General features: G+C 44.0%; 3 protein-coding genes across 7 annotated transcripts in view; all 3 read right to left on the reverse strand.

The window, feature by feature from the left end:
- Positions 1-6238: 6238 nt before the first annotated feature.
- Positions 6239-10120, reverse strand: CYP26A1 (cytochrome P450 family 26 subfamily A member 1). The gene is made up of 7 exons (XM_074959998.1): positions 9911-10120; positions 9483-9707; positions 8981-9265; positions 8583-8732; positions 7692-7826; positions 7190-7342; positions 6239-6988 (listed from the first exon to the last, which is right to left on the reverse strand). Exons 1-7 carry the CDS (start codon positions 10097-10099, stop codon positions 6647-6649), a joined length of 1479 nt encoding a protein of 492 aa, XP_074816099.1. The 5' UTR covers positions 10100-10120; the 3' UTR covers positions 6239-6646.
- Positions 10121-15734: 5614 nt separating this feature from the next.
- On the reverse strand, positions 15735-30369 carry CYP26C1 (cytochrome P450 family 26 subfamily C member 1). Of its 2 annotated transcripts, XM_074960001.1 has the most exons (7): positions 30166-30369; positions 29459-29683; positions 28764-29039; positions 24584-24739; positions 18816-18957; positions 18316-18455; positions 15735-16928 (listed from the first exon to the last, which is right to left on the reverse strand). In XM_074960001.1, the coding sequence occupies exons 1-7, from the start codon at positions 30367-30369 to the stop codon at positions 16539-16541; spliced, it is 1533 nt and encodes a 510-aa protein (XP_074816102.1). In that variant the 3' UTR covers positions 15735-16538. The 2 variants fall into 2 exon arrangements, with proteins under 2 accessions (XP_074816102.1, XP_074816101.1); XM_074960000.1 differs by having other exon boundaries at positions 18316-18957.
- A 3832-nt stretch (positions 30370-34201) lies between these two features.
- Positions 34202-71378, reverse strand: part of EXOC6 (exocyst complex component 6) — a 175810-nt gene continuing 138633 nt past the window's right edge. For all 4 annotated transcript variants that reach the window (XM_074959080.1, XM_074959079.1, XM_074959082.1 and 1 more), the window contains 3 exons: positions 67332-67405; positions 36738-36850; positions 34202-35578 (listed from right to left, as the gene is read on the reverse strand). In XM_074959080.1, coding sequence (XP_074815181.1) covers positions 35446-35578; positions 36738-36850; positions 67332-67405 — 320 coding nt within the window. In that variant the 3' untranslated portion in view covers positions 34202-35445. The remainder of the gene's footprint in view (positions 35579-36737; positions 36851-67331; positions 67406-71378) is intronic.

Raw genomic sequence — 71378 nt, forward strand, 5'->3', positions numbered from 1 at the left:
TTGGTTATAAATTAACATAAATAAAATCAGATAATCTCTAGGGCCTATAATGTATTAATGACTGCAATGAGTTTGCAAACAAGTATGAATGTACGACAAGTCACCCTTGCTAAAATGATCACCCTAACCTGTTAGTATTGCAGACTTCACAAACTCCTCACATTGGTTTAAGGTACTAAAGTTGCACAAAAAGACACAAGCAGACCAATAGTGCGCATCCTAATAAAAGGAGCTCACAATACCCCTTTATTAGCTGAATATACTTAATGTATTAGCTGCTCATACTGCAATTAAAAGGGCAGTTGTAAAATTCCATTAAAATTGTATTACAGTAAAACCTCAGAGTTACGAACACCTCGGGAATGGAGGTTTTTCGTAACACTGAAATGTTCGTAACTCTGAACAAAACGCTATGTTTGTTCTTTCAAATGTTTACAACTAAACATTGACTTAATACAACTTGGAAACTTTACTATGCAGAAGAAAAATGCTGCATTTAACCACCTTCATTTAAATGAAACATGCACAGAAACAGTTTCCTTACCTTGTCAAATCTTTTTTTTAAACTCCCCCCACCCTTTTTTTCAGTGGTTTACGTTTAACACAGTACTGTATTCGCTTTTGGGGTTTTGTTTTATTTTTCGTCTCTGCTGCTGCCTGATTCTGTACTTCCGGTTCCACATGCAGTGTGTGGTTGACCGGTCAGTTTGTAGCTCTGGTGTTCATAACTCTGAGGTTCTGCTATACTGCGTAGGGCAAGGGTGGCCACCCTGAGCCTGAGAAGGAGCCAGAATTTACCAATGTACATTGCCAAAGAGCCACAGTAATACGTCAGCAGCCCCACATCAGCTCCCCCCCCACACTCCCAGTGCCTACTGCCTACCGGCAGCCCCGCCAATCAGCGCCTCCTGCTCCCTCCCCACACCTCCCCATCAGCTGTTTCATGGTGTGCAGGAGGCTCAGAGGGGGAGGGAGTGGAGCAAGGGCACGGCAGGCTTAGGGGAGGGGGCGGGAAAGGGGGAATGGGGACAGAGCCTGTGGCAGAGCCAGGAGTTGAGCAGTGAGCACCCCCAGCACCTTGGAAAGTTGGCGCCTGTAGCTCCAGCCCCGGAGTCGGCACCTATGCAAAGAGCCTCATATTAACTTCTGAAGAGACGTATGTGGCTCCGGAGCCACAGGTTGGCCACCCATGGGGTAGGGTGACCACACATCCTGTTTTGGCCAGGACACTCCCTTTTTTAAGCCCTGTTCCAGCCGTCCCGACTGTTTTGCCAAAAACAAATGGGACAAATGCCCCACTTTAGTTTAAAAAAAAAAAAAAAAAGTGGGGTGTGGAGGGACATGAGCGGGGAGCAGCGATGCCAGCCCTGTGCAGGGGGAGGCTGGGCTCCAGCGGGGGTCAAGCAGGACTTGGGTGAGCAGCAATGCCAGCTCCAGCCTTTGGGAAATATGGTCACCCTATCTAGTATGTGCACCGCTGCTTGCCTAAGCCATGCCTGTCCCCTGCATGGGGAGGGGGGCTCGGGTCAACGGCTCAGGCCAGCCCTGTGTGGTGTCCCGTTTTCCCTTTGGGAAATGTGGTCACCCTAGTACTGTGTCATCCTACAAAAGCATCTGCCAGCTTTTAAATATTTTATCTGAAACTCATTAAAAACTGTCTATGCTGCTCTTATTCTTTGGTTGGAGACAGATTTGTGAAATATTTTATCTTTAACCCACCCACGAAGTTACATTCATTTACATAGCTTAATGAAGGCTGCATTATTCATCAAACATCTCATATAACATTTTTCATATGACATTATTAAACAAGCTAGGCAAGCCAGTATAGTAATGAACCTTCTCTAAACTTTCTGCCAGTTATGTTCCCTTACTCCTAATCTATCACTCTAATGGTTGCAACTAATAAACTTTAAGAATCTTTGCCACTAATCTGTATATGTTTTGCAGTGCATTCTGGATGTATAGCTTGACATAGAGAATTTACAATAGAGACCACCTGGCAAACAAAACTCTTTATACTAACAAATGCTATCCAAAGCTACCCACCCCCTCTTTATTCGGGGGTAAGGGGAGATAAGGAGAGTCCCTTACAGAGCCTTTTATCCTAAAGTGTTTTGCAGCCAGGGATAACTGTAACCACTTCTGGGGAGGAACACAATCTTTTAAACAGTGCACACCACAATACACCAAAACCAATATTTGTGATCATCTTTTCATATCTGAAACATTGCCAGAATATGCATGGATTAAAGTGGCGTTTGAACCTCTTTGACACTTCATTCTTTTTTGTGCTTTCAAACTTTTTCCCTAACTTGCATTTAGGGGCTGCACACAAGCTAAACATAACACCATATTAGCCTCATCTGACAATGCTAATTAATACCAGGTGTGTATTAAGGCAAAAATTTTCGAATCTGGTTCTCTGCAGTTAGGCTCCTAAAGCCATATTTAGGAAGTAAAAATGGCCTGATTTTACAGAGGTATTGAGCACCGTAGTTCCCACTGAAATCAATAGTAAGTGCAAAGTCTCAGCACTTCTGAAAATTGCATGTTATTTAGAAGCTGACATACAGACTTAGGGAGCTAATTTAGGCATCGAGGTTTGCAAATGTTGGCCTAAATCCACTGTGATGGAATCCTCAAATGATATCTCTCCTGATGAATGTTGCCCATGAGTAAAATATTCAAAAAGTACATAAATCCCATTTTCACAAGTGACTTAGGTACTTGAGTACATTTTTTCTCTAAATTGCTAAGTATTTTTTTCAGTACTTCTCAAAAAACACTCCAAGTCATCAAAGGGAGTAACGGAAGAAAACGTGATGCAAATAGAAACTAACATGCAAAGCAGAACAACCTTCTATCAAAATGTGATCTCTCAAAGGCTAGAAAGAAATTCCTAGAAAAAGTCTAAACAAAGTACAGGATGTTGAATGTAAAAGAACGTTTTAAGTGTTCTGGGCTGTTCAGTTTTTTGTATTTCTTTTAAACAAATTAGCAGGCAAAACTTCTTTCTACTATTCAGCTGATAAAAATATTCTGACCCTTGTATAATTTCACTAAGACACATGGCAATCAATAGGCTGAAATGTTCTTTCAATCAAACAAACAATAATCCTTTTTTCCCCAGTTCAGTTTTCAGAATTCATTACATTAGGTTTGTGCAGTTGTTGCTTATTCACGGAGTCATTACTTTTAAATTCAGCATTATCCATCTATATAAGCAGTGTTGTTGTAGCCGTGTTGGTCCCGCGATATTGGAGAGACAAGCTGGATGAGGTAATACATCTTTTATTGAACCAATTTCTGTTGATATTACCTCACCCACCTTGTCTCTCTCATTACCCATTTATGACCTTAGGTTAAAAAGGGTTCTGCATTTCAATCAGAAATCAGTTCAATATGTTCCTTAATGCCATATTTAATCAGGAATTAACCTTTGTATAACATAACACAGCAAATTTCAAAAATATGATGCATTTGACATGCTGCGAAACTGAGTAAGTTTTATTTCAAATAGGTTAAAGACAGGTGTTCCCAGTAGTCCATGTTACAGCTAGAAAAACAGCATGGGGCCACAAAAAAAGCAAGCACAGCCCTCCATTTAAAGATCAGAGTGCAGCCCATGTTTGATCATCTGCATTTTTAAAAGGTGTCCGCGGGCCAAAATGTTCAAAAATGACAAATGAATGTAGGTGCCTAACTTGAGACGCTTTAAAGGAGTCTGATTTTTATAAAAGGCTGAGCACCTGCTCTCTGAATCAGGTCCCTTAAATGGGTCTCAAATTAGGCATTCAGAAGCACTAACACTTTAGAAAATCTTGGATAAAAATTTCAACAGTATCTTATGGTTTTGAAAATGGGATTTAGAAGGGGGGGGGGGGAATTTACCCTTCGGCCCTACTGTTTAGTCACAATGCTAAAATTGTTGGGAGCAGATCCTCAGCTACTATATATTGTCACGGTTTATCTCAGCTGAGAATCTGCCCCAGGATATCTTGACAGATCCTGACATAGTAAGACAGTGATGGCATTTTATCTCCAAACACAAATTGCTGCAGTATGGCTCAAACCTGGCCAACAGTGAGACAGAAAAAAATGTTACTATGCTGCAAGTACAATCTTAGATTTACAGTAGGATCTAGCCTTTTATTCTCCAAACATAGCAACCATGAGCACTGAAGTTGTTATATATTAGAGCAGTCAGTATGGCTGACACTTTGTTAAAGATAGTGGTAGCAGGTGCACTTATTAAGTCCCATGTAAGAATATGACAACAGTCTAGTTTTAAAAGCCCCCACATTTCCAGAATATTTATTATCTAATATCTTTTTCTATTTGCAGACTATTGTAAAGATTAGCAGGACTCTAATAGTGCTATTTAAAAGTATATGACTAGCCTTTACATTACATAAGGCTGCAGATGATGTGTAAAGTGTTTGCAATCAAAGGGCTGATTCTCTTTCATATTAAGGCCACTTTATACCACTCTGGCAGTGTGAAAGGGCCTAAAGTAAATATAAATTTTCAAGTGGTCTAAATAACAATCAGACCCGGAGAGTTCACATAATAACAGTGATCTTAAAATTGGGCAAACTGCCTCTGAAAAGTCTTGGCAAAGAGTGATTTTTATATAAAGCAGAGCCTTGTAATGAGACAATGTAGGCAATGTTTATATCTAGAACTAAATCACTTTTAATCTTGATCTGGAATAATTCAAAAAGCTATTTATAGCAGATGTTGATTGTGGTTAACATCTTGCCCTAGAAATTAGTATTTTGATTTTTAGCATTAGTAGATGACAAATGCTTTTATGCTGAATAGAAACATTCACAAGACTTTTAGTTGCCATTATTTGGCACGTGGAACATTTACAGGTGTTGGCTATTTAGAATTTTCTCCACAACCCCTGAAATCCTCCTCAAGATCAGGAATAATATCACCTAAGAATTGTTCAGTATAAGGAGTAACCCAAGTGCCAATGAAGTTTGCTTTTTTATGTGTATGGTGCTAGCAGTGTATGTGACACTAGTGTGACAGTTTACCTTATCCAGTATTTGTGCAACCAGCCTCTCCAGCTAAGGGTTTTTTGGTCACATTTCTACCCTGCCTCTATTCTAAACCTTAATTTTTAAATTAGCCATGGTTGAGGGAGAGTCAGACCAAGCACATTGCACCTCTCCAACTCTACTAGTACACTTGGGCCTGAATCACTGCTAACTGCTTTTGTATTTTGCCTTTTATTTTTTGTCCTACAAAATTCCAGAATTGTTAATGGCAAAACCCATCCTTCCTCTAAGGGTACTTCATTACAGCTGTAATCTAAACCATTATACATACATATGGAAAAACAGCTACCAGATAGCTAGCTTCTTTGCAATAACCATTGAGGACAGACAGATTATTGTCTATGACAACGGTCAGGGGGCTGTTGGTGCAGGATAAGAATACCATGCAACCGATGAAGTGAGCTGTAGCTCACAAAAGCTTATGCTCAAATAAATTGGTTAGTCCCTAAGGTGCCACTAGTACTCCTTTTCTTTTTGCGAATACAGACTAACACGGCTGCTACTCTGAAAACATGGGAGAAGAGGAGCTAAAGAGGTTTTATTCTAGACTTTTGTTCTGGTCTCTGCCTACACAGTTAGGAGTTTATTCTAGCAGTCTGAGAGTGGGTGTAGTTTAGGCAAGATGGTTTATTTAGTCTTAGTTTACCATAAATCAAAGTTAGATTTATAGACTACTATACATTGGACATGGTAGGGAAATGGCCTGTGTTATTTCCTCTCAGTCAGCTATATAGAGGGTGGGTTTTCTAAGTGGATGACAGAAGTCTCCAAGAGTTTGAATTTGAGATGTTATAGGATTAGTCAACCTGTTTAGAAGAGTCTTAGTTGCATTTATTAAGTTGGCTTGGTTAAGCCTCAGTATCTTTAACAAGTGATCTGTTGACTCCAGCTCGAATCTTCTCAGGAGTTGTGAGTGCAGAAAGAATGGAGGCTAAAATGCAAGACAACCCCTCCAATTTATAAGGTTAGGAAAAAACAAGAATTTGAATTCTTGGTTTAGGTTTCTTTATGCCACCCCGAGCAGCTAAGTTAGTATATGAAGAAAATAACCAACATGCTAGAGATATTTGGAGCAAAACATCTTCAAAAAAATAAACTTTATTTTAAATCATAATAATCCATAAACTTTGAACACAAAACCTAGTATCTGAAAACATTCTCCTTGCTTAAATATAAGCCACGTGTGTATTTTGGTCACGGATGTGCAGTTAGGTCCCATGGTTTCATATGCTTGTTAAAAGTTGAAGTGTCTCTGAATGCATACACTGTCAAATTCCTTCAAAATGCTAAAAAAATTGACAAGCTTTCAACAAGATTCTTAAATAAGAGGGAAACATTTTGTTTCCATGGAAATAAGTTATTAATTATGGACCACACTGACCCATAATTGTAGTGCTTGAACATATCAATCAAACTTAGAATATTTAGTAGATTTTTAAAATATTTTTTAAAAAAAGACATAAATAACTATTATACATGTACAAGTTAAATATTTAATATTGGGTTTAGGTTTCTATAAAAAGCTATGTGTACTTTAAATGCTATAGAATTTCATCCAGAAGTAACCTTTGACCTCAGATTTGGCCATTGAAACCTATGAATTTGGTAGGCAGGTTGTCCACTGGATAGACTATGGGGCCAGTTTTCATTGTAGGGGGTCCATTTAACAGCTGCCAGTCACAATTCCGAGCCAACTCCACAGTAAATATTTTGAGAAGGATTTTTGCAAACTCTTTGCCCACACAGCTTCTCAAGCCTCCTCCAAAAGGGATGAAACTGAACCTGGAGGAATCTTCTGGAGAGGGAGACATGAAGCGATCAGGGTCAAATTCATCCTTGTTGGTGAAGAGGTCTGCAACATCATGTGTATCACAGATACTGTAGATAATGTTCCAGCCTTTAGGAATCTGGTAACCCTGTTAAAAAAAAAAAAGTAGGAAATTCCAATATGTGAAGACTTCAGCTCAGAGGCAGATGGATGCCAAGATTTTAGAGAGAAATCAAAATCCCTGTATAAATTGTCAGTTTGACTTATTTTCAAATAATTACTAAGGAGAAAAAAATTACAGCCTTCAAAAGGGATTTAATAGAAGCAGAGCCCAAGTAGCCCAGCTTACATTTAACTCAAAAGTCTTGAGTGCAACTCGAAATCCTCCAGGAACTGGTGGACTCAGCCTGAGGGTCTCTTTGATTACACAGCCTGTGTACTTCAGCTGTTCCAAGACTTCTATATCCAGTTGTTTGTCTTGGTTCATGCTGCACAATAAACCCTAAAAAAAGAACATGGTTAACATAAGGCTATGCACATAAGAGCCAGGCTACAGTTTGTGGTAGCTGGACACTGCATTGCCATCACTAATGGGGTACAAATAGTCATCAAGCTCCCAGGTAGTACAAGAGAAAGCTCCCCAAACAAGCTTGAATCATTGCAAATCTCATTTTTTCAAATGGAATATTCAGCTCTTCCTGGTTAAGTTGTTTTAAGGGGGCATTAGCTTTGCTTAATTAAGAGCTTTATTCTACAGTCTGTTAGAGTTCATACACTCCCTTGTCATGAAGGAGGAACAAACAGTGAACTGAATACAGAGGAATTTCAACTTCTACAGAGAAGACACCCACCTTCATTTGTAGCTCCTTTCTCACTTTTTGCAGAACAGCCCGGTGAAGCCCTAAGAAGGTGATTAGAGATGTGGCAGCACTGGCCGTGGTTTCATGCCCTCCAAACAGAAGTTCTGTTGCCGATTCTTTTAGCTCCTGAGACAAAGAGCAGGATGTCTGGGTTATTTTTTAAAGAAAATAATAAAAATCACACACACGCACGCTATTGTTTTAAAGTACTTGAGACCACACTGCAGCGCCAACCTCATCGCCTTCTCCTCCCCTTCACAAATGCCCTTCTAAAACTGCATCTCCAGTAAAGCAGAGGGGAAATTCCGTATTTAAACGCCACCAGGGATTAGCGATATTCCTAGGCTCCACATCGACAGGCTGCGTTTGAATATAAAGCCACAGAAAGACACGGGGAGAGGGGAGAGAAGATGAGCCGATACTCCTTGTCCGGGAGAATGGATGGCTTACGGAAAGGATTGTCCTGGCTTGCCACACGTCGTGTTGGGCCGTTTAAACGGCCCGAGCACAAGAGAGGTTTCGAAAAGCACCAAGGGGGATTTCGATCGCTGTGCGAGTAGGATGTGCCCTGGGAGCCCAGGATCCGAGGCGGTTGGGGACTGGAGCAACTTCCTCAACTCGGGGGGAAAAGAGGGGAGGGGGAAATGGGGACACCACTCATGGGTCGCCATCGTCAGAAATCCTGGCCCTGAAGCGGTTCCCCTGGCTGAGACGAGGACTTGCCACCCTGATCTTCCTTCTCCCGGAGACCGCACTGCGGGGGGGGGGTGTACACTTAGGGCCCGATCCTGCTCCCCTTACATCAACAAGAGCGATGCCAGGGAGTTTAAAGGAAGCCCTTGGCTGGGGCTATGCAGCGGTCCCCGCGGGCGGGCGTCTCACCTGCAGGTTCAGCGGCTCCCCGTTCTCCTGCGTGTGCTCCATCAGCAGCTGCAGCGCGTCCTTACAGCCGCCCGCTGGCTGCTTACGGGCCATCTTCGCCCGGATGTTCTCCTCAATCTTGGCGTGGATGAAGTTCCGCGCCCGCAGGCCCTGGGGGCGGAGAAGGGAGCCGAAGGGCTGCGGGTCATCCCGCTGCCAGGCCGTCCCCACACGCCCCTCACCCACGCAGTGCCAACCCCCTGGGCGCACGCTCCCAACCCTGCCCCAATTCCAGCTGCCATCGCCGGGCACTTAGTGCCAGCGCTTGAGCCAGAGCTGCCCCCCGCGGCATCGCCCCCCGGAGGTGCCTGGGACCCCCCCACCCCAGGGCTAGCCCCGATCGCGGGCAGGAGCTTTACCCGGTAGAGCCCGCTGAAGGGCACATCGATGGGCAGGGAGAAGAGGTTGCGGATCATCTCCTCGAAGGCCTCCACCAGCTGCTGCTCGCTGTCCTGGTCGTGACGCGGCTCGAAGCCCAGCAGGATCCTCATGGCGATGCGGAACATGAGGCGCTTCACTTCGGGGTAAACCAGAAGGCAGGAACCACCGCTGCGCAGCCAGCGCGCCAGGCAGGCGCTCACCTCCTCCTGGATGCCGGGGACGTAGTGCTGCAGGGCCTCCCGGGAGAAAGCCTTCATGATCACCTGGGGGAGAAGGAGAAGGCTCAGGCCACCGCGGCACCGCCCCAGGGGGAGAGCGCGCCGGGGCCGGAGCTCAGCCCGGCTGGCCAGGGGAGCGCACACCCGCCCCAGCCGCACAAAGGAGGGCGCCACTCCCGGAGCTTTGAGAGCGCACAGGAGGCGGCCCCGGCCAGATGCGAGCCGGGGAACTGCCGCCTGGCCCTGGGGTGGCTCGCGGTACCTTTTTGCGGTGCTTGTGCTGCCCGTCGTGCAGGTTGGAGAGGCAGCCCGACCCCAGGATGGTGCGCACCGAGGCCGGCCACTGCACCGACACCAGCCGATGCTCCCCGAGCAGGATGTGCCGCACGTTCTCGGCCCCCATCACCCGCACGGTGGGGCGCCCGAAGAGGTGGGTCTTGTAGATAAATCCGTATTTCCGACGCTTCATCTGGAGAAACTTCCGCCGCTGGAGGGAGAGAAGGGCCGTGATAGCGGGGCTCCCGGCCAGCCGCCCGCCCGCCTCCCTGCTAGCGCTGCCCTGCCCCGCCCCGGCTACCTGGAGCTCAGGGCAGAAGGCGGAGCCGGGTCCCCGAGTCGCCCCTGGCTATCCCCCGAGGGGCTGCCCCTTCCCGAAGCCGGGCGAGGGCAGGGAGAGCTCGTGGGCCTTACCTGCAGCACCAGTTGCAGCGTCTCCCCGAAGAAGGGGAGCCCCATGGTGCCCGGGGGCAGCGGCAGGCTGCAGCCGGACTCCCGGCCGCTCACGCAGTACAGAGCCCACAGCTTCACCGCAGCCAGGAAGAGCAGCAGGGGCAGCAGGAAGGTGCACAGCGTGCTGGCCAGCAAGGTGGAGAAGCCCATGGCTCGCGAGCGGCGCCTGAAGCCCCTACCTGTCTCCGCAGAGCAAAGCTGCGCACAGGCCGAGCCCCGCCGTGGGCCCCTTTTTATAGCCCTCCCCAGGTTGCTGCCCACTCTACCTTGGTCAGATAAATTAGTTCACCCAAAGTTCATCTTTAATTACGGATTGTGGCCTGGCTCCTCCCCCCGAAATCTTTAACTGTTTGTTTTGCGCGGTGGCTTCTCCAGGTCTCCCTCCTCCAGGAGCTACAGACGAGCCACAGAGCTGACTTTGAAAAGGTGCTAATTTCACCCGGACAATAGGGCTCGCGGGAGAGGGGGCCTCGGAGCTCAGCTCCTTGAGGGCGCTGCTCTGTAGCTCATTGAATAATCATTAAAGGATGGAATGGGGGCCGAATTGCAAACAGCTGCCAGTTCGACTCGTCAAGCTCAAGGAAGACCAGCTAATTAACGGCATCCCTTTTACCTTTATTTATCACTGATTAAACGGAGTAAGAATGTATTGACGCAGATTATAGAAATGCCTCACTTACTTTGTCCTTATGTCCAGTTACACGGGAAAGCACATACCGTGTTTATGTTTTGCCTCTGGGCATGGTTTGATAACGACCATACCCACAACCGATCTTATTTTTTAATCTCTCCTACTGCACTTTACAGTTCAGCGGTGGGTTGATTTTTTTTTTTTAAAGACCTGAGCCCCAGCTAAATGCTGAAGAGCCGAGCAGTTGCATACGGTGCGTAGTTCATTGGACTTCGCCTGGTTCCGGGTTCGGGCTCTTGCTCGTTAGCACAGCGGGCTGCAGCCCCGGGAGCAAGTGGCGCAGACCCTGGACAGCACTAGCGGGGCGGGCTGAGCCGGGGGCTGAGCGCTTTGAACATCTCCTCCGGGGTATCCCTGGGTAGGAGTGAGTTCCCAGGACTCCAGCTGCACAGCGCTGAGTCGGTCGGATCCCAGCTTTGGGGTTATGGGATAAAAACATAATTATGTCACTGGATCACGAACAGCCGCCGCTTCCCCTTGTCCTCTCAGATCCGCGCGTGGCCTGCAGTTCACCTCAAAGGCCCCGCTTGTATTTACGGTCAGGGTCCTGAGAGGAATCCGCACCAGGCCGGAGTAAATTCTGAAAACTTATGATGCAGCGCTAATGGCAGGTTCAAACGCAGGTCAGCGAGGGAAGGCAAGGTTATATCCAAAAGTAAACACCCTGCCTATTGCCACCCACAGGCTTTTATAGGCGCTTAAATCATAGATCACAGCACCCGCAGCCCGGCACCTAGGCGTGAGGTTTCCTGGGCTGCTCATCCTGGGCCCTGGGGCAGAGCTGGTCCTTACCGCAATGTGTGGACCTTTTTCAACCTGGGGTGACGGGTTTGCCTGTTTAACAAGCGAAGCAGTAGCCAGCACCTGTCTGAACATAGGTGGGAGGCAGATAACCCGCAGGCCGCCATAGCGTTATGGGGAGAAGGCAGAGGAGTTCGGCACACTTCCCAGCAGCGGTTTAATTTAGAGGGGGGCCAAATCTCCCGGCACAGAGGCTGGGAGATAGCTACGCGTGCCTGGAAAGCAGGACTTCGCCCTGGCTGTGTGCTCCCAAAAACCGTGCAGGGAATTGCCCAGGGTCTGACGTTCACCAATAGAGCATCTAGGAGGCAGGAGTGCTTCACAAATGCTGGGAAATGTTCTGATGCGGAGCCACTTTTTATCACCGCTCTGCAGAGCCGACTGCTTGCTGGGAAAGGAGGTTCACAGGCGGTGGCTGCCACGGACCCTTTGCTCCTCCCACTCACGGCTGTAGATTTATAAGAGGTCGCTGCAAAAGTAAATATGATCAGGGCTGGAGTGACTCTCCAGTTCGTCTGGAGATCCTGGCGTTATACCTTAGCGAAACCTTACAAAAATATTTTGGAGCAAAGCTGAATTTCCCTTCTGTGCAGCCAGAGACGTAGGACGCAGGTACTTTCTGGTTGTTCGCCAAAAGAGCAGCCAGCGCTATAGGTTTCCCAAAACACCCATCGCTCTTCCTGCTCTGTCATGTGCATCATCTCTGAAATGTATGCTTACACCCGTCTGACTGCAATCGGTAGCTTTACAATCAGTAGGTGTTGGTGGTGCTCGGAAACCAGGTAGCGCCGGGGACCCTTTATATAACACCTGTCCAGAAATCACTGACTCGCGGTTACCGTTATAACAATAAATGCCGCAGTAAGTAGTAGAAGTATGACAAGCACTTATCATAAAGTCTTACATTTGTATCTAGCTTAGGCACCGTTTCGTAGAAATACGGCAAATGAATACAAACAAGATCCTCGATAACCTTCAAATTACAGCACTTTTTCTCCCCGTGTTTGTTGCTCACTACTTGGCTGAAATGACCCTCACAATTTCTTTTGTAAATGAGTGACTACGCTGGGAAACGTTTAAAGGGGCACCCCGAGGTTCAAAGTAACATTTGTATCTAGAAAATGTCCTTGCATCTAATATCAATAGCACTGTAGTATATTAAAAGAGAAAGAAGTTTCAGCATCAAAAGAGCCGTCACTGTTGTTTATATATTTATTTACCCTGTTTCACTCAACTTGGACGGTACAAGTAAACGCTTCAGTTTCATTTTTGTCTAGTCAATTTCACTTTCTGATTCCCTGCCCAACCACAAGAAACATTCGAGAGCGATTTTTTTTAACAGAATCTAAATGTTATCCCCTAATGTCTAATGTATCCCCTTTTATGTTTGCTGGAAGGCATGGCTCGGGGGGTATTTCTGCTTCGCATTTAGTAGCCTGGTTGCTTTGACAGTGCCTGGCAATGTAGTTGTTGAACGACAATATTTCTGTGCCGCGTGCACATTCTTTTGACTGGTTTCTAGTTCTGGGACACGACACTTAAATTTGCGTTTTTAAGCATAGGGTATTTCTAAATGGTGCAGCGTCAGCCCGGGAGGGCGAAGGGCTTTTAAAGTTTAGAGTTTAATTGAAACGTAGGTGAAGTCCTAGTTCCTACATAGGTATGCTTAAAAATCATTTATCGGTAAAGGGTTGAAGCATAGGGTGAATATTATACACATGCCTGCATATCATATAAATATGTGTATGCGGGTTGTTTGCTGTGCCCAGATGTGATATATATTTGTACATTATATGATTTCAGCCTAAATTTAATTTCCTTATTTTGTGTTTAAAATGCTCACTTTGTTCCGATTCCCCCCACCCTTCCTCTGACCTATATAAACCAACCAGTGGTTGGTTAAGTTGGCGGCTTCTGAGCCCTCCAAAGCTGGCAGGACAGTTCTCTGCCTAATAGGGATGATCATTTTCTGGTGTCTCCGTATCCTCAGTGAATTGCCCTGGGAGCAGTGACATGACCTCGGGGTTCTTTCCCATTCCCATACTCTGACCTGCTTGTGACCTACAACACGGACCGTGACATCTGAATGAACTCTGCGAGCAACTTCGCCAAGTTCACTGTCCATCAAATAACGAGATACGGTGGCCTGAGCACCGATAATTACCACAGGAAACCTTTATTATCGCCACAGCCATCTATTCTACAGTCGTCAGTCCGAAAGAATCAAATGGTAAAGAGTGAAAGGGATAATTAAAGACATCTTGGAAGGGGGACAAGAAATTAACAGCCTCATAGGAACAAACTTTGATTACAAGTAATAATTGCTACACTTCACTTGCAAATGCTCATGTTTATTTGAAAAATAACGTCAGTTTCAAGTCTTTTTTTACTAGATTCACATTACGTTATTCAACAACGCGGTTACAGTGTGACTGCTCGGGGTAATTATTTAGCGTGGTCCTGAAGCATCGACGATTACTTCTCATCCAAGCTGGAGGAGGAGGCTGCAGAGCTGCATTTGCCAGTCGGCTCCCCAGCCGATTAGTGCCTAGGTGAGCGGCCAGGTCCCCCCCGAAATAAAACGGAACTGGAGGTGGATCCACGGTTCGCCTACTTTTTTTTCGAGGATCACAATAGCGTCAGTAGCGTTTGGATGGATCAGTTCAGTGGTTGTGCTAATTAAAGTTAGTCATTGACACTTGTATCCACCGCCTACTGATTTCCCCTCCGTTCACCACAAAGATTCACCTTAAAGACAAGGTCAGGAGGGCAGAGGCTTCTGGTTCACTAAAGGGTCAACCCGCCAACAGCACTTAACTCCGACTTTCAGTACAACCTTTTCCAGATTTGACCTGTCACATTTGGTAGCCATGTTTCTGCTCTAGGTAGCTGAGATGTTGCATGGAGTGAAATTATGTTACTCGACTTTCTGATGTTTAATTAGAAATACTGATCCAGGTAAATTATCTGGGCGGTGGCTGCTAACGCTCTGGCTTACAGAATAATAAATCATGCCGGTTGCTTTCAGGCAGTGGGTCACCATTTAAAGCAAGGGGGACTCAAATATTTTGACTTTTCTCATTTTGGGAGATTGCGGAAGGACAAGAAAGTTTGTTTAGGGCAGAAGTGTCATTGGAGAAAGTATCCTAGGAACCAGTGTGTCAGCCTTCACAAAGGGCAACTTCATCCTACGGATAACAGGTTTGGGGATGTAGGTGTTCTGTTCGACCTCTCAGATATCGGATACATTTTAATATTACACAAGAGCTTGACCTAGAGAAGGAGTATCCATATTTTCCATTAAAATGTATGAAAATTAATTATCAGATGTTTCCATTTCCTTGCTTCCCCTCACCTTTTAGACAGACAGTATGTACTATGTGCCTGAGTCAAAGCCCAGCAAAGGCTGTCCATTGACAGGGCGCTGCCATCATGCCCTCAGTGAAAATGAAATAATGTATTCACTCATCTATACAAATCATACTTAGTATTATCCTGAACTCTCCTCTCCATGCTCCAATGGAACTGCCATTTCCATTCATGGACATGAAAGGTAGGCATCACATTATAAAACATTTGTGAGAAATTCTTTTACAAGCGGAAAAAGAAAAATCCCGGAATTGAAGAGTAGGAAATGGCAAGGCAGACAGTATTCAGAGACCCTCTAATAGGCCAGTCAGCCCCCAACCTTAACTCCACCTGAATCCATTTTTAAGCCATTGTACACCATATGCTGCATGACAAATGGTCTTGTTGCTTAATGCTGCTCTGATAGTTATTATAATGTGACTCTCACTATAAATATTGAAATCATTATTCTGGAAGAGGTACCAGAGTGTATGCGCAAGAAATGGTTTTTGATCTTTAAAATCAGGAACTTTTCAGTCAGAATCAAACAGTTAAATGTCCCGACTCTTTAAATGTTTATTTTAAAAAGATCACTTCCCTGTTGAAATCTGATTCTCTCATGCAGGTTTCAACCTGCAACTAAACTCTAGTCTAAGGCACATTTACTTTGACCATGGGATTTAATGATGGATCCTTAATAACAGCAGCACAGTCCTTACTATAATACAGTGTTAATGTACAATATTAATATACGGTACCATCTGATGAACCAGAATGCATGTTTATCATATAGACTCTAATGGAAAGTGCAGGAGTGAGATGAAATACAAACTCTTTACATCAATCTATCGGAAGTTAGAGAGTTATCAGAAAGTTACAGATAATTGGGATGTATCTGACAAGTTTGGACCTGTCAGATTGCAGCGACTCCTTAGATTTTTCTCTTTTTAAATATCCATGGAAATTTCTAAAAGGCTATGGCCCAACGTGAAGAACCCCACTCCCCACTTACATGTATCCATGTATCCCATTGGGCATAATTCTTCTGCATGTGGAACAGGAAATTCCAGGCCATCTCTAGCCATGCTCTGTAATGAAAATGTGCTAAAGACAGTTATTTCTCTCTCCCTTCTGCATTTTTCTCTATCCAGTCAGAAGGAAGGGGCCAGGAGGGCTGACCAGGACAACAGCGTGGCTTGGAAGGATGTTCAGTGGATAGGGCGTTCCCCTAAACTTTCAAGAGTCAGGTGAGAGGTAGCAGACAAATCTATGTCCTGGGGGATTCTGTTTTAAAATCTAGAACAGTTGGTTTCTCTCCCCCAGCCAACACCTTTGAAGTTTAAGGAAACTGCATACTTGGATCGTGGACTCTTTCCCTGTGGTTTTGAATCCTCAGTGCAGCTGGGCCCTGATTTTCCCCACCGGGGGGTGCAGTGAGGATGGCACAAACCAAGCCTTTCTAGTGTGACGAAAGGGAGATCTCACCGGAGTTGCTCCTGCATCCGGAGCCCCTCTCCTGTTGCCGTGGTGGGCAGCAGCAGGGCACCGAGAAGGAGGGGATGGGTGGTCTAGGCCCCCTCTCAGCAGCTGGATCCCAGCCCCGCTGCGAAAAGGAAACGGGCCCAGGGGCTCACGTGGCGCTTTCTGTGTCCGGTCGGTACAAATCCTGGTGCTTGTCCCCCTCTGCGGCGGCTTCCCCTCTTCGCCCTGCCCGCAGCCCGCCCCAGCGCCGGAGGCCTGGGCGACGGCTCAAGCTTCCCGGGACCCCTGGCGGCGGGTGCTGGCGCCGCCGGGCTGCAGGGGGTGGAAGAAGAGCTGCAGCCCGTCCACGGGATGCACAATGGGCACAGTCTGCATCTCGGGGAAGCTGGGGGTGGCCAGCTCCCAGCGGGCCGTGCGGACCAGCTCGATGGCCAGCAGCTTGAGGATGGCCTTGGCCAGCTCCTGGCCGATGCAGCTCCTGACCCCACCACCAAAGGGGATGTAATGGAAGCGTCCTGCCCCCTTGTCGTCCTCCTGCCGGGCCGAGCCAAACCGGTCCGGGTCGAAGCTCTCGGGGGGGCTCTGGTACACGGCCGCGGTCTCGTGGGTGTCTCGGATGCTGTACATCACGCTCCAGCCCTTGGGGATCTGGTAGCCCTGCAGGGGAGGCGGGAGAGGACCATCAGCTAAGGGGCAGCTGGCACCGGCGCTGGGGGCCCCTGGCCTTGCTGAGCTGCTCGAGGGAGAATCATAGAATCACAGAATACCAGGGCTGGAAGGGACCTCAGCAGGTCATCTAGTCCAACCCCCTGCTCAGAGCAGGGCCAATCCCCATTTTTTGCCCCAGAGGCTGTGCTGCTGCTGCTAAGGATTGGGGCCCTGGGACCCGTCTCAGAAACGTGCCCGATCTGTGACTCCCCATCACCAGCGATCCGTTCCCTTCGGCCGCCAGAGGGCGACACGCCGCCCTGCCCAGAGCCCCGGACCCAGTTTCCACGGACCTCCGCTAGAAACCAGCTCTGGCTTTCTCCAGGAAGGACGGAGATGCTGGGGTGTTGGGTGGGATGTTTAACTCGATCGGGGCCGGGGTGCCTCCCTCTGGGGGCCCTGGATGCTAAACTAACCACCCTTTCTAATGCGGCAGCTTCGGATAAACGCCCCTGCAGGACACCGGGGTTAATGGAACTAACTTATTGCTCTTCCTCCGTGCAAAACCCTGCTGGAGCGGGAAGGGCACTGGGAGACCAGAATCCTGCTCGCCTCGCTCGGGCCAGTGGTCCAAAGGACACAAACAGGGCTCGTGTGATGACGCCAGCTGGATCCAGGGCCTGTTCCTTCAGCTCTTACTCAGACAAGCAGTCCCACTCCTGTTGTGTTCACTGGGGCTACGGTGCCTGAGCAAGACTTGCTGTCCTATTACTTGTAGAACTGGGCCTGCCGTGCGATTGTGCGGTTCTATACTGCTCTGTTTCCTTGTCATTTCTTGTATTCACGCTGTGATATTGTCACATTTCGGTAGTTGCTGATTTAGTAAACTCAGTATCATTTGATTTTCAGGGAAGCCCAATACATTTTGGGGCCCTATATAAATAAATTACTTTACAAATAAATAACCAAGGATTTGATCTCTAGATGCTTTTATGTTTTCCATTTTCCGTTTTAAGTGGCCAGTTAGCTGTGTGCAACATTCCCCTGTATTCTGTGCTGCTTTCTATAATGTTACAATGCAAAAAACAGATTCGGTGTAAATTTATTTTGCATTCACTCAGGTGTACCTGCAGTTGGCAAAATGTCATATCTTACATCTTAACAAGTGTTTCACACCAAAGATAAACTCGTTCTACAGACAAGTGTTAATAGTCGCACAGCTGCCATTATTAGGAAATCAGCCCTTTGAAATACCCAGAGGTCACTAGAGAGGAAGAAGAAAATGGTGTAAAACTGTCTGATAAGACACGCAGATACACATAATAAATGAACTAAAGCTGCTTGGCTCAAAGCCACACCCTAGTCTTTAAACAATTGCAGAACACAGATAACTTACATCCAGCTCAAAGGTCTGCAGGGCAGTTCTGTAGCCTCCAGAAACGGGCGGCAGCACACGAAGGACCTCCTTAATCACACCGTCCAAGTAGCGCAGACGGCTCAACTTATCCAAGTTCATCTCAGGCTGACAATGACACTCTGCCCCTGGAATCACTGGCCCTGTGGGCACCTCGAACCTGCTGGCCGGCTGGCCGGCTTCTTCTTGCCTGGGGTTTGAATAATGATCTTTTGTATTCAAACTAATTGCTTCTGGTGTCATTCTGGTTAACGTGGGCTCCTTAAGGAGAGGAGGCCGCCGGATAAAACCACCCCCGGCCTCTCCTCCTGCCTTTAGATCAAGTTGCTGACTTTGATTCTTCGGCGTCCCTTCTGGAGTGGAGCGGAGACGCTGCTGAGAGTCACTGTCCTTCCTTTCTTTCTCCAGGACCATCGGTGTACCTTGACAGGATTCAATACATGGGCGGTTCTTTTGGGAGACTGCAGGCGAAAGGCAATGACCCTGCCTATGCAATTCATGGGACACCAGTTCCTGTCTTATTTTTTCTATCGCCGAGGGGTGTTTCAGTAGCAAAAGGATCAGAGACGTGCTGGCACTAGCAGTGGTGAAGAAAGCAGCAAATATCAGCTCAATCGCTGACTCCTGCGAGATAATCAAATGTGACAGTTTTAAATGCATGTGTGTTTTAATCTTCAAATCATACTCCCACCTGTTCCCTATGAGCACAGCTGTCTAGCCCCACGTGGCCTGTCTTCATTTCCATCATTTGAGTGTTTAGAAACTAAAATCTCTTTAACTTTACAGGACTTGCGTTCCTTTGCTAACTGAGCATTATACTGCACGTCTACCACTAATGTAATGGATTGTTTATTCCACTACTCCCTACGAACCTGCAACCATTATCAGTAAAAAGAGAAAGAAGAGGAGTAAGAACCTGGCTGAGAATTTTGTGAGCAAAGGTTATCCTCACACTTAGCCGTAGAGATTTGTCCTCAGATGCACACCGGGGTCTCCGTCTGCCAGACACTACATTTGATATGTACAGATTCTTCCACTTTCTGAGAAAAATAATCTCCCGAATGGCATGTCTTCTACAGTGGTAGTGGTGGATATTGGTCCGGGAGTCCTAGGTTCCGATGCTACCATCTAAAACAGGTAACGTTTGTTCAAATGCCCCCTGAAGTCAATGTGAAGACATCATGTACATGAATAGAACTGGACTCAGGCCAACAGTGAGTAAAAGTAATAAGAAACTTGCTGTGTCATCATAATGTATGTATGTGAACCTCTGCAGATCTGTAGCAAATAGAGAGTTACCTAGACGCAGATGTTTGGCAAATCCCGGATTCTTCGCTTGCCCCAAAGGCAAGGGCATGTCAGAGTCTGTAGATTAACAAACTTTCTTATTGCTCGATGACAATAGTGGAAGATCTAAAATCCTGTCAATGATCTTCGATGGGTTCAAAATCCCCTGAGGCTATCAACCTTTCTCCCATACAGCCACACTGTGCATAGATGTGCCGCCACTTGAACTAAATCGTCTGGGTTGGATTTTGCAAGGTGCTGAGCTAAACATTAAGGGAATTCTCCTACTCGTGTGTGTCAAGTTAAGGGCTTTGCTGGATTGCCTCACCGTGTTCAGCATCTGGCAGAACCAAGCCCTGTATAACAAGTAATGGGACAACCACGGAAGAACTCCAGACACTGTCCCCCGCATGCCTCCTTCTTATGCTATTTAGTGTTGCGTGAAAAACAAGCCAAAGGATCCAATTGCTTCCTAGAAGCAAAAACTGAGGTGTGTTGCAAAGGGAAACAACTGACCCAATTGTCCATACGATGCTTTACAGACAAGTTTGTCACAGTGTGGCTCGGGTAACTCTGCACAAAGCCAAGCCACAGAATGATCCCAGACAATCAAAGCGGAGTATCTGCGCCGACAGTAGGCAAAACATCCATCAGGCATGGATCCTCACAACCGTACAATCAGGGCCTTCTAAGGACCTCCCTTAAAATATTACAGGAAACCAGCCAGGCCCTAGCTAAGTCATGGAAGGTTAAATACTGGAAGTTTCTTAGCTCCCCTTTCTCTTTCCCGCCCATACAGAAATCAAAGGAAAAAGTGCAGGTTTAGGATGTGAACTATGACTATGAAGCCAGCATTCAAAACTATGACCGAAATATTTGACAATAACTATTTTGCCTTTCTGTAACTATGTCTGTCCTAGTTCTGGCTCTCTAATGCACACTCAAGGGACTGCTGTTGCTGTGTATTCACAAGGCTGAGCATCACACCTCCCTGATGTTGTGTAGAATACACACAGTTATGCACAGAATATACACCCAGTTAAGCCTCCCTAATAGCTGCTAAGGTAAAGGGAAAAGAGACGAGTTGGGTGAGGTAATATCTTTTATTGGACCAACTTCTGCCCAGGAGAGAGACAAGCTTTGCAGTTACAACACACCTGCATACCGTGTATCAGGAACTTGGGATTGCCAGAGACTGCCGGTGATGATCTGGAGGCAAAAAGAGGGCAGTAGGTGGTGACCTAAGGGTGGGAATGTCTCCAGGACCAACAGCCCCCTCTCCAGGTGAAAGCCTATAAGAAGGGAAGGGGTGAATCCAAAACACAGCTGTGAAATCCTGGCCCCATTGAAGTCTATCGCAAAACAGGGGGATCTGTCGGTGTGCTGGCTCTCCAGGATGTATAACATGTAACAGAACGGGGGCTGCTTCCCCCCCGCCCTTGTGTGCACATGGCTCCCGTAGACATGAGCAGGAACTGGGCATCCCCGATAACAGAACCTTCGCAGTACTACGGCGTTTGTGCTCGTGACCGCAGTGTCCGGGTTCGCCCACTGCGAAGTTCCACAGGGGAAGCTCCGCGCAGTCACTGCTGCACCGGGGGGATGCTGAGTTCCCCTCTGTGTTAGTCTCTACAATGCTCATATTGAACTGAACATTGTGTCACCGCACAAAGGATGAAAATAAAGCAGTTCGCAGCGAATGAATGCGGCTGGAAAGAACGTCCTGGCGCTAAGATATTTTATTCATCGACAAAGTATTTTATTTATTCTTTTAGAGCCAACCCAATTGGGCGTTTTGTAGACCTCACCTCGCCTCTTATTCAGTCTGGTTCATTATGGAAACAGCCTCAGGAGTATCCTGTTTTCCTTCAAACTTCAGTCTCACCTTTGTTGTGACTTTAACGCAATGGTTTATAGTTTAATCTACTTTAGTGCATTCTCAGAAAGCAAAAGGCCCAATCCCTGCCACCGTGCTATACCCTACGCTGCTATGATAAAGGATGTGCTCTTTCCCCTTTCCGTGGCTTTCGGCTTTTTCTGGTGCTTTCGATAAAACGGTGGGCTTTTTAACCTGGGTTGTTGCAAGTCCTGGTTTTGTAAAGCACATGCTGCATTCATTCCCCGAGTACAATTCCCAGCATCTCGCGGGGGTGGCAAGTGCTCTTTGAAAAGTATTTAAACACAAAGCGAGTCAGGAAATTAGCGTACACTCTCAGAGATGCGTATCCAGTGCTGTAAAGCACCTAAGATTTTTTACCTAGTCAGATCATTCCACTAGATTCATATTCCGCCGTCATTTTATTTTAGTAAAAGGCGCTGCCACATTAGACAGTAACCACAGATTATTTTATAATCCACAGGAAAGTTTCTTTAAATGCATCTGATGTAGGAAGTTTCTAACTGCACCGCCAACAGAAGTGCATATCAATATACTAACCCACGCTGACTCCCTGCCCATCACTGTTATCTAGACTGGGATGAGCTACACCAGCCTCTTAGCTTTGGCTTTATCCGTGGGGGCTCTCCAATTGCTCATATAATTATTTTTTGAATAATATGCATTAGGGATGCCTGGGTATAATCTGGCAAATATTACATTACAGATACCCATGTTTAATTTCACAAATATAGTTATATTCACCTCTTTTGACTAATGTCACATATACCTCTTCTAATCACAGCTAGCTGCTCCTGGAGAATATTGTTGAGCATTATTTACAAATTAGCGCTTTCTTTTTGTCCAATAGTTTAGCTTTTCTTAAACATCGAGATCGAATTTATTTGGTCACTTTAATTAATCTCTAAAATAGATTATTCTCCTAGTAAACTAGTTATACAATGTACAACTGCTGCGCTACACAACCCGTGGCAAACACCCTCTTTTACTCAGGAGAAAAGTAGTTTGTAGTTCCCTGTTTGCAGATTGGATTTCCCTTCATGGAGTTCCACATAGGATAGGCTTTGAACAACAAACAAATAAACCAACCAAACCTCTTCATCAGGAGAGCATTGTCCCATTTTAAATGCCGGGAAAGTGAACCACAGAGAGGTGAATGGGAAGTCACAGAACCCACATCTCCTGGATACCAGTCCAGTGGTTTATCTACTCGGCCACGCTGCCTCCCCACAAAGAATCCTGCCCCCTGGCTCAGAGCCAAACGGTGCTCTTTTTGTGACGCGCTCAAGTGAGAAGATGCCAGGAATGGGGAAGACTGGAGAGGAAAAGACCCCCTAATGGTTCCTTCTCCTGCCGACGCAGGATTGTTGGAATGGGCCTGTGGTGTAAGGTCTCTGGGACTTAATGTGCCATGATGTTGTTGTTTTGTAGCATAAGCTAAACTGATGCAGCGGGGTGTTCTGTCGCTGTCCATTTTGCTGCCTACACTAAACGCCTAAGAATCCCAGGAAATGCATAAGGACTTTTACCGCTATTAGGAGGGATGCCAACAAACAGGGATGAGTTTCCATGTGGAGACAATGCAATTCTGTCCACACAATTCCAGATTTTCAGAAGCAAAGATTCAGAACCTTTAGGAAAACAGGTCACCTGCTCCTAGGAGATAAAGATCTGGGGTGAAATCCTGACCCCGCGGGAGTTCATAGGAGTTTGGAATCAACTGAGCCACGATTTCATCCCGGAGGAAGCTAAGCAGCATAGTTTTTACCATACAAGTTAATAGTATCTTATACCCTGAAACTGGCTTCACATATGCTTGGAAAAGAAGGTGACTTGGAAGGCGGTCAATATTTTGGCAGTTCTGCCAATATGGCAGCCAAACATGCCTGTTTTTTGGAAGCCCAGGGCAATAAGGATAGAAGCTGATTCTCAGCCGGAGAAGAGAAAAATAGGTTTTACAGTAAGTCCTGATTTTGGATTGATATCTCCATATGATATCTTAAAACTCAAAATTATAAATATACTTCAATCAGCTACTGCACACGCTCAAAATTATCCCCGAACTGCATAAACACTAGTTCCGATTTTTATATATGATACCAACAGTCACACCCAGAATAGCCTGGTGGTAGGCACTGACTCAATACTAAAGACAAATACTTTCTCAATTCTTTCTTTCAATTGGGAGCTTTGCCTGAGTAAGAACGATAGGATTTGACTTAAATCATGGTGCTGTCTCATGTTCACTATTCCATAGAGCAGATCCACATTCTGAGTAATATAATTAACCAGCTGGTCCTAGGGAATGACCCAGAGTCCATCATTCCATCTCAGGAGTCATTCTGACATATTGTTTCAAAGATTTCTATGTTTACTGCCCCTGGAACACAGTGGCATGATCCATAGGCCCCGCTGCAATAGGCATGGAAGTCTGTGAGGACTGCACAATCGGGTCTATCATATCAAAGACAATATTTTTAAGTGTATTGAGAATACATGGATACGCAAGGAGCCCCATCGGAGCTGCACAAACCTAGCGGTATTCTAGTAAAACCAGGCAGATGCCTGGAAGAAAAGCCAAGAGGATAAGGTAGGAGGGCAAAAGAGGCATTTATTTACTTTTAAAATATTAACTCAGTTCAAATGCAAAGCAATTTAACCATGAAAAGGATGTCTGTAGGGCTGGCACACTCTTCCTAAGTGTCCGCCTCACCTGCTGTCTGCTGAGGCTTGGGAACTGGTGAGATGCTACAAAGCTCACCTTTCTCTGCTCAACATCTACCTTAAGTGTTGGGTGTCCAATCCCTCTTTCAACATCCTTGCATTTCTATGGGGTTTGGGGTTTTTTTTCCCAGACCCTTATTTCATCGCGGTGGACAAGCGATGTTTAGTGCCCAGGGGCACTTAAGGTGAGGAAGACGGTTAACTACAAGCTTTGTTATTGTTTGTGATGGATTCTCCCAGAGTGGGTAAAACAAAGGCGGAGGCCAGCAGATATCAGGTGCCCCCCAAGCAAACTGCTTTAAAGACAGTTAGAAACAAAACAGCAAAGGAGATTCTCTTTACCTTCAGCTCCTGCATGGTGAATTCTTTGCCATGCTCCTTGGCACTGTTTATTAAGAAATCCAGAGCATCACCATGACCTTCCGAGTTTTTTCTTTGTAGTTTTTCCATTATGGCTTTCTCCATGTACTCATGTAACATATTCCGGGCTTTGATCCCCTGCGAAGAGTCAGACATGGTTGTTCAGAGACTGTCCAACCCAGCCATAGTGAAGCACTGTAAGAAAAAACCCAGAAAAAGACCCTACCCAGGATGAATAGCACTCAAGGACCCCAAGAATCCTATCCCTCTTATTCTAATACCAATAGCTCAAATCCACTCTCCTTTTGTGCTCTGAGTGGTGCTTCAATCTGACACCTCGCAATTAAAAGACTAGGAAGGACAAATTCATTTGTCTATGCTAGAGACACAAAGTGGGTGAGGTAATATCTTTTATTGGACCAATTTTTGTTGGTGAGAGAGTCCAGCTTCAGAGCCACACAGAGCTTTTCTTCAGGTCTGGGTTTGTCTTTATTGGAACTACTTGGTACTGGGCAGATAGACTGTTGGGAATTGGCTAATTTCTCCCTGTGCTGTTCCAACACACCCTGTAAAGGGTAGTACTGCCCAAGGAACACTTTGGGGGCGGGGAAAGGGAAGCAGTGAAGTTAGAGGGCTGATGCCACAGTGACCTCTTGATGACTCCCATGAACAAACTCAGCTTCTGCTATGTCCAAAAGAGGCTCTCTGGTACCTGGATAAGAGAGGATGACTTGACAAGCCTACCCCAGTCTAATGTTGGCCTCCAGAAACTTTCAGGGGCTTTTCAAAGGCAGTGACAAAGGGGTTCGCTATTCCAGATAAGTATACTAGCTAAATATGTGATAATCACACCCAATTGGTTGTGTGTAAATGTATCTGTCAGAAGGCTGCATTTCCATTAAAGTAACCCTCCATGCAACCAAACATCTAATAGGATATGGAAGAGTCAGCTCCGAAGCTGTCACTATATGAAATGGAAGTGCATTTGGAATGCAAGGTGTGTGGTTCTGTAACAAGAAGCCTGTCTCGTGTGGGCCTCATCCTACTAGAGATCACCCTACTGCAGAAGACCAGAGGCAGGATAATCTAACCTGAAAGAAATCCATGCACAGATTTGCTAGGATTATATTATAATAGAGTCATATACAGGAGGTCAGACTAGATGAGCTGGTGGTCCCTTCTGGCATTAAACACTATGACTCCATAATGATATGGTCCCAGGCCACCAACACCACCCAGCACCTGCACAGTAAACAGAACAACCAAAATTAGACCAAAGTATTATAGCCAAGGTTGCTCTACTCTTCCCATTACAAGACCCTGTTTATATGCATATAGCTTTGCCAAACTTAAACTGTTGGGATGAAATTTTTTCCATGTCAGGTGTCTGCATCAGGCTGAAGTATTTTAGCAATTTTTGGCCCAAATGGTTCAGCCTTTTCCATGAATGACACTAGTGAAAAATATGTTGTTTTACCTATGTTAAAAGATTATGGCAATCTTGAAGAGTCTCTAGCTCCCACAGGGATTTGGTGCAGGGATGAGAAATTTGTCAGGGCGTGCCCTTTATGTCAGGAATGAGCCATCCCTGTGAAAATTCACCCACATTTGGACAAGTTATAAGCCTTTGACTCTTGCTAGATCTTGACAGTTAAAAACTCTGGAAATTCCATCTGCTCTGGGCATGCTCCAGCTTGGGGCTGCAGGGAGCTGAGATGACTTCAACTGAAATTGTAACTCTGGGCTGCTGCAGGCCATGCCAGAGTCAGGCACTGGAACTGAAAGCACAAGAACTATCTTTCCTATGCTCTTCATGCCCTGTCCCCCCTGCAGGCATCAAGATAGCATATAAGGGGAAGCAGCCTGATTTGAACGCAGAGGGGACAAAAGCCAGATGGGGAGTAGATTAGAAGGAGGCTTTGAAGAGAAAACACAGGACTGAGACTGAAGGCTGTCCCGAAGGGAAGAGAGGAGAGGATAAACTGGGACTAGGTGTTGAGATGTGGGAGACTGGGACTAATTGGACAAAGAGACTAGGACTCGCAGCTGGGTGGGGTAAGATGGACTGGGAGCTGGATGGGATGCGGGGTGGATGGTTCATAGGTTTTAAGGCCAGAAGGAACCATTAGATCTAATGTGACCTCAGAGGAGACTGTGACTAGCTGGACAAGGAAAATGGGAACCAATGGAATGTGGGGAAGGACATGAGGAAAGGAAAGACAGATCTGAGAAGGAATCAGTGTGCTGGGGGAAAACTGGGATTGGCTGAACAAACAGACTGGGACAAAGAGCCTGGGCAGGGAGAGAAGACTGGACCAGGAGCCAGGGGAATTGGGACTGGCTGGGAGTTGGCCAAGTACACTGGGGATAAGGAGCCACAGGGCCTGGGTGAACTGGGCCTGGCTGGGCAAGGAGGTTGGGAATGGAGGGGATATTGGGAGTAGAAGGGGACAGGGTAGAAAGGATAAAGCTTGTGGGGTGGGGGAGGAGGGAAGAGGCAGAGGAGTCTGTGCCCACTAGACACACTCCCCTCCAGTACCTAAAATTGGAACCCAAGATTCCTGAATCTCACCATTCCTTTGCTGTCAGCAAATATCTCTGAAACCCACTGGCAAAGTGAGTGTCTCCTGCTCCTCTAGTGCTAGTCTACATAGAGAATGATCAGTTATTCTGTTAGCTCATGTGGCAGAGGTCTGTTGGGTAGATCTAAAGGTTCCCACCCTGTTGATGACCCATCTGAATGTCAATATGATGCCACATGACAGAAGTTCTGTTTTTTCCATTTGTTTTCAAACTCCTAGGAAATTACACACAAAAAATTGTGTGTAATGCACACACCCAAGAAATCATCCAATGTAATCAAATCTACAGATGAAGCTCCCTATAGTGATAGGCTCAAGAAACTCTATCTATTTAGCTTAACAAAGAGAAGGTGAAGGGGTGAACTGATTACTGCTTGTAAGCTCCTACATGGGGAACAAATATTTAATAATGGGCTCTTCAGAGAAAGGTATATAACACAATCCAATGGAAGCTGAAGCTAGACACATTCACGAGGGAAATAAGGCCTATATTTTTAATGGTGAGAGTGATTAGCCCTTGAAACAATTTACCAAGGGTTCTGGTGGATTTTCTGTCACTGAACACTTTTAAATCAAGATAGGATGTTTTTCTAAAAGATCTGCTCAGGGTATTATTTGGGGGGAAGTTTTATGTCCTGTGCTATACAAGAGGTCAGAGTAGAAGGTCACAATGGTCCCTTCGGTCCTTTCTAGCCCTCTCCCACCTCATAACCCACAGAACTACAGCACAAACAAGTCAACAGACTATACACTATTCAGGTAATAAATAGATGTTAGCAAGGACTATCTCAGCCAAAGGAAGTGGCATTCTCTGAACCAGCACACAGGTGCGGAGAACTCGTGTGCTCCCGATGTACCATGATAATAGCAAAGCCAATAATTTGTGGAAAGGAATTGGACAGATCACTATCCTGCTGAGAATATTGCATCACAGAACTGAAATTTACTCCAGGGAAAACTCTAGATGTAACATGCTTAGCAATCAAACATTATATAAGAATAAATTGAAGCCAACAACACAGAGAGGTGCTGGAAGTAAATATATAGAAAAACAAACAAACAAAAAGAAATGGCTAGGAGGAGGAGTAATTAGAGAATAGTCTGTAATAAGAGAACAATCCGATACTATAAGAAACCAGTGCAAAAGAAATGGGGCAAAATCTAACTGATCACTGCAACTAATACAGCAATGAAACCTGTTTAAACGTGACTCGTTACCCACTCAGGGACATGTCAGGGGTAAGATATCCAAAGAGGGAATTCCTGAGGGGACGGGAGGACGGGGAGAAGGCGATTCACTGTATTTTAAAATGGCAATAGCGATCCACCTTTCATTACGAAAGCTAGAACACATGCATGGACCCTTATGGGGCAGGGTAAGAATGAGTGGTGGACTTTCATGGCTCTGTTATTTACAGTTCTCTTTAACTTCCTGGAGACCAGCCTTGGCTTTGTTGGCTACTTTGGCGCTGGACTTTTATTTTTTTAAAGCAATGCAGCCTATATTCGGTAGGTTGCAAAAAGACAGAGCAGAGGGAAGCAAAGCGGAGCGAGTCAGGCATGTAACCCGGCAACAGTACCTTGCGCAGCCCACTGAACGGTATGTTCAGGGGCAAGGAGAACAGGTTCTCCACCAGCTGCTCAAAAGTTTTGGCCAGGTCCTTAAACTGCTTTTCTTCCAGGCTGAGGCCCAGCAGAACCCGAGCTGCAACGCGGAAAGTCAAAGTTTTAGCGGAGGAATAAACCGCGATGGAGCCAGGCTCCCTGCACCAGCCCCGCAGCTCCCAGCTCACGACCTTCTGGATCCCAGGGAGGTAGCTCTCCAGGGCAGCGCGGCTGAAGACTCGAGCCAGGATCTAGGGAGAGGGGAGGGAAGAGAGTTAAGGCTGGTGGTGCTGCTGGCACTGTCTCCGACCTGCAGCTGCACAGCCAGGGGAACTGGGGCTACCCACTTGGCAGCCGCCGCCAATTGGCTTCCTGCTGGACCGAGCTGCCGGCTCAGTGACAAGAGCCTGGCCACGAGGCAACGTCGGCTTCGCAGGCTGCAGAGGGGTGAATTACAACCGCCTTCCCTGGACCCTAGGCCTCCGCCCCTCTCACACAGCCCCTCGCTGCCTGCCCCCCACCCCCCGCAACGACAGAGGAGTTTTACACACGGCTCCAAACGCCACCCTCCCAGGTCAAAATCCCCCGGGCACGCGCGTGTCAGCAGCTCTGCGCCGGTCCTTGCCCTGGCCGCCTCCCCACCCGAGCGCAGGGTCGCTGCGGAGCGCACCTTCCTCCTGTGCCGGTGCAGCTCGCCGGTGGAGTTGAGCAGGGTGTTGGAGCCCAGGATGATCTGGGTGCTCTGGGGCCACTGGGTGCTGACCAGGCTGTGCTCCCCCAGCAGGATCTTGCGGACGTTCTCCGCCCCGGTCACTCGGATGACGGGCTTGCCCAGCAGGTGGGTCTTGAACACGTGGCCGTACTTCTCCCGGCGGGAGCTGTGGAAGCTGGAGCCCTGCAATCAGCCGGCAGGTCAAGCGGGGAGCCACCACCGGGGCCGCGCGCTAGCTGGCGCGGGTCCGAGGGGCGCCGGGCAAGGCTCGGATCCCGCCAGCCCGACCCCGGGGACAGACCCGGCCGCGCTCAGCGTTGCTGGCTGCGGAGCCCCCTCGCCCCATACAGGTCCGCGGCTCCTCGGGAGCAGGAGGGGAGCTCGCTGCGCGGAGCCTGGCGACCTCCGCCGCGAAGCCTGCAGGGCGGGGGGAGCCCAGCTCCGGGGCCCACGTGGCTCAGGAATGAAACGCATTTAAATCCCTCCCTCACGTTTTAGTTAGTTCTGGGCGTCCCAGGAGCAGCCTGATCCTAGGGGCTTGGGGTCGGAAGGGAGGGGGTGGTGAGCCACCTCCCGCCCGCTCCCAGCAGTCACCTGGCCTAGCAGCCCGGAGACTGCCCGCAGCCCCCGCCGCAGGGGGACACGTGCTCGCGTCCATATTTTACCTGGACTAGCCAGTGCAGGGTCTCCCCGAAGAATGGCCACCCCATGGAGCCTTTGGGGAGGGGCAGAGCGCTGCCCCGGTCCCTGCTCAGAGTCCACCTGAGAGTCCACAAGTGCCGGGCCACGGTGAGGAGCAGCCCCAGGGCCAGCACGGCGGTGAGCGCAGCTTCGAGCCAGGACAACGCGCTGATCCCCGCCAGCAACATCTTCGGCTCCCGGCCGCGGCTGCCGCAGCCGGATGCCCTGCGTCGCTTGTCCCCCGGCAAAGCACCTCTGCAGCGGGCTGGGAGAGCAGCGGACTAGGCTGTCGGGAGGGAAGGAACAAGACAGGCAAGCCCTCGATTTCACAGTGCCTGGAAAAGCCCCACGACAGCGCGCGTGGCTTGGGAGCCGTTCAGGGTTTGCAGAAAGGTGCCCACGCTCCGTCCCTGCCCCTCTCGGCTGCCGCCTGGGCTACGTGCCCTCGAGCGGGTGAGTGGCCGGTGACACCGGCCTCTTGGCACAGATGAGTGATTCCGAGTTAAAAAAAAGATCAGCCGCCGGGGTGCGATAGATTTGCTGCCCGGCGCTGCCCTCCAAGCGAACCGCACTTCAACGCACGACAGTTGGCGGGCTGACAGTTCCTTTTCTCCGAGCAAAGCCGGATCCGCTACTCCAACAGAGACCCTATATAGCAAGGGAGTCTCCTCTACGCTAACGTGTCCGCCTCACTTCACTCCCCCACGGGTCCCAGGTTTGCTAGAAACCAGAGCTTCGGGATGCTGAGAGCAGCAACCCAGGGCTCCGCTGGAGAAACTTCCCGGCTTAATAGGTGGTTGGTGGCGACTCCCCTAGCGTGGAGCAGCCAGCGTCCGGCTGACTTTCTCCCTTCATCCCCAAAGGGAGAGCTGGGCCTCTGCCAGAGCGGCACCAGCAAAGCGACATCTGCCAAAGCCCCTGCGGGGCGAAAGAGAAAGAGGCTGGGTACTCACGGCTTCCCATAACTTTTGTGGCGATCGCAAAGGCGAACGGTCCGCCGGCAAAGTCTGCAGCCCAGTCCCTCTGCCCCCTTCCTCTCGCCGTCTCTGTCCTTTTTAACTATTCTCGGCCTTTACCAGTTTTATATAGATATTGGGTGCCTACTCTCCGATCCACCTTCAGAGATGACGTCTTTGCTGCGTACTTAAAGAGCGTGACACGGTGCAATGATTGGAGCCCGTGAGAAGTGAGGGTATTGATTGAAAGAGGGTGGGGAGCTGAAGAGGGGAGAGAGCTGCTGTGACAGATCCCTGCAGCTGGAGGGCTGGGACCCAGGTCACCAGTGACCGCCAATGCATAGGGTCACTCACATTCTCATCCTCACCACAGCAAGCCTGCATAGCGCCCCAGCCTGTAAGCCCCTCGCCTTTCCCCCAGGCAGGGCCGGCTCTCGGTTTTTTGCCGCTCCAAGCTCCGAGAGGGCAACTGCCCAAGTAAAAAAAACAAGGGTGGCCGGAATGCCGCCCCTTGAAAAGTGCCGTCCCGTGCTTGGTTTGCGGGGGCCTAGAGCCGGCCCTGGCCCCCAGAGTCTACCACTGACTCCACCGAACCCCCCAGGATCCGTGTCATTCGTTGATGCTGATGCTGCTGGAGACGGGACAAAGGTCTCAGCCCGATCGACGTGAAGTGATCCGTTATTTTAATAGTGTTTCAGAGGGAACGCTGCTCTCCAGCTCTTCTTTCCTCTCTCCAGGGCTCTCCCTGAGCCCCGTCCCCCACACCCGCCCCTTTCTCGTTTGCAGTTCATTCAGGACCCCCGTGTGCAAAGCGGAAGGTGTTTTACTAGAAAGCAGCGCTGGCAAACGGATGTTTTGCGGCTTGCACACTTCGTTTCCCCACCCCAAGGGGCGCCTGACAGCCCCGCTCCCGCTCAGCCCGAGCAGGGCACGAACACGCGGGGAAGAAGCTGCAGACACACGGGGTTCTGCCAATGGATCGCTGAGAGCCGGGTCCCGGTGTATGTTGGCACAGGCCGGGGAAAGGGTTCCCAGTCGACTGCAGGTAGACAGCCGTCTGGGCTCCGGTCTCGCGGCTGACATTACCTGTAGCTTCCTATCTGACTCCCGGCTCAGCAAGTCATTCCAGGGCAGCTACACTGCCATGAAAGGAACACTAAGCTTGTCTAATGCCTTGTGCAGAAAACACCGTGCCGGGTAACTGTCTAAATCCGAACCAACACGTTCCCGCCCTAAAAGCTGCTGCAGGCATTTTAACGTTGGGCCGGGTATTACACACTCTCGTGCCATATTACGTACGTAGGAAGATCTCTCCCTGATGTCACTGAGAGTTTTGCCTGCGTGAGAAGTATGGGATCAGGCTAATCCGAGCCAGTTTCTCCGCTGAGTCCTTCTCAGGAGGGGTATTGCCGCAAAGCAGATCACTGAGCAGCGCGAAAGCTTGGGCTTTCCCGGAACTGTCTCCTCTGGAAAGCCTGGTTGGCTCGATGCGGGGCCGGCTCCTGCTCCCAGCCGAAGTCAACCGGAGTTGTCCTATTGGCGTCAATGGGAGCAAATGTCTCTGGGTTCTAGTTAGTCTTACCCTGCTGGTCCAAGGGAAAACTCTCCCTCCCTTGGTCAGGACAACAGCTTTACACAACCTATGCACAGCACATGGACTTCCCAAGGCACTGGCCTCTGGGAGCTGGATGCAGCCTTTTCTCGCAGTAGTCCTGCGCCCCATCTCCGCTTGCTAACAGAGCTCCAGTTGCATCCTTTGGCGCGGCGGCATACAGGAGACACCTGTTGTTTGTTTAGATGCCAAGGTTCAGTGGCGCTCCCTTCCCTGAAATCTAGAGGCCCCTCTGGAGAATTGTCTCCGCTTTCCTTTGCTCCAGGCCTGATTAATCCTGTTTGCTGGAGGTACAGCTAGCAAGTCCAGCTCACTCCATGTATTGCCCCTGTGACCCAGGAGTAAAGAGGCTATGGGTGGATAGCAGAGCCGTACTATATACGAGAAGAAGTTCTGCGGAAAAATGACGCCGGTCAGTCTAGGTCCGCAACTCCTACAGGGCAGGTTTGCATTTACAAAGGGGCCGAAAGAGCTACGGAAGCTCATGGGCCGGTGTCTAACGCATGCTACAGGAGGGCGCAACACAAACCCGTTCTGGGGGCTGTTTAAAGGGCAGTTCTGGTAGCCGGACATTTCTTAATTCGCACTCACACCCTCTATTTTCAAAGCAGTGCGCATCCCCCAGACAAACACGGCAGAGCCCGAGCTGGGTCAGCAACTCTCCACAGCCTGTTTAACTCTGGTTTCAAACGTCTGTATTCCCCTTTAATGTGAGACATTTGAATGATCCCGAAGGATAAAATCCCCCCGCTCTTCGCACCCCGCCTGCAAGCAAGTCCCCTGAGCCTCTCCCTTTCCTCGCGGGCATTTTCCGGGTGAAATTCCACTCACGCCCTTCACATGGATTTTTATAAGGGCTGAGCAGGTTCCTTCCGAGTTAATCATTTGCGGATCTGCTGGGGAAAGCTGCCCGTCTGTAGAGCCCCTCAGTCCAAGTGGGGAGCGCAGGGAGAGCGAGGGAGTCTCCGACCCGTGCTCGCTTCTCAAGGGGTACCTGGGCTCAAACCCCTTTCATGGCAGCCCCTCGCGCCTGGAGAGGACACAGAAAGGAAGGAAGGAAGACGCTGGAGAGGCTTCACGGCAACGCCGAAGCGACAGCGCACCGTTCCGCTTCCCAAAGCGAATCCCTTCGTGCTGCCCGGTCCTTTGGTCATTACTGCGCCATTCTTCCTTGGAAAACACCTAACAAGGAAGCTTAAGTCTAGTTGTAGGAGGAGAACTGACCCAACAGGACGAGAGCCTCTGGACTTCCCTCACTCTGCTGCTCAGATGGGAGCGAGATCTCTAGGCCATGCTGAGCCCGACTGGGAATTTCAGCTCCAGTTTCACACCAAGTGAAATCCCAAGGTCTAACAGAAATTCTTGCTGCTGCTTTGCTGAAGCTGTCCTGGGGCGGATACTCAGGCACCAAGCTTCCTGGGACACACAAACAAACAAACACGGATCTGGACAACGACACCGTATGGAGAGTTTGCTGAACATGTTTAATATTTCCATCACGGAGGTGAAGGCGGGTACACAGGAACCTTTCCAGTCTTAGCTTACAAAGGAAAAGGAGAGTAAATCATTGAACGATAGAAAACAGGGGAAATGAACTCTGCTGTACAGTCCGACATGAAATTTAAGTCTGAGATGCATTTTAATACATAAAATTCAAAAATAAGGGTAAGATTTATATTACTGTATTTAGACCGTCAATAACTTAAAAATACAGTGAAATGTACATTCTTTTTACATGTTCCATAGATGGTTTGGTTTGTATTTATTATACATTCTCGTTAGGTTTAAAATAGCCAGGATGCTACAGGGCAGAGATATTGGTCGTCGGGGGGAATTCTAATTATGGGCATGGCTCTATTTGTATAAACATACAGATCGACACACAGGGACTTGGCATGAGATCAGATATCGTAAATCTTTGATCCCTTACTTTAATCTGGAGGGGGGAAACAGGGGGCCGGGAATCAGCTACAAAAGTACAGTTATAAAGGTTACCCCTGAGGAACAGAAACCAAAGCACATTGCAGAGAATTCAAATGGTTATTTACATTCATGAACTCAAGATGAAACCACTTCTGAAGAACAAAGCTATACGCCCTAACACTGAATACAGATCAAGTCTGGTTTTCAGGTAGTTTTCAAGTGTACAAAAAAAATCAGAAGATTTTTTTCGTACCTCCAGACTACAAAATTTGGTATAGAAAATTATGTCCCAATCGCTTTTAAGGCTAATATACAATTAATAAAAAGCAACCAACCAGGCAACATCTGAAATGCAAGTATTTCAACGTTTAAAAATATTAAATTAGGATTTATTCGGAAAACGGCAATTAAAGGATTATAGCAAAACATTTCCCCAGTAATTTCTAACTGGAGCCAAAATCTGTATGTAAGGACTACCCACTTCTAAATAATGTATTTACAGTTCAGCTGTTTCATGTACAGTGTGAGTGACCTGCTTTTTATTTTACAGTACCATTTTCCACCATTTGTTTACAATATATAAAATAGTATTCAATTCATTAAAAATACATACAAAGTATTATTTACTGCTGTTTCCGTATATAAGCCACCTTGATCGCATTTTTCTTTTATTCAGCCAAACAAGAGTCCTGGTCACCATCCCTGCCTGCTATGTAGAAATGGTGGCCAAGAAATCGATCTCGGCACGATGGGATACAATCGATCGAACAGGTCTATGTGTGCTGGGACATACCGTTCACTAAACTTCGGAGTTGCTTTACTACGGTCTCTATTAGCTTCTGCTTGTCACGATCATTCTTCCTGAACTGAGCAAAAATATTGTTCTTTTTGCTAGTGTCTTTCATTCTGCAAGAAAAAAAGTAGATGACTTAGGCATGTTAGAAATGTCACTACAATGAGAGACAATCGGACTGGCTAAAACAAATTCAGCGCTACTTTTTCTCTTTTAGATGTGTTCACTTTGTGTTAACAAGAGTTAAAGGTTACAAAAATCGCTTTTGGCGTCTCTCTCACTCGGCTAGCTGTGTTTTTAAATTAAATCCCAGACATACAGACCCAGTCTTAACAAATACTACTTAAAAACGATTTAAAATTATTAAGGGAAACAGTACATAAACAGGAAACATAACACTAAAAATTACATTCGCAAATGAACAGAATTGAAGGCTGTTTAGATCCTTCTCCATCTGGTTCCATTTTTTAGTTAATTCTCAATGAAATGGTGTGAGAATGAACTAAACTACTGAAACTTGAAAATGAAATATAGTTGTGATTTAAAAACGCAATACAGGAAACTATCGTCTAAATAAAAAAACAATGGTATATGTATAACAAGATAGGGAAATACATACCCTCTATGTACTCTGCAAAACATACATTCATTGCGGGAAAAGGAAACAAAATCAGATAAAACATTTAAATCATAATATATTTATGATTCAGTTATACACAGGAGATTGACAAGTTGTTTTTAGCCAAAAGATATATATATGCTCCCCTTTCGGTCTGTTTCTCACATCTAATTAGCTACTGTAGATTTAAATATGAGAACGTGCAGAACACAGATTTAACACCGAGAGTTTTAAATGCTTTATTTTACAAAGTGGCAACTCGGTCAGTCCCATGATGTTACTATACTGAGCTAAAAGCACCGGACAACTTTGAATGAGACTGTGAGCTTTGAACACATTTTGGGACGCAACTATTGTTCAGTGGTGTTTTTGGTTTAATTTCCTAACCGCGATCCCTTACTTTCCCCTGTTCATGTTAACGTGATCAGTAACTTTATGGTACAGACTAATCTTAAAGGAAAGGAGAAAGGGCAGAAGCATTTAAGTTCTACTTGTCTTTAAAACCGAGGTAGCAAGAGCTGTTGGGAGAAGATCAGCAACAGGGACGCCGGCTGCTGGAATCACCCCGCATTCGGCTATTTCTCTTATTCACATTACCAGTAATATTTTCAAGAGAACCCCCCTCCCCCCAAGTGTTTGTGCTACATACTCACTTCTCCAGGAGGGTAAGGGCTGTGCTTGGATTTACTCGTAAGTACTTAGAAGTAGGTTGACCGTAATCAGCTAGGTAGGTTGACCAGTCCCACACCATAAAAAGGTCCAGAAGCTACATGAAGAAGATAAAGACAAGATGTAGATCCGCTGTTAAGATTCAGACCTATGTTTGTCTCTCTTCCCTTGGTGTAGAGGGGAGAATGATACGTTTTAATATCCCCGAAGTACGAGCGATTTCTCAGAAAAGTGGCGTCCTAGAATGGATTTTAAAACAGTCTTACATCCCCACCAGGAAACAATATGATCACTCCAGTGGTGTTTGCAAAGCGGTTCTCACAGCATTGGGACTTTACACGGAATCGTTCTCCACAAGTCACTTAACATTCTTCACCAGAAATAAATACTTAAAAGCGAAGGATTAGGCAGCAAACACCTTAATTGTTTAACCATCTCCCTGCTCTTCCTAACGCATTTTTCATTTCATTCCCGTGCTTGGGTCTACTTTATATTTTGATGGGCTGCTGCATGTAAACCAACCTAGCAGGAGAATGTTAATGTTTTAAGCTTCCCAGTTTGCTAGCCCACCAGAACATTTTACCTTTGAAAGAGAGTTCGCAACTCTACTTTTTTCCACAGTAATTTAAACCAGAGGTTCAGATAATCTTAATTAAGTGCATTAAACAACCCCCGCTGGATTCTCCATGGTGACTGATCCTCCCCGGGATTGGAAAAGGGCGGGTTCACTATTCTGCTTGTTAGCCTTGGGAGCTCTTTTAGTCCAAACAAATATAAAACAAATTGAAAAAAAACAGGCCCTGTGTTTGGTAGCATTTTAAAATCGTATTTGCTTTATAATCTCCCGTCAGAGCTGTTGTCAAATATAAAAGTAATCTTTTAAAAGCTAATGTGATATCTAAACTAAAGCAGCAACCCCTTTATCCAACTTTAAAACCATAATCCCCTCTAAACCAGTTAAAACCTACTTCCTATCCACGTTTTAATTGTTTCAAACAGCTAAATACTTTACTACCTTCAGTTCGGCTTCCTATTTCTGCACCTTGTCGTTTTAATTTACTTTGTAAGCGAGGAGCTGTTGCTGCTTTTTTGTTTTGTTTTGTTTTTGCTTCTTTAAACACCAGAGAGGGCAAAAGAGCATTTCCACTATTTAGCAGTGTGAGTCTCTCTGTGATTGCCTATTTGGCTGTAATGATGGGGAAATGGGAAAATCCTGCAGTAGTGCCCGCTACTCTGCGATGTTAAACGCAAAGTTCCCCTGGACTCCCCCAAAGCAAAGGAGGCACTGCCCCGTTTGGGGCAGTTACTACAAGCATGCCCCTGATTTTGCTAGCAATCACAGTCAATGGTTATTGCCCTGCTTGCGTAAGCTACAAATGGAGCAAACACTAATTTTCGATGCCCGCTAAACTTTTCCCCATCGCTACCTGAAGAGTCCCACTCGGAAACAAAAGAAAAAACCGCCCGGGAGGACGATTTTACAGGCCTCCTTGGCAAACCTCCCATTGACGTCAGTGGGAGTTTTGCCTGAGTAGAGACGCAGGCTCAGGAGCCCGCAAGCTGGCTTACTCAATACACACGAAGTATCTTCGCAAAGGCAGGGCAGGCACCCTATACTCTGCTCCAGAGAAAAAAGCATCTTAACAAACGGAGCGCGGCAAGCAGAGCGAACTGAAAACGCCCACTGAAGTGAAGGGGCCGCTGGACAGTACATAGTTAGATCTGCCCAGTGATGCATTCATCAGTGGGTAGCCATTGAACTTTCTGGTTACCGGGACACACCGATACCCTGCGGAAAGGACCAGCCTGGAGACGTGCGTCTGCTTTCACGTATGGCCCCAATCTTGCACTGCTAGTGTCTCAGTGGGAGCTTTGGGCGCCCCCATAAGACAGGGGCGAGCCCCTGCCATTTGAATTCTGCTGAGCGGTTTGGTCTCTGAAGACCATGGTTTCTCAACGGGCGGGCTGGGTCAGGCTGCCGTCTTTTCTAAGCAATCGTGTCCCCGCCTTTGCGAATGAACACCGACTAAAACCACGCGGAGCGGTTCACGCTTCTCCGGAGGCCAACGAGGCCGCTCAGGAACCAGCAGTTCCTGTTCCTTTGCTGAAGAAAGAGCTGCCGAAATTGCAGCGGCGGCTCTGCACGGCATTCTCTGCGCAGCAGAAAGGCGGTGCCACAGAACTGAGCTGCTCCTGCAAGCACACCCCAGTCCCACGTGAAAGGCCTCAAGGTTTGATTTACTCTATCGACTCTTTTATTCTTTTAAGTGGAACAGTAAAATGCCCCTAAGTCTACAATGCAAAACACAGAGGCTGAAGGAACGGGGCAGCTCCTCTGCCAGTTACTGACACGTGAAAAATCCATTCGTGAGTAGAACGCAATCCTCTCAAATTAAAGTGAAAACCAAGATTCAAACCATATCATGATAAACGTGAGTCCGTGCTTCCCTGACCCCCACACGTAACACACCATTCTTGGCTATTTCCCCCAGTAAAATGTCTCTCAAATGGCACTAGGCTTTGAGACGTCACCCCGCAGCTTCAAGACAAAGTTCATTTGTGGCAACATCCCACATACCTGCGGAACAATTATTAAGTACTGGTCCCAACAATGCCTTGACAAAAGTTCCCTGGCAGCAGGTATGCACAGGAAATTAAACACTTTCGAAAAGTCTCTGAAAAGAGGCTTATCAAGTAGAATCAACCACTGCAGCTTGTGTGCTATTTTAAAATACTGTATTCCCTTTCCCTCCCCCTCCCCCCAATGTTTTCTATTAGCCTAGTCCAGGGCTCACTAGTTCTAGGAAAGGGTCAGCGTATATGAATCCAATTTCCACCTTCCACATCTACAGCATCCACCAGTCCACTTAGGCTGCTTGTTTTAAGTCGTTCTGTTATCCAATCTTTCCTTGAGAATAATTTTGAGAAAAATTCCTGGTTTCAAGCTGGGGTCAGCTACACTGATGCAAAGCCAGGCTCTGCACCAGTTCAGCACACCATGGCTCAAATCCTCACTTAGGCAACGCCTCAAACCAACACCCTGAAAGTAGGTTTGGTTAATAATAAACAAACAATAACAACAAAAAAGTTTAAAATCTTTTCAGGACAACTACTGGGGAACAAACTCCCAATTCTCTTTTCTCATTCCACCCTTCTTTTACGGTCAGCTTTCCATCTATAGCAAAAAAGCACCCAATCACCGGTTTGGGAGTGTTACAGTATTAAAACATATCCCTCAAAAAGAAAAATAATCCACCATAAGCGATTTCTCATGCTATTTCCAGCAAGAAATACCTACCAATCAAAGTCAGATGACTGAAGTAAAGTAATGGGATAATTAAACTCCATCAGACTGTATTTTTGACATGATGTCGAGTTTTGAAAATCAAATAATGAAGGCGCAAGACTGTAGGAGAGGCAAGAAAATGCTGAATAGTACAATCTCTCACTCATTTGCTATACCTTAATTTAGCATACTCCAGACTAAAATTTCCTCTATAACTCTCTAAAAGACACCATCTGGGCTCCAATTCCCTCCAACAAAGGGCTTCCCCATCTATTTTGAGTGTAACATTATCCAAAAAAAGGACTGCTGTGACAATTCTGGCAGCTGTTTACTCAGAAATTCACTCCAGATCATTCAATCATATTTAAATTACCAGGTTTCCTTAAAATAACTAGGCTGGACAAGACAAAATCATGGTTATTTTCAGATTTTTCTAAAAGGTAGGCAGATGGGCTGTGGCCAAGCTGGTTTAAGGAGACTATGAAACTGTGGCAAGCCACTAGCAATATTATTATCTATTTGTATTATAAAAATGCCCAAAGCCCCCAGTCACTATCAGGGATCATTAGAGTGGGTTCTCTGCAAACACAGTAAAAGGCAGGCCCTGACCTGAAGAGTAATATGATACAAATTTAAATTCGGGAACCCAAGTCCTCTTTTAAAGTCTTGATATATTAATGAATTAATAACTAATACATTAATAACCATTATGCATTAAATACAAAAGGTGAACTAATGGCTTTTACATTTTAATTTTTTAAAAACTCTGTTAAATTTTATTATATTATATTCAGTTAAAATAAAAAACACATTACTTAAATTACTAATATCTACTCATTATGCTTGAATTCATATTATAATATTAACATTTGTTACACTTCCCCATAGATAGATGTATAATGGATTTGTGAGATCCACATAGTCAAACAAAATCTAACACTCATGGACATCATTGTGACATGTAATGCTCCCTGGAGAAGTTTGAGACAACGGTAAATATATTGGCTAGTTTAGGTAGCTCCCCACCAAGTGTGCTGACTATCTCATTTACGTGAAAGATGTGTAAAAAATTAAGGATACTATTTCATTTCCTATTGGTTACATATCTGGATATAGCTAAAGAAGGTGTTATTCCTGCTTAGGGTCAAATGACAATTTGAGCAAATACTCACTCAGTTTAGCTCAAAAGCTGATTATTTAAGGTGGCACTGTAACATTATTCTTTAGTCAAACAATGCATTCTTTTGGGGATCCTCCATCATAAACACAGAAGATGCAGGTCTTTTTGAAAGGCAGCGGAATATCTGTGCACATTGAACAACTCAGATTTTTGTGCAATGCATGGGAAGACACAGGTGCCTGTGATCCACATAGTCAGCACACTAGGTGGGGAGCTACCAAAACTAGCCAAAGGATGATGATGCGAAGAGGAGTGTGCGCTAAGCCCCAACCCTCTCATGGAGATACGTGCCTAAGTTCAGGTTGCAGGGAAGTGCCTACTTCTGCTTAGTGATCCATGAACAAGAACCTGCTGCCTGGAGTCAAGTGCTTACGCACCTATAGAGTTTCTTGTGGGACCAAATTAGGCATGTATCAGAGAGGTAGCCGTGTTAGTCTGGATCTGTAAAAGCGGCAAAGAATCCTGTGGCACATTGTAGACTAACAGACCTATTGGAGCAAAAGCTTTCGTGGGTGAATACCCACTTTGTTGGATGCATGTAGTGGAAATTTCCAGAGGCAGGTATAAATATGCAAGCAAGAAGCAGGCTAGGGATAATAAGGTTAGTTCAATCAGGGAGGATGAGGCCCTCTTCTAACAGTTGAGGTGTGAACACCAAGGGAGGAGAAACTGCTTTTGTAGTTGGCTAGCCATTCAGTCTTTGTTTAATCAAATTTGCAAATGAACTGAAGCTCAGCAATTTCTCTTTGAAGTCTGGTGCTAAAGAGTTTTTGCTGCAGGATGGCTTCTTTTAAATCTGCTATTGTGTGTCCAGGGAGGTTGAAGTGTTCTCCTACAGGTTTTTGTATATTGCCATTCCTAATATCTGATTTGTGTCCACTTATCCTTTTACGTAGGGACTTTCCAGTTTGGCCGATGTACATAGCAGAGGGGCATTGTTGGCACACGATGGCGTATATTACATTGGTGGATCTGCAGGTGAATGAACCGGTGATGGTGTGGCTGATCTGGTTAGGTCCTGTGATGGTGTCGCTGGTATAGATATGTGGGCAGAGTTGGCATCGAGGTTTGTTGCATGGATTGGTTCCTCAGTTAGAGTTACTATTGTATGGTGTGTCGTTGCTGGTGAGAATATGCTTCAGGTTGGCGGGCTGTCTGTGGGCGAGGACTGGCCTGCCTCCCAAAGCCTGTGAAAGTGAGGGATCGTTGCCCAGGATGGGTTGTAGATCACTGATGATGCGTTGGAGAGGTTTTACCTGAGGACTGTATGTGATGGCCAGTGGAGTTCTGTTGGTTTCTTTCTTGGGCTTGTCTTGCAGTAGGAGGCTTCTGGGTACATGTCTGGCTCTGTTGATCTGTTTCCTTATTTCCTCATGTGGGTATCATAGTTTTGAGAATGCTTGGTGAAGATCTTGTAGGTATGTCACACAAAACAGTCTCGACGGTGCCACTCCACCCTCCTCCAGTTTTGAATGGGACCTGATTCAGTAGGCATGCTCAGAGGCTGTTTACCAGATTAGGCCCCACACCTGAATTATGTGGCCGAACACCTGTCTTTCCCTGGTTTGTGAATTGCTCTAGGGCTTAGGCAGAAGACTGGTGTCTAGATGCCTAGAGGGGACAGCAATGTACATGCCTAGAGGCAGAAACCTAGGTGGCTAGGGAACCTGTACTCTGAAAACTTAGTGTTGAGTGAGTTTAAGTGCCTACAGTGAGACTTTTGTGGATTGCAGCAGAGCCAAAACTGGGAGTTACACACCTAAACCACATATTAAAGTGCCTAAATCTGGGGTTTAGGTACAGAAGTACCTTTGTGGATCTCACCCTAACTGCTTTGGAAAGTCAGATAGGGTGAGTTTCTGAAGTAGTCACATCCCAGAACCTTATGGGTTTGTTAGATTAGAACTAGGACTTTACCAATCTGCCTCAGAACAGAAGACAATCAGTGGAGTTATGAAGCACAGATTATGTTCAGACCAGCCTTTGATGCATGCTAGGCTTGCTGCTGCATGTTTATTTTTTACTTATTTTTATTGCAGTAGTGCCCAGAGGCCCTAATTTGTATTGGAGACCTACTGTGATGGATGCTGTAAAAGCATACAATAAAAGACAGTGTGTACACCGAAGAGTTTACAGTCCAAAGGGGGACAAGATGTCACAAGTGGATGGAGAACCAAGGAGAGTGGAAGGACAAAGATAATAACAATAGGAACAAATATTAACCAACAGTAGAGTCTGGAGGCTTTGCTTTCTTAATAAAATAAACAAACAAGATATATTAATAAAACACTATCTCACCTGCCTACCTTTATCACTAGGAAGTTTACCATGGGCACCACAGTAGAGGCGGTTCTTAAGAGACCAACTTCAGCCTTCTCTGAGTGGTTCTACTATAATCTAATCTGTGATCTAAAGCCCTTGGCCACTGATGAGGTTAGAGTGTTAAAGTTAAAAGTGTTTCCCCTTTCCTGCTACCATCATCTCAGTCTTTTCTAGACCCAACTTCTCTTGGTCTAGCTGCTGATTGCTTCCAGGCACTCATGTCTTAGTGATAGTGAAGGCCCTGTTGGAAGATTAGGGCCCTGTTAAGCAGGGATACTTGCTCGTATTCCTAAAAACAGGCTGTATACACAATATTTTTCCCACCCAAAGGTCTTACTTTCAATGTGGAGCAATGTACTACCTTCTTCAGTGCCTTAGGCACATCCTGTGCACTCCAAACCTGTTTCAAGGTACAGAGAGGAAACAACTGGGATGGTCCAGTGGTTAGGGTGCAAGTGTAGGATTTGGGAGGCATGGCTTCAAGTCCCTGCTCCAGCACTGACTTCCTCTGTGATCTTGGGCAAGTCACTTAGTCCCTCTTTATGAGGATAAATACATTACAGATTGTGAGGTGCTCAGAGAGCATGGTACTTATATGGGTGCCAGGTAAGTGCCTAAGATAGAAACTGGAGTATCAGCAAAGGGACTGTCAGGTGCTAGTACAGTTCCCCCACAGCCCCAACATGGTCAAATGGCTACACAGCAGCCAGACTCATCCTGCTAAGTTTATTGAGCTAAAGCAGCTGCTGCTACATTGTGGCAGAGAACCGTGAAAGACCTGCAATCAAATGACACATGCCATCCAATCATAACTCCCTCCTGCTTCTGTACACAGGTTCAGGGGCTCCAGTGTGACAATTATGCACTGCTGCTGGAGTAAATGGGACATAATGACAGAGGTTGCTGAAGGCTGGACTGCTGTTGTGTACAATTCTATACTTGTGCATTTTTCCCACTCACAGCTGCATGTATTGCTGTGACATACTGCTATATGTAATGGGCTTTGACAGCATGTACTGTACAGCGTGGGTGGGCAAGAGCTGCCTGGTGCGCTATTCTTTGGATCCATGTCCTGGCCATTCATGTCACCTGCATCTGATTTGGTGCTTGGCAAATGTACTGTCAATGCAGGCAATTTGCTAGGGAGGAGGGCTGGCAAGCAGCCAACACGCTAGCAGGGACAGATAGCTGATTCCAGGAGCATCAGAAGCAAGGGAAGTATCTTCATATCAATTCTTACCCAGCTCTTAAGTCTCCTCCAATCGTATGACGAGGTGTATATGGGGACTCTGCAGAGGTACCAGACATAGATTCTCGTACAACTTTTACTTCCTTGTGCAGGTTTTCCACTGTGCATGACAATCATGAATTCTCTTGCAAAAAAGCAGGGAATTTTTACATGGGAGATGGTCTGGAGCATAATCTATATTCTCATAGATGAAAACAGTAATAGCAATTTTATGAGTATTGCATTCTTCATGGTATTTTAACTCACTCTTTGAAACATGAAGCTGACAGTTATCCACTAGCCTATGCAGTCTTTCACGAAAGAGCATGGGAATTTATGTGATGAATTAACTACAGGAAGGTTCCCCTTTTATTAATAGAGTGGAAACATATTGAGAATCACACCTATACTGTTTTTTAAAAAACAGAAGAACGACAGGGTTAAAAAGATCTTTTGCTCAATTCATAAAAACACCTATATATAGATAAGATGTCATGAAAATCTGACATTTGCTTGCTTCTTCAACAGAAAAGCAAGATGAAAAAAACAAGACTTTTCCTACATTAGCTATTTTTTGTTCACCATAGGACACCTATTAAAATTATCTTTTTGTGTGTCAGAGATTAGGTGCATGCAAAACCACAATAAGAATAAAGATTCAACATGTGGTGAAGTTATGCAATAACCAAGATTCCTCACCAAGGTAGATGTAATGATAATACTCTTTTTGGATTTGGCTTAAGACATTGACATGAGTCATAATACAGCAGATGTAATATGTTAAATATGGTAAATTGCACTGAAATAAAGGAGGCTTGTAATCCTTGGGGATTTAAATCCTGTAATTAATATTAACACGGAACAGGACAAAATATATTGAGGGCAGGTCTAATCACAAAAAAGGCTAATTCTGCCAAAAATGGAAATCAACTAAAAATATAAATTGTTGATTGCCTACAGGTTTACGTGATCCCACCCAGTACTTTCTGAATTATGGGCCACAAGTCTATGGAGAATTTGCTGGTCACTGGTTTTGGCTTTCCTTGCTTCCAGCTGCCACAACACATTTAAGACAACTAAAATTACATTCACTATTTTCCTAATGCTACTTTTTCCACTAAAGTAGCTGCTGTAGTTGCTACAGGAACATTATGTGATTATGACTGGAAGAGCGGTGGTCTATCTAATGGAGAATCGACCACAGTGATAGGCATGGTAATAAGAGAAATAAATGCATGTAATTAGAGATGTCAGTAGGAAATGAAGTGTTATTTTTCCATCTGTTTATGAAGTACTAGCTAAATACAGTTAACAAATACTTAAAAAATATACAGTTCTATAAAGTCAGATTTCTAGTGTTGAACATTGACACACACTGGTTCTTGAGAAGTAACATCTGATTTCCTTTTTAAAGTATAATGGGAAATTTGTTCACATTAGCTGTAAATTTGTCTTCTCAATGATAACATGTATAGCAATCCTTCAAACTGGATGGGTCCTTCCCCTCTCCAGCTTGGAGGCAGTGCAGAGCTGTAACTGGCAGCTCCCCTCCACTCCCCATCACACACACACAAGGATCCACCTGTCTACCTCTTATCAGAACAGATTTAGCACAAGGCTGACAAATACTGTCATATATACAAAGATAACTATACTCATACTGTGACATGAGAAAGATTTTGCTGTAAACACTTATCCCAAGCTTTTCTCCTGTAACCTTGATGGAAAACAAGAGTGGGCCAAGACAGTGAGGCAAGCTACATCTGAGAAGAGAAATTTACAGATAAGCGGAACAAATATCCCTGTTAAGAGAAATATCAAGCTATTATCAAGCTAGAGCATATCTGTCAGCTCCTCACACTGTGACATAGATAACAAGGAATACAGAAAGGGGAGAGCACAGAAACAACTCCACATACAAGTGCGTGAGAAAGGAGGAGGAGCAAGGGGAAAGTTCCATGCACTCTCCAGATAGAGAAGCTAACGAAAAAATATTATAAAATGTCAGTAACGACTTTTGCCACTTCTTGGAGGATCTGCTTATGGAAAAGGTGAGTCTGAGGAGGAGACCTTCTGGGTCTAACTTTTAGTGAACATCAGGACTGATGATTTTCTCTGCTGAGGCATATGCTCTTCCTGCATACAAGGTAACCATTACCTGTGCTATGTTATCCTCTGGGGGTATCACGTTCCCAGGTTTATATACCCCTACTGGCAGTCTTTTGCTACTTTTCTGCCCCTGCATCTTGAATGATACCTATGAAAAGATGCTGTGATTTTCTGAGAGTCTTGGTCCTCTCAATGTATTTTCTAAATGCTCTTCACACCACTAATACATGCCCTACACCTACACTCTTTCAGGTGAGCTGGATTTGGACAACAGGAAAGCTATGCCATCTCTTGCATCACGTGGACTGATACAGCTCCTTTTAACTGAAAGGTTTCTGATATCTTAAGTACCACTTGTAGAAGATACTGAGCTGTTCCTCAATTAAAAGAGCTCCCAACTCAGTCAACTGATGACTATCAAGAATGGTGTTTTGATCAACATGAAATGTTGTAGTAAGACTGATCCCATAGTCAAAAAAAAAGTTCTATAAGGGCTTTAGGGATAAGGTTCAGGCTCCAAGTAAGGTAGCTGTGAATACGTTATGGTTTCAAAGCTCTTGCTGTCTTCCGATAACAGGTGATATATGACTCCCTGGGAATTGATTTATTGTAATCGATGCTCAGTAATGCATTAACTGCTGCTATTCAGAGCCTTAAGCAGCTCAGTCTGAGTCCTTCAGATAGGCCATCTTATAAGTACAGAAAATGTGTGGGAAGGAGTTTTTGTATGTGGAATTCTTGGAGCTGCATCACTCTGTGAAACTAATTCACGTCTCAAATACACCACAGTCATGCACTTTTTCTTCGAGGTAGTTAAGGTGTTTATCACCTGCTCTGAATATACTTTAGGATCTTCCTACCTGTAGGCTCTTAAATTCAGTTTGGAGGGATCTGCATATATTATTGGAACCTTAATTAGCAGATTTATTTGCAGTGACTGTCTTCGTGAGACCTGAATCCTCCTTTGAAATATCCTTGAGAACCAGAGTCTTCCTACATTCAAATATTCATTTTTATTAATATATTGCAAATAGCTACATATTTATACTGTAAGCAGCAAAATGTTATGGTCTCCACTGTGGCTGGTTCTATTCAGGTGCATAAGAGTTGCCTTCCCCTTTTGCTTTTGGGCAAGAGCTGGGCACAATCCTGCTTGGGAGGTCCCCTACGGCAGCTAGGGCTAGTGCAGTGCTGGCCAGCAAAGAAGGGAATGTGTACTGCTGCGCCAATTAGAGAACATAACCAGATAGGTTTCAGAGTAACAGCCGTGTTAGTCTGTATTCGCAAAAAGAAAAGGAGTACTTGTGGCACCTTAGAGACTAACCAATTTATTTGAGCATAAGCTTTCGTGAGCTACAGCTCACTTCATCGGATGCATACTGTGGAAAGTACAGAAGATCTTTTTATACATACAAACCATGAAAAAAATGGGTGTTTACCACTACAAAAGGTTTTCTCTCCCCCCACCCCACTCTCCTGCTGATAATAAACCAGATAATTTCTCTTGAAGTAATTCTAGAATAATTTTAAATGATCTAAATAGTGGGGTACAGATTGAATGGTGTCTTTCTCTGTGTTTTGCTATCAACTGTACCAACAAATAGCTTTGGCTTGCCCAGCTAGGTACAAACTATTTGAGAGTTTGTGAGAAAGACGAGTTGCATATTTTTGCTACTTTAGAAGCCTGTTTTGATTTTTGTGAACTTAAATCCACATACTGAAAGTAAAGTTATTTTTTTACTGTTTTGGTTTTAGTTATACCATTTCTAGCCACTTTCTTTGAACACAAGAAGGATATCTCTTATGCTAAACAGTTTATTAACCCCTAATCACCCAGTTACTTCTAGACTTGATTGCATGTGTAATTACCTTTTGTCAGGTACAATTTGCCTGATAAACATGTCAGAACACTTGCTGCTTAGTCTGTTTCAACAGATAAATGCTGTCTTTCCACAGCCTTGGGGCATAATTAACAGAGAAAAAAGGCAGTTATAAAAACACACAGAAGCTGATTCACTAAGGCAGGAGTTCACAGCATGCAGCCCGCCAAGGCCTATTTCATGGCCTGCCATGCTTGCCTGAGCGCTTATTGAGTTCCAACCTGCTGTGACAGGGCAACAGTTGTAACACTGAAAAACTGTGATTTAACGTAAGTTTCCACATGAACTTCAGAATGGAGTGGCATGATGTCTACTTGAAAAAAATGAAAGTGAAGCACCAGATAATGATACTGGTAGAACTTCCGTGAGGGTCAGTATCATATGTATATGTTTAAGTACGGTGTTTGGTATGGTGCTAAAAGAAAAAAAAAAAAAGAAAAAACCTAAAAAGGAGATGGGGGGGATTCAATTAATTAAAAAAAGCTGTGAGACTTATATTCTTGGGATTTTAACTGTGACTCATCAGGGCTCAGTAGACTCTAATTTCTTCTCAAGAGTGTTTATGAGTTGTGTACCCATGCACTATGGGGAGTGCAAAAAGAAATCCCTACCTGACCTCTGGATAACCCAAACAGGAGATTAGCCCATTTCCAAGCAAAGTAGGTTGTCACACTGTTAGGCCAATTGCTTCTATTGACACTTTGCATAAACATCTTACACAGGGTGATCAGAAAGGACTGTTATGCCATTAACGTTCCTTTTTATTTTTTTATACCTAAGCCCTACAGAATAAAAGCCTTTCTGAGTTAGGGATAACAAAAGGGTCAAAAGGCCACAAACATTCTTCTAAGTAGGTACAAATCTGGAAAGGTTAAATTAATTGAAAAGTGCAAATTAGAACCTTTTCAGTATCTTGAGAAAAAATCAATTCTTACCCAGTTTACTCTAATTTGACATTAATACTGGTATACATGCTTTAAACTACGTCAGTGCATTTATATTTACTTTTAACTACTGAAAACTCTCACATTTTCATCTTAAGAAACAGCAAGCTGTTTAATCTTCTTAGCCAATCAGTAATCTAAACAGATATTTAATTATTACCATTAAAATCCTCATGGAGAATAGCGTTAAAAATGTACAAAAGAAAATATTTCCTGCAATGCTACAATTTAATCCCCCTAACCACAATTTACCTATAATTTACACCCCATACGGTTTGCACTACATAACAAAATACTTAACATTTTCCTTACTTTTGTTTTTGCTTTGATCAGAGATGGAAACAATCTCCTTTTAATAGTATAAAAGCCACCTGCTGGGCATTGCAGACTACAGCTAATTGGTAAATTCTTTGAAATTTAGATATAATGGTTTGTGACCTTTTTAATTAAAAAACCCCAGAACCTAAAAGGCTGGGTGAACTCTTCCAGGAAAATAATGCTCTTGAGCATATACAATTATGAGCTAGCCTAAGACACTTTTGAACAGAGAATACAGATTAACTACATATGTGCATTTTAAATATGGATCTATAGCTTTTCATCTAAATATTTGCACGTAATTGTTGTAAATTATATATCTATTTTAAATAATTAAGGTAAGTATTGCGAGTATATTAACACCACATTTATTATTATTTTAATTGTGGTAGTGCCTAGAGGCTCCAATGAGGGATTGGGTCCGATCATGTCAGGCAATGTACACACGTCACCCACCTCTAAAAAAGTCCCTGCCTGAAAGAGCTTACAGTCTACATAAAAACACTGTCCTTCATTCAGAAGGATCCACAACTCTGCAGACTATATAGGAAATATTTCAACAAAACGAAGACCTTACAGGAGTGGATGACACCAGCCGTTCTACACCAACAACACTGTATGATACTATGTTGATAATCATTGCATAAATGTGTAAGGAAAAACTGTTCTAGAACAAACAAAATCCCTTGCACTGTGAATGTGCACATGAATATGTTTGCAATCCAAACATTTTAAACGTATCAGGCAAAATCTTTTTTTTACTTATTAAAAGAGCTTGCTGAAGTGAATAGGACTACTTGTGTGAGTAAGGATTTGATTACTAGTGTTACTCTGTGAACTGTGTAAAAAAAATCTTCTCAGTATGATATCAGATCTATGAATTATGAGATTCCAACTACATTCTTTGGTATTTACGTCACATCCCTGAATTACAGAGATTCACCCCAGCAAATGTGCACCATATACTGTTCTTACTCAACTCAGCTCAAGCAGTATTTTCAAAGCATAGCTGATTTGGAGGCGCTTCAAAGACCTAGCCACATCCGTAGTATTTGAAGAAGGCAGGAGAGTAAGGGACAGTATCCATCTTCTATATTACATTCCTTAGTTTTCGATAATTATGCACACTACTTGAGCACAACTTTAATGGTTTATGATATCACAGGAACATCTCAGTGGAACTGTTACTATAGCCCCATTAGACTGTAAAGTCTGAAGAAGGGACAGTCTTTCTGTTATGTTTGTACAGTGCCTACACAATGAGGCTCTGGCTCCATAGCTGTGGCTTACAGGCATATCCACAATACAAGTAATAAAATAATAATAAAAATAATAATGTCTTCTTTAGTCAGTGGGTATAAAATATAAACAAGCACAATGCTTTTGTGTACAATACATATATCATTATTCATAATAAAATCATAATAATTAATAAACTCCAGTTACAACATTTTCAGGTTTTATATGAAAAAAGCTTCAAACACTAAATAATGTCAGTTCACAAAATGTATCCTTTCCATATTTGCTGAAGCATAAACACCATGAAATTACCTTCTACAAGAGAACTGAAAAGCATGGGAGCAAAAGGAAGCAGAACTGGACATTTTTTTACACCAAATAAATAACAAAAATGTTTAAAAATACAGATATGCAACTTAAACCTGCTAAGAACAAGAAAAAAGTTCACTAACTGTAGAATAATATCAGCACCAAACAGCTCCAATTATCACTTCATCTCTTCAATGCTGACAAATATCACTTTAGCCTGGTTAGCAAGTCTGCCTGCCACTTGCCAAAGCATTTTTTATTTATTCCTGGTGACTTATTTTGTGAATGTGGTGAATTTTAAAATCCTCTCACTGATCACATAACAGGAATAACACACAGTAGTATAATATTTCAAAGTGTAAATTGATCTTTCGATCAGTGAATGTCTCTCTATAGTTTATGCTACCCTTTTTCTGGATCGCTCACCATCTAAGGAATATGCTTTCAAAGTGATGTGCCAGGAGTTAGCTATGCAATTCCCATTAGTGTCAATGGGAGTCGCAGGGTAAATTCCTGGGCATGCTTTGAAAACTGACTTCTAGATTTTCAAAAGCAGGGCAGTTTGTGTGTTAGAAAGGCAATGTCTTGAGTCTCCAGTTTTTAGAGCACTGCACTTAAGTTTGATGGTTTTCAAAAAACTTAAATATTACATTTAGAAATTGTACTTTAAGAGAACATTCAAACATTCACCAAAAAATGAAACCTTACTTTTACATTTAAATACTTACATCTGTTTCAAATTTATGTCCATAAGTGAAGATAGTAGCTGTCACTATCTTGAATGTTAGGGTATAATCTCTCACACATTTGTAAGTGTATAATATGTAAACTCAGAGGTTATGACATCTGAACCAGAGGGAACTGTTGTTTTGCTTAGAAAAAAGCCAAAAGTTCAAACTAATCCTTTATAACCTAAATTCTCCCAAAGGGCAGAATACTTTCCTAAAATCTGAACCTTGAGGTATATTCTGTGAGATGCCTGGTCTTGTTACATTCACGAGTAAACACAAATACACCTCACACTTCAAATGAATTTAGGACTGTCTGCAGAAAAAAAATGCATGCTGTTGGAGTTATGTGAACAAGCTTGCTGCTCTGTTAGCATAACCAGAAAAAAATTCAGCTCCTACAACTTTTGCAAATCCCATTAATACTTTAAGAAGACAAGGTCTCCTGAAAAAAATCGCTGTGAAGTAGTAATTGAAGCAAATATAAGTAGGCGGGCCACTACAATATATAATATAGCAATACAATACAAAGATCTGTGTAATTACAGTGCAAATAGTCTTTATTATAAAGTGCCTTCTTCCTCATCATTAAAGAATAATGGACTAGTGGCAAAACAAAAACAAAAACAAAAACCACTGTCTTTTGAGTTTAGAAACAGACAAGAGTTTCAAAAGCAGCAGTCTGGCAGACAGTCAGTCTCCAGAGGGCAGGGGTTCTGGCCAAATTGTTCCTGCGTAGTCGGTTAGCCTGTACACCAAGTCCCTTCAAACAAAGCCTAAAACTATGTCACTGATAAAATTTGGGTGGATGAAAAATTGTGGATTATGCACGTTTCAGGGTCATTCACCAGTTTTTGAGCTTATGACGCAAAGGCATGCGCTGTCAAAGATCATGTAGGGAATTATGTGCACAGCCCCCCGAAACAGAACTTATACCTCTGTTCTGCACAATGTTTTCAAAATCTAACTTACATGCTATAAATATCAGGAAACATTTACAATATTATAGCTGAATTTAAAGCTGTAACTTTTATGTTGTCTTTTTTTACAGAGGTTTATAAACTCTATTTTGGGTTGAAATATAGCATGTAATATCTGATCTGGAGAGTGAATTTTTACCTACATTGGGTTTATATAGCTATATTCTTCTATAAGAAGCTATATTTTACTATAAGTTGATTTTTTAACTACATCAGGTTTAAAACTGGCTTAATCATAAATACTTTGCTTGTTTTGAAAAATGAAGATTGAAAAGTGCCATATTATACATATGGAACAGAAGTTTCTTTTAATAACATTTGTTGTATCTGTATTAAAACTGTGTCATGTGCCTCAACCTTTTAGATAATGTGCGTTTACGGCTGCTGCTATCTAGGAATAATAAAATCCATCATTTTAATCAGAACCACTTTGTTTTTCTCTAAACGCTGTCTAAACTTTGGTGTAACTGGAATATGCTGTTTCTAAGTACAAGTCATGTTCACTGTATAATCCATTATTTTCAAAGAGGGGGACACTGTCAGCATGCCATTTGGATATCTTACTACTAGCCACTGGGAACTGCTAGCATATCCAGTGAATGGGTTCTATGTGACTCTCCCCTCAAACAAAGAACTATTGTCTTTGGGCATATATTTTGCCTTAACTTCAGCATTATCAATGTAGGTCTCTCTAGGTATCTACAACCTTAGGTTACACAGACTCTTTACCAACAAAAAGTCAAACTGTCTGGAAAAATACCATTTTGAACAAGCTAATCCAATCTGTCTTTGTATACATGAACATCAAATCTACAAAGGGAATATATTATACTATAGAACTGAACACTGAAGTGTTTTGCCCAAGAGTGCAATAATCATAGTGTAAAGCTTGAAACTCTAGTCAGGTTATTTCTAGGGATTGAAAGTTTGGTGTTTTGAAGACATAGCTATGATCTGAGAATGTGGCTAGGTAAAATGACATAAAAGGGAAGACAGTTTAAGCATTGTTTGTGGAAGTCCAGTTCTCATGTGACCAACTGTGACATAAGAAGCTTTAAAAATCTTAAACTATGACTGTGTAGGAGGCAAAAAAGGATTTCTTCACTTCCATTTGCGAAGTCCCAATCAGCAGAACTGTTCCAAGAGGTAAACAGTCTGGTTAATATGGATTGTTCACATCTCATGACAGAGTTGAGTATCTCTTTCTGTGGGGAGTTTTCCAATTATTATGCAGTAAGATTTTTCAGATTCAGTCCAAACTATACGTCACATAAACCAGACCAAGCTATAAAATGGAGTTGTGTCTAGGAAGAATACTGAGATTGCGCTAGCTATGGTGGTTCACGATGATACTGTCCTAGCACTGGATGCTGATGAGGTGTCTACGCAGATTCTTTAAGGCATTTTCTTTGAGGGGGCTCTTGACTCTGGAATGTCCTGCCCTCCCACCCCCACAGAGTTCATTGACCTTCTGGATATGCTAGAGAGTTTATCTGTTTCTGCAGAGGTTAATTGGGGCTCTGCAGTCAGTGAAGGGAAGTAGTTTGTTTTGGTGGTGAGTCTTTTTTACTTTTTTTGTTTGGCTCTATAAACTTGAGCACTCAGAAAACTGTAAATCTAAATACAAGAAATAATGTAAAGACTAACACTGAGGTAAGTAACATGGTCCAGTGTTGTGGATTCCTATGTTAGATGACCATCAAAGCCTCCAACGTCTGGCACCAAAATTAGTACAATACATCACTGAGGTCAGATTCTGCCTCTTCACTCTGACTGTCTCTTTAATCTGTTCCCTGAAGCTCTGCTCCAGAGCAATATTGTCTACAACAACTTGGTATTTATTTTTCAATTTATATAGCACATCTATGGTACAGTAGTGCCTCTAAGCACATCCATACAAATTTAAAAACATGTAATAGATTGACCAAATGTCAATAATACTAACTAAAGACTCCACCAGCTAGATAACTGAAATCCTACCAGCTCAACCCAACCTTTGGAGAAAACTGGGGTAAATGTCTAAGCCTTGAAATATGTCCTAAAGGTCAACAAACATAGGCTCTGTCAATCCAAGAGCAAATTCCAAAATTGGAGGCTTTTCACTGAGACCTCTTTGTAGGTAAACTAAAGCCAATAAATCCATGTCAACCACTAGATGAAGTGCCAGCTGATCTCAACATCTGAGTTAGACCATGAGGGAACACACACCATATCCAAAAACTTAAAGGACTTTATAGGTCAGAAATCAACACCTTAAATTGCACCCACAAACCAAGCAGAAGTCAGTGACATCAGTGAAGCACAGTGTGATCAACTCATTAACATTCTGTACTAGCTGAAGTTTCCTCAAGGGCTGCCTCATGAGAAGCACATTACAGTAATCCAGGGTTTGCCTGTACCACTTACTTTCTGGCTGATGAAGTTGCATCCATTAGGAAAAAACTATACTAGACCGGGGAACCGCTGGACCAGGAATGCAAGTACAGCCAAAATCACTGGTTTCGGAATTGATAATAGCCAAACTGTAAGTGAAGCCAAAACCACTAGTCCAGGTATGATAATGTAGCTGTTGGTTGACTATCTTCAGTGATTTCTTAATCCCCTCCCCACCTACCATTTCAAGTCTACTTCTATAGTCCATAGCTATTAAACTGTATTAACAAACATTTCAGCAAACTCTGGGGCTCACAGCAAAATCTTAGTTCTTTTATTTGGAAAAGCCTTCTTCCCATCACTTAGATGACACATCTTGATAAAACAATATTTTGTCTCAATTCTTGTTAATTGTTTAGTTACACTGGGTGATTGGAAAGGACATGTAATATGTAACTTTGCAAGAATTAGCCTGGCTCTCATTACCTGAGCACCAAGGTATTAAAAATGGGACTTCTGCCTCTGTCCTTCTTCCTCTGTTTTCCTGCCACTTTGAAATATTATCCGTTCTGAGCAAGTAATCTGTGCTAGATTCTTGTGCTTCTTAAATGCATATTAGTCTCATCTGTTATTGATCAACTATGTCTATTATCATATGTAAGCAATGTTAATCCCCTAGTAATTAACACCCTTATTAAAGTAATTTGAACTCAAAGTAGTTTAAGTCTATTACTGGTTTTACTTAATTAAGCTTGTTGGGAATGTTTTACATTGTCCTTTGAGTTTTCAGCTTGGGTTTTTTTTTATATATATACTATGGTTGTGCCTTTTCAATCTACTATTGACAAATTTTTCTTTCAAGTTACATAAATATGTATCTGTGGACTAAATATTCAGCATGATTCTCCCTCGTTGTGAAGAGCTCTACACTTTCCTCAAGTTCAATGCGTGTAAGATTTAAGCATCACTGTGAGTGTATACCATTCCCTAGTGTATTATATGAGTACGGGTCTGAATGGCATTTGTGGGGTCCATGTCTTCTATGCTTCTATCCTGTTGCTGCATAAAACAAAACAGCATCGATGCATCAGAGGGTTGCTAATGAGGAATTAAGGAGCTCTCTCTTTAAACTCCAGCTTGGCAATGTTCACTAAAAATTACCTTTTTATTTCTAATAAAAATGACAACTTTTTTGGCATCACTGAGGCTAGGAAAATTTCTTTTGGATTGTTTTTTCTAACCACAGCTTGGATCTCTGATATGACTAACAAAAATATGGTGGTTCAAAATTTCTGTAAAGCAAATAAATCAATTAAAAAAATTAAACTGTGTTGTATGTCTGTTGCATGCTCCTCCCTCAAGGGCAAAGTGCTGACCTGACCCACACCTACAAATCTCAGGTGCACTGACTGATTGGCACCTCGGATCTAGGACTGAAAGTTGAAAATTAACTTCTCATTCTTGTTTCTTTGGATGTGCCAACAAACTGCAGAATGAACCGTGCTGCATTTTGGGGGAAGTGCATACAAAAACGGTCTAGACATGTGCACTTCTTCCCAAGTGCAGTACGGGGCACATAATACTTAATACTGAAACTATGAGTATATCTACATTGCAATAAAACATCCCTGGCTGGCTAGTATCAGCTGACTTGGGCTAGCTGGGCTCAGGCTGTGGGGCTATAAGGTTGCAGTGTAGACATTTGGGCTTGAATTGGAGCCAACCAGACACTCCGGTATCCCAGAGCCTGGGTTCCAGCCTCAGCCTGAAGTCTACACTGCTATCTTATAGCCTAGCAGCCTGAGTCCCACGAGCTTGAGTCAGCTGACACGGACCAGACTGCAAAGTAGACTGCAGAGCAGCACCTCATGCTCTGAACGAGGGCATGTAGGGAGGTGCGAGCCCACCATCACTCATTCCCTTCTCAACTGCAAAGCCAAACTTCACAGCAGGTGGGAATAAGCGGGGGGAGGTGGAGCATCACAGGGACAAAACATCTCGAAGATCTCAAGTTACTGTAAGGGAAGTAACCTCTACTTCTTCATGAATATGTCCCGATGGGTGCTCCACTGTAGGAGACTCTGAAGCAGTAACTCAGTGAGGAGCTGGGTGCTGAGGAGGTAAATCCAGGACAGTTTTAAGGACTGTATCACCAAAAGCAGTGTCATCTCCAGGAGCAGGAAAGACACTGGAATGTTTGGGAAGATATGGACAGAAGACCAAGTAGCAATCCTGCAGATTTCTGTTATGGGAACATCCTTCAGTACAGCTACAGATGTGGACTGAGCTCTAGCGGAATGTGTTGTTAATCTGTGAGGAGGCCGCAACCCAGCATTTTCATAACAGGTCAAGATGAAACCCAACCCAGCTGAACAGTCTTAGTGTGGAAATTGGCTAGCTCTTCATCTTATTTGCAGTTGATACAAATAGCTTGGGAGAGGCCCAGAATGATTTAGTCCTGTCCAAATAGAAGGCAAGAACCCTTCTGAGATCCAATGAATGCAGGCTTGATTCTTCTCTGCAGGCATGAGGTTTTGGGTAGAAAATTGGTAGGTGAATTTCCTGGTTAATATTATGTTCTGAGGAGACCTATAGGCGGAAGCGAGGATGGGGACATAGCATGACTTTATCTGTGTAGAAGGTGCTGTATGGTTGGTCTGCCATGAACAATCATAGCTCCCTCTTTTGCTTTGCTGAGGTAATGGCAATTAGGAATGAAATTTTGAGGGAGAGGTGGAGGAGGGAGCAGGTCACCACCAGTTTAAAAGGAGGGTGTTTAAAGCCAGGTTGATGTTCCACTGCAGGGGCTGGTTGTTGAACAGGAGTAAACAAGTTGTATAGGCCCTTAAGAAATCTGGTTGCTGTGCAGTGGGCAAAGACTGAGAAGCCCTGGATGGGTGAGTGGAAGGCTGTGATGGTGGCAAGATGTACTCCGATAGAGCTCATTGAGAGAGTCTCTGTTTTTAATTCCAATAGGTACTCCATGATCTTGGATAGCGGAACTCCCAAGAATTGAGAAGATGGGAGGGAGCACTAGGATTGGAAGTGCTTCTACTTTTGGAGGTAAGTCTTGCAAGTATTGGGCTTTTACTGGATAAACTGAGTAAACTCTATCCAAAAAGTCAATTCCATGCTTGAGAGAGACTGTGAAACCAGTCTCTGAGATTCAGAGAGCGGGGTGTTGTGATGGATGAGGGACCCTGAGTTCTGCCTCAATAGGTCATTTGTGATAGGAAGTCTGAGGGGTGTTACCTCCGAGAGGTGGATAAGGTTTGAGTACCACACCTGCCTTGGCCTAGCAGGTGTTATGAAGCTAGCTCTCACTCCTTCTCGGTGCAGCTTAAGAAAGGTCTAGAGGGTTAACAGTATAGGTGGGCAAGCAAAAAGAAGGGGACAGGGCCCTGATGTTATCAGGGCATCCCCCCAGAGAGTTTTGGTTGTAACCTCCCTTGGAGTGGAGCATTTCACTTTGTTTGGAGTGGCAAAGAGGTATACTCCAGTATACCCAGGTCTGGCAGATGCTATGGAAGAAAGAGTCTTTGAGCTCCCATTCATGATCTTGCCAGAAGTGTCAGGGAGTCTGCAATTGTATTATGGAGGCCTGGTAGATATATTGCTAATATTTCTATCTGATGGGAGATGCAACAGTTCCACAGCCTAAGCAACTCTTCACGTAAGGACTGGGATCTTGCTCTAACCTGGGGGTTGATGTGATACATTGCTGTCCAGTATTACGCTGAGTGACCTTGCGTGGTGTGAAGGAAATGTTGGTAAGCATATTGTACTGTTCTCAGCTCCAGGATAATGCTATGGAGTGCTGATTCCTGTGCCAATCATTTTTCCTGTGCTGTGATTTCCCCATCCTAATAGAGATGTATCTATTTGAGGGTCTTCAAAGGCGCTGGATGCAAACATGGGGTTCCAATACAGACCTTCCATGGGTCCTTCCACCACACAAGACAGTCCAACACCTTTTTTAGGCACTGATGTGTTTGGAGAGGCTGTGTCTGTCTGGGGTATACACTGTTCTTATTCATGTCTGGAGGCATCTAAGGTGCATCTTTCTGTGGGGAGTCAAATGTGCAGGCTGACATGTGTCCCAAGACCTGTAGACATGTCCTCACTGGGGTTTATGGGCTGCATTGTAATGCTGACATTAATGAGGTTGGATAGAATGGAGAATCTCTCCTTGGGTAGGCTGACTCTTGCTGTTGTGGAGTCTAGAGTAGCTCCTATAAAGTCTATTCTCTGCACTGGAGTTAGTATGGATTTTTTTGTAGCTGATGCAGACGCCCAGACAATGGAATAGTGCTAATGCTCTGGACGTTGCCGACTGGACGTCTTGGGGAGACCAGCTTCTGAGAAGCCAGTGGTCCATATATGGGAACAGTGAGAGAAACTTGTGAGTACCCCAGAGATGTGGAGAGTCTGAAGCGGAGAACTTGATAGTGATCTGTCCTTATCACGAATCTTAGGAAACATTTGTGGGAGTGGGGGATGGCTACATGAAATTAGGTGTCCTGTAGGTCAAGGGCAATGAACCAGTCTCCTGGATCTACGGACGGAATTATGGTAACTAATGTCACCATTCTGAAATATTGTGCTAGAACATAGCCATTCAAATTCCTGAGGTCGAAGACTGGTCTCCAGCCTCTGTCTTTCCTGGGAACAAATTAGTATTTGAAATAGAATCCTCTTCCAATGAGCTGTGGTGGGACCAGTTCTATTGCTCCCAGAACGAGGAAAGAATTAACTTCTTGTTTTAGACCCCTCATGAGAAGGGTCCCGAAAGAGGACTGGGGATGTGGGGATGGATGGGAAGGAGAAACAGAATGGAAGTGGATAGAGTAGCCCACTTTGAAGACCTCCAGTATCCACTTATCTGAAATAAGGTATTCCCTAGACAGGTAGGTAATGTGCTAGTCGGTTTCCAAATGGGAGGTAGTGACACAATACGTGATCTGGTGGAGAGGACTGCTTGATGCCCTTGACCAAGGTGTCAAAAGTGCCTCTTAGAGGGAGGGACTGATTAAGTGGAGACCTCTGTTTCTGTGGTCTGGCCTTTCTCCTAAAGGGCTCCAGAGGCTTAGGGAAAGTATATTGATGGTACTGGAATTATCTCAATCTTGGAGCAGTTTATGAAGCTGAATACAGCAGACAGTAGAACTCTGCATGTCAAGCTGGTCGTTGAAAAGGAACTGAGGGGAGGCAGGCTTAAACCTCCCTTATATGTTCTCTGTCAGAGTGTGGGACGCTGCTCTGTACAGGCCCAGGCCCGCAGACACTACTTTGCAGTCTTCAATTGAGAATGCACAGGCGAGTGCACGCCCGGTGGCGGAGCACCCACCAGAACAAACACTTGAAGAAGAATGAGAAACTTCTTACCGGATAAGTTTCTGTTAGCAGTTTCTCCCCTCATTCATCAATTCTTTCTACCTGTGGAATTCATAGATAGTCCAATATTTCTGGAGGCTCCAGGTGTATGCCCCACCCTTCACCTCAGGCCTTTAGAAGTGTTCTTCCAAAGTTTAGAAACCCTCCAGCAACCGATTATTAGCATTAAGAAAACAACTTGACAGAATATATAAATAACCTAAAGATAGTTATGTGTCCACGTCTCCCTTTAGACAAAATTTTCAGTATTTACAAATTGTATTCTGATCATTTACCAGACTACCAGGATGGGCTGGATGAGAAGAGAAGTTGCTAATAGAAAGATAATGATCAGATAAAAAATTTCTCATTTGGTTGCAGAGCTTCGCTCCTCAATCAATGGCAAATGGTGAGCAGTGATTCACAGAAGAAGGGAGGGGAAGGATGAGCAGAGTTTTAATTATTATTAAAGTACAATAAATAATAGGCAGAAATGGAAATTCACCCCCATACAAAGCAAGAGCTTTATAGTTTAAAGAATTATTTGGGAACCAACCCAGCAGAACTTTCCTACCAATGGATGCCTCTGCAGAGGAATGGAAACTTATTTTGCAAATTTTCCTCAGATGAGGCTCACACACTTTCTCCCACAATGCCTCTACAGACCTGGTAAAGGCAGCCTTCACTACTTCTTTGTAAATAGTTTCCCAGATGCCTAGTGAGCCATCTCATGCAGTATTTTAACATCTTGCCTGCTGCAACTTCAAGGTTCTAAGGCTTTTGCATTTTGGCTAGAATGAGATGACATACACACGCCATATGCTTGACATATAACTTTAGAGAGCTAGGAACGCCCATTTATGTCACAGCCTTCCAAAGGGGTGCCAAGGATTGAAACAAAATGATGGGAGGAAAACTATTTCCCTGTAATTGTGGAAAGAACATACCTAGAACAGTAAGGTTTCTGGAGTTATAAGAATAACAACAACACTAGTGTGGTTCTTGCATGGATAGAAGAACTAATTCAACACCCAGCATTGTGAAGGTAATGGCAACTGACCAGGTCAGGTGTGTCTAATCTGTCATTCTGATTAATCCTGACACATGATGATATGCAGAGGGGATCCTGATGCACCTGCATAAAGAACACAACTAGGTCTGGTAGCCAATTTCCTATGGTGCTTGGTTGTCAGACTCCAGTAAACCATCCTGGAAAAACTCTAGTTTAGGTGAAATTACCAGAACTTTGTGGTAACTATTTGTGTTATGGTAGCATCTAGAGGCCAGGACTCATTTGCATTGGGCATTGCACAAATAAAGACACAGTCCCTACCCCAGAGAGCTTTCTGTTTCACACCAAATATATAATTTGATCAAATCAAAGAACAAAATCTCCTGGTTGAATTCTGTCTGGATACCAAAAAGTATTAGTGAGATTAATGGAAAAACCCTGCTGAACTAAACCTCTCTTCCAATGTCCAGGCTATTAACTATAACCAGACCGTTGAGGTCTGGGACCAAGATGGCATCCTTGATTCAGAAGGTCAGGAGGTTCTTTTCAGCTGAGAAGGGGCACTGGTACAAATACCTTGATTGTGGTAATAGCCCGCTAGATGGCCCTAAGAACCTGAAAGGATGCCTGCCTTCTCCTTCAGGATGCCTAGCGCCCATGTCAGAAGTTCAGGAGAGACCTAGTACCACTCAGGACGTTACTGCATGGAAAACGAGGATGAGAGTCTACAGTGCCCCAGCTTGCCATGCAGTAACATCCTGTGTGGACAGTGCTACAGCACAGTGTCCCAGGGTGCCTGATGTACTACTGTTTCAAAGACCAGGATGTAAAAGCATACTATGGAACTTTTAGTATTCTGTAGCAGTGTCCACACAGGACATTACTGTGCAGCTAGCTAAGCTAGTGCGCTGTAGATTCACACCTGGGCTTGCTACAGAGTAACATCCCATGTAGTCACGCCCGAGTCCTTTTGAACATGGGAAGAGATTTTTCACCTATCTATAATCCCAAGGTGGTGTGGCTGTGTGGGGAATGGAGCCCTTATGTGCCTCTGTTCTGGGCAGGGACTACCTGAAGTGCTCCTTATACTTCAGTGACACCAGTCTATGGAGAGAGGGAAGGGCAGAGAGACAGAGAAACCCTTGCTACCCACCAGACTCTGAACCCCTTTCCCTGGCAGAGCAATGATCCTTGACCTGAAAGCCAGACAAGCACAATTCCATTTTATGTAACAGCCTGTGGTAGGACTACACAGGAGCGATAGGTTTCTCTGAATAACCAGACATGCTGCAGGGTGGGGGAGAGTCCATGAGCCTGAAAATCCCCACCTAACAGGCAAAGGAGAAAGGTTTAATTATTATTATTTCCTATTCTTGTCCTTTCAACCTGTTTCCCTTCATTTCTGCCACTCCCTTTCTTTCTTCAAATTACACATGATCCAGCTCATTTGCATTTGGCATCAGGGCTGCTGTTCTATATAAGTCTCCTAAATCCTCATTCAGCAGTGTTGGTTTCCTTTTTTCTCCTCTCCTTCCATTCCCCCACCCTCGGGACTTCAGCCTCCACGTTGATCACCCCATTGGCTCTCGCTGACTTTTACTGATCTCCCTGTTTGATTTGCGCCCCCACTCCATGTAGGGGTGATTCCTTGTCTTTAGCCAACAAGTTGCCTACAAAGATAAACAATTCCATGATCTTCACATAACACTTACTTTCACTTACCCCTGACCTTCCCTTAGCTGTTATCATTGTAGTGTAATGTCCAGTCTTAGTACATAAGCTCCTTTGGACAGAGACTGTCTCTTTTTGGTTTTATAAAATGCTAAGCACACATTACTAGCTATATAAACAACAACAATCAATGTAGATATTTTCATAATTTCTTTTAGCAAGAAGAGTATGCAACCCGTAGTCCACATTTCCTTCCTGCTCCATTCTCACTAACCATTTTTTTTTACATCCTGTCCTCTGCCTTCTATTCTTAAAAGAATGACTATACAAATATTTTGCAATGGTATTAAATAAAAAAATTAAAAATCCCCTAAGAACCACTACAAACCTCATCACTTAGCATTCCAAGTTCAAAGCATGTTTCTTTGCCAAACCTTCACTAATAAACACACACAGTACAGCATACAAAAGTAAAAAACATATAAAAAATAAAAGAAAATCTACACACAAAACTTTTTCCCTTGAGAGAGAGGAAGGCAGAAAGGGAGAATGACAGAACCATGTTCAACACACGCTGGTCACTTAATGCACTGCTGGAAGTTGCTCAGATACCATTGTGATAGAAATGGTACGAGAATCTAAGTAGAGTCGAGTAGAGTGGAATCTAAGTAGAGTGGAAAAAACATGGTCCTTAAGGAACAAAGTTGTTATTTTTTTGGTGGGGGTGTACGAGGTCATGGTAAGACAATGAGAGCACCACAATCAGGAAGAGGAATGGGACCTGACTGCAGAAAGCTGCTGCTGCTAGGTGCAGCTCTTCTTGATAGCTTTTCTCCTAGAGCTGTGGAGAGGATGTGGGGGAACTGGGCTTGCAATGTGAGGACTGGGACCTGACTGTTCAGAACTATTACTGGCAGGGAGAGATAGCGGCTCAGGAGTTGCTAAGAGGAAAGCACTTTCAGTGTGCTCTTTAGAAGCAGCGACCTCCCCAGTCCGCTCCTTGCACCCCACAGTAACCATGTAAGCTTCGTTATCCTCCTGGTTCTTCCAAAGCTGGTTCCTTATAAGTTAGATTTATTTCTTGTGGCTGAGTGTTCCAATACTACATTGCCCTATCCTTGTTAATCTTATACATTGTCCTGATACGACACAGAGGGAGTAAGCTGTTGTTGAAATAACTGGCTTCCATTAGCAAGCATGTGATTGGCAGGATGATAAAGTCTTTTCCATCACAGGTCAGCTACTTTTTAAAAAGAGGGCAATCCTGCTGATCCATCTTTTAGCTACAGTCTCTCACTGAGTCCCAATTCTCCTGCCTTTTAGCTTTGATATGGTTCAAGCTTTCCCCCTTGTATCAGCCCCTACCTGTCATCAACTCCTCTGTACTGAACAGCAAATATCAGGAGTTTGACCTCAGGGCACAGTCCGGGTGGGCAGGTAAAACCTGACCAGTGGACCTACTTCCTTATCTTTCATATCCCACAATTCATGAAGAAGTATCAAATTCAAACTAAAAAACAGAAGCATGACCTTTTATAAGAAGTTTCTGAAAAAGGCTATGTTGCCTTTCTAAGTTTTCTTGAAAAGAACTGTCATCTACCCTATTAAGAGAGAAATGGATGACAAAAAAGGAAGAGAGGGAAAACAGTGTTAAATCCTTACTAAAAGGTAACTGTTGCTCTTTATGAATACCTGAATCCCTATGAGTTTCTCATGAGACACACAAGAAATATAAAAGAAAAAATAAACAAAATATGCTATATAACTATTCTACAGCTAGAGGCTCAATAACAAGCTAATTGCCTAAAGTTCTGAAGTTTATAAAATATCTGAAATTTTGTAGATTCCCAGTATGTGCAAAAGACACTCTGTGAAGTATTATACAGCATAAAAAGAATTCTAGACACGTACTGCTAATCCAAGCACAATTTAAATAATCATATATAAGCAGTACCATAAGTATTTATCTAGCATATTCAACAACTAGTACTTAAACATACAAAAATATTATTTATTTCCTATAGTAAATGCACACATACTCGTCCCATGCTCCTGCACAGCTGAAAATTACTTTTTTCCTGAAAGAAATGTAGTCTCTTCAAAGATTTATAGGATTTATGGTAATGAAAGTTGCAAAGAAGTTGTGCCACAATGAAATCAATCTTTAAACTTCTCTTCCCTTCAACTAAACTACTTACTGTAGTACAAAGTGGAAGACATTTAATGGCCTACAACACTAGTAATAAGGGAGGATATAAAAATCCAAAAGGATGAAGTCTACTTGTCAGCCCGGGACCTCTGATGTAGAATACCAAAAGGAGAACTATATTTCCACACATCGAATTGCAGTTTCTGAAATTCTTCTTCCACTTCTCTTATCTACAGACATCACATTTCCATTGTATAGCTTTAACACCAGGCTATGGGCCTGATCTTCTGCTCACTTATTCCAGATTTACACCACTGTAACTTCATTGATCGCAAAGGTATCATTAAACCTGTGTAAGCGATCTTAGAATCTGACCCTATACCTTTTAACTTTATCACTGAAAAAGCTGCTCCCCCTCCTCCCTGTTTTTTGCTCATTAGCATGAGAGAGGGGAAGACTATCTGCAAAATGATTTTACAACAGGATTTTCATTTTTTGAGAAGATTTGGATTGCCGTGAGAAAGCTATGCAGAAGCGAAAACACTGTGAATATACAGATAATCTGGCATGGAACCCTTCTTAGATTACCCCTTTTTTCTAGATGACTTTTGTCAAGTGGCAACACTGCTGAATAATGTTGTCAAAGGGCTTGGAGTGCTTAAGTCAATCCCATCTTTATTTGATTAACTATTCATTTCACAATTCAGGTAACACTTTTACTATATTTGTGAAACAAAAGAAAACAAAAAGTATGATAAATCCTTTTTTTAAAAAAAAGATAATATCAGGTTAAAAAAAACTGAGGAAGATGAATTGTTAGTGATGGACACAGCATAAGAACCTAACGAGAACAGGAAACAGAAGTAATGGGATGAAACAAAGATAAGTAAGATTCAGTCTGGAAAATTTTCCTTATGGTGAGATCTGTGGAACAGTCTTCCCAAGGGAGGAGTTTGGAGCCCATCACTGAAGACATTTAAAATTAAAATGGACATAGCATTAGAAATCAGTCATCACTAGCGTGGAATATGGCAGCAGTTTAACAGGGTAAAACAATTCTACATAACCGTTTAGGACAGGCAGTAGGGAACAATACTATGTCAAACTGAAAATGCAGGATGTAATTCAGTAGGCAGAAGGTAATTGCCTGAAATGGAATCAGGCCAGCACACCGACATGTATACTCTTGCATAAAGAGTGACACGATATCTAGACAAGTAGTGAGGACCTCAATTTAACATTTTATCCACAAGATGGCACCTTTGGTAGCACAGTGCCCCCTAACATCATGCTGGGGAAACAGTTTAATACTAACTCACAGGGAAGAGTCCCACTAATACCACCTAAAATAACTGCTGTTTTTCAACAGCGGTTACACTGAGAAGTCTAAAAACATGAGAGATCATTGAATTGTAACAACTTCGGCACTAATCAAAAGGGGGAAATCAACAGGATAAAAAACCAACTAATGTCTTACTTGTCTGAGGTTGATGAAAGCTAACTGCAGGGTGTCCCCATGGAATCCTGGCACAGGCTCAGAACTAGCGAACACTGTAAGCAAAGTTTAGAAATATTAAGGAGACAGAATTAAAAAAAAACCAAACTAACAGCAACTTCTATTCACTAAAAATGTGGGATACTACAACGGAGTAGACATTAACTATTTTGATAGAAATCAGAGATTATAACTATTAATTCACATTCTCTATCATTTAAAACTCTTATAATCCTTAATTATGATACATTTATCCTACATAAAGTTTAAAACCAGTAATAATACTCCGATCACGTGAGCAGCACACTTTATACTTTTGTCCTGAGGTGACTGATTACAAAAGCATTTTGAAACGATACCGATTCCATGGCCGTCAACGTATTTTTAAACATCTGCTTTTGTCACAGCATCTGCTCAATAAAAATCTCACCTCTAGTCAAACAGCAGTAAAAGGCAGACACTTAGATGGGAGTTAGCTTAATGTGCAGACAACAGGTGGAAAGTTCTAAGCACCATAATCAGAACAGAGGTGGAATGTCTGCTCATGCCTTTTAACAAGTTTTTTGATAATGGAATTTTGCTCTTTAAAAAGCCCAAAGTAGGTTGTCAGAATTGGAAGGCTGAAGTATGTTCAAAAGCAAAAAAAAAAAAGGGGGGGGGGAATGGGGACATATATTAAAAAACTAGCTGCATTATTTCAGTAAGATGTATGACCATTGATATTTGCTGTTAAAGTGTTTTAAAAATCAGATTTATTTTTAACAACTTATTTTTATGCAGTTTAAAATAAAGCTAGTGAATTAGGAAAGAAAGCAGGAAAAGGGCACAGCTTATTGAAGATTTTGTCTTTGTAAAATAAAAGTTACAAGGAACTTGAAAATTAATTTAAAAAATTCCACAATAAGATGCAACATAAATGAACCCACAATTAGGAAAAAGGCAGAGTGGATGATCTAATCTAATTAAAATTGTCCAGTGGAAGGTGATGAATCCTTCAGGAAGGAGAAAGCAACAGTCACGACCAGCAGTGCATCAAGGTGCTAGCCAGACCCACTTCTGCTTCTCCCTTTGCACCCTCTTGTGGAGCTTTTTGGGCACAATGCCCCAGCAGTTCCTTCCCTTGCTCTCAGGAGCACTACATGGGGTGAAGCCCTCCACAGAATTTCCAGCAGAAATGGCCATTTTAAGGTGGCTCCTGGATGCAGCAGCTACACCCACTGCCACCAGGGGCAAGTTGATCCCTTTTTGTCCTTTTATGGAGCTAGGACTTTGGGGGCACATGACCCCAGCAGCGCACCTCACCCCCCCCCCAACAACACTGGAGGAGGGGGAAAAGCCCAGGTGCCCCAATGAATCATCAGTTCCAGACACTCTGTACTCTTTGTGGGGTGGTGAGATTGACTTTTGGATGCAGGAGGTATGGGAAAGGGGAATAACTGAATGCTTAGACTCTGGTGGCATTATACCAAACCTAGACCACAGGGACATCAGAGCATACACTTCATATACGATCAACAGAATTTCTACCATCTTGCACCTGACAGCTGCAGGGACCCAACCTAGCCCCTCTGGACAGCAACAGAGCAGGAAAACCATTGGTGCATGGTGTCCTTCCAGTCCCAGTTAGGATAAGTGCCCAAAGAGGAGGGGACCCATCAGCTACAGGAGTTGTGGGGATGACTTATATTTAAAAAAAAGGAAATAATGATACTAAGTAGATTGGAAGTTGGGAATAGTCTATTGTATACAGGGGTGAAAACCAACCAAGCAAATAACAGGCAGGCAACAAACCGACACTTTCTGGGAGCAGGAATGTTAAGGGAGAGCATAGGCTATGGGTTTGGCACATTTTTCAAAGCTTAAATGATTCACAGCCAAAAAGTTGTGCACATTGTAAGGCTATTGGACCACAAGATCTTATTACTCTTCCTTCATCCTTCTTCTATTTCTTGTTACATTCACTTGCTGCATTGTGTCTTTCTTTAAGCTCTTTGGGGCAAGGACTGCCTCAACGCTGTCTACGTACATTTTTCTGCATGCAACTTAACATTGCCATTTCCTGACATCTAAGTGCCTTTTTATCTTAACATTCTTGTAATTCAGTTTTTACATATGGAAATTCATACGTTTTAAAAATTGAAAAATGAAGAATTTCTTTCACCATATTCAGCTATTTGCTAGATGTCAGTGGAATGCTCTGTACTGCTCAATATGACCAGTCATCAGAGGCAAAAGCCCTTGCCTCATTCCATACACCCCTTTCTACCCTGTATGGAAAAAGACAGGACTCTAGAAGAGTCCTGTCTCCAGACATTTACACCCACACTTATTGTATAGCAGAAGACAGCAGAAGTCTTCCCCACACACCTTCCCAGCACTGTCTCTGAACTTTCCTAGGTATTTATACAGGCACTGAATCCATAGAATGATGGCAGGCAAATAAAAGGTCACATTACAAATCCAGTGTGTATGCACAAAGTATATTTTAGAAAGCCATATAACTTTGACATTCAAACCCAGTTTCTATCATGTTACCAAAGGCACATTTACAACCTGGAGATTATCTTCCCACCAAATCTCAACCTTTTGCTATGTACCACAGCTGTACTAGAGATGGTTAAACAAAGAAGCATATTGCTAATAATAATAAATCATATACGGGCATGCTTTTTAAAATCTGTTAGCTTTGTGCAAGTCTATTCTTCTCACTCTAGGGTAGGTTCTTACATTCATAAAAATTGGTCTTTGCTGTCTTAAATAGTAAGTAGGGCTCATATGGAACACTAGGTTGTTGTTATTTAACTATTAGTGGTGCATACAGCAACAACTCTATTTAAGGCTGTAGAAGTGTTTCAATTCTAATGGGTCACTTTCTGTTTTTTACCTTCCTGGCTGACATTTAGCAGGTTTGTTCTAAGAATGGGAGTGATTTTTTTTAAAGGACATTTGAATACAAATGGTTTAGCTGTTTTCAAGAGAGTGAAGAGAAGAGAATGATTATAATATATTTGCCTTGTTATACAACAAATCTGCAACTTTTTTAATACAGCATTTTTCATCTGCAGATGTCAGAGCATTTTACAAAAGAAGGTAGGTACCACTGTCTTAATTTTACGGAAGGGAAACTGAAGCGTACAGTAGGTCAGTGGCAGAACTGAAAACAGAACCTAGGTCTCCTGACTCCCGAGTCCAGTGCCCTATCCACCATACCACATTGACTCCCTGGAAGGGTAAAATGTAGGTTTGCAAAGAGGTTAGCTAGAAAATGTTGAAAGTCAAATGAAAGCTGACATACAGAAAGAAGATACTGGTTCAACTAATGGAAAGAAAAAATAATAAATGGCCCCAATCAACCAAACAGCTATGCATACAATTAACTTCAGCATGGAGCAGTCCCATTGAGTTCAATGAGATCAGTCCCATGCCTAAAGTTAAGCATGTGTAAAAGTGCTTTCAGTAGTATATACACCATACCAATAAAGTGTTTTGTACAAATGGGCAAAATAGAGACTAAAGACAATCCTAACGGGCAACTGTCAACTATAAACGTAGAGTAAGACTATTAGAGGCATAGTTTATTATTTGCATAATAGTAATGCTCTGGCCCCAGTCAAGGATCAAGGCCCTTCTTGAGGGCATCTAAAAGTGATTGCCAAAGCATTTGAAAAAAAATTAAATAAAATTTTTGACAATAAAGCAATATCAGAATTTATTAATTTGGACAAATATATTAATTTACAATAAAAATTAGTTTAATTTTCACTAACCAAAGTTTTCATTAAAAAAAAAATCTGCATTTTAGACCAGATCCAAGACCAATAGAAATGTGTGGTAAGTCATATACCATTGTTCATTAACTGTTGGTTAGTGCTGATTGATTAATAGTGACCAACGTATTTAAATCTGATTTCTGAGATGCTTGTGTTTCCTGTATTAGGAAACATACTATATCAGTGATATAGCTAACATTCTATGCAGAGGGTGGGGAAAGATTCATTGTAGAAGTATTTTTGAAAAAATAAAGTTTGG

This window comes from Natator depressus, chromosome 7, assembly GCF_965152275.1.
Source record: "Natator depressus isolate rNatDep1 chromosome 7, rNatDep2.hap1, whole genome shotgun sequence".
Classification (NCBI taxonomy): domain Eukaryota; kingdom Metazoa; phylum Chordata; order Testudines; family Cheloniidae; genus Natator; species Natator depressus.

What these genes read in the sequence shown, in the direction of transcription:
- CYP26C1 (XM_074960000.1), bottom strand. Translation starts at nt 30,369, where the DNA reads ATGTTGCTGGCGGGGATCAGCGCGTTGTCCTGGCTCGAAGCTGCGCTC. An exon ending in CGTTCAGTGGGCTGCGCAAG is followed by an intron (nt 24,740 to 28,763) that starts GTACTGTTGCCG and finishes GACTCTTCGCAG; the next exon opens with GGGATCAAAGCCCGGAATAT. An exon ending in TCACCATGCAGGAGCTGAAG is followed by an intron (nt 18,958 to 24,583) that starts GTAAAGAGAATC and finishes ATTATCTCGCAG; the next exon opens with GAGTCAGCGATTGAGCTGAT.
- CYP26A1 (XM_074959998.1), bottom strand. Translation starts at nt 10,099, where the DNA reads ATGGGCTTCTCCACCTTGCTGGCCAGCACGCTGTGCACCTTCCTGCTG. An exon ending in CCTTCAGCGGGCTCTACCGG is followed by an intron (nt 8,733 to 8,980) that starts GTAAAGCTCCTG and finishes CTCCGCCCCCAG; the next exon opens with GGCCTGCGGGCGCGGAACTT. An exon ending in GGGAGCCGCTGAACCTGCAG is followed by an intron (nt 7,827 to 8,582) that starts GTGAGACGCCCG and finishes TCTTTGTCTCAG; the next exon opens with GAGCTAAAAGAATCGGCAAC.